General features: G+C 39.6%; 1 protein-coding gene across 1 annotated transcript; it reads right to left on the reverse strand.

The window, feature by feature from the left end:
* Window positions 1-7487: 7487 nt before the first annotated feature.
* Window positions 7488-59304, reverse strand: LOC115815419 (plexin-A2-like). The gene is made up of 33 exons (XM_030778372.1): window positions 59166-59304; window positions 49652-49743; window positions 48406-49524; window positions 46051-46233; window positions 37143-37277; window positions 31764-31864; window positions 27321-27444; window positions 26922-27075; window positions 26637-26733; window positions 25279-25393; window positions 24731-24931; window positions 23793-23889; window positions 23305-23504; window positions 21079-21230; window positions 19534-19651; window positions 19317-19453; window positions 18456-18623; window positions 17455-17548; window positions 17071-17310; window positions 16671-16814; window positions 16326-16560; window positions 15992-16134; window positions 15328-15596; window positions 14306-14372; window positions 13789-13935; window positions 12906-13065; window positions 11883-11986; window positions 10851-10947; window positions 8962-9164; window positions 8546-8715; window positions 8156-8368; window positions 7735-7885; window positions 7488-7583 (listed from the first exon to the last, which is right to left on the reverse strand). The coding sequence occupies exons 1-33, from the start codon at window positions 59302-59304 to the stop codon at window positions 7488-7490; spliced, it is 5865 nt and encodes a 1954-aa protein (XP_030634232.1).
* Between the last annotated feature and the right edge of the window lie 8119 nt (window positions 59305-67423).

Genomic DNA, 67423 nt, shown 5'->3' on the forward strand with positions numbered 1-67423 from the left:
AATCACGTTTTACAAGCTACACCTTATGTATTTCAACTTTACAGTACTGGCAGGGTAGCCTAAAGCTAAAAAGTCTTCATTAATTTCCAATGAACCTTGAATTTACCATGAACACTATCACCATGCGTGTTTCATGGACTGCTTAGAACTACTGTGGTAAAATATATAAATAAAAATAAATAAAAACTGATGCACCTTGAAAGACCTTTAAGGTGACTTTTGGGCCAAAATACATGGAAAAGTTTTTTCAACTGAAGTATGTGTGCAGTAGGTGTCCCTCCAAATTACTTTCAGTCTGAGGTTAAGATGTCTGTTTCTCCTAACCTAAATGAGGTTTCACAATTTATGGTAGGAACACTTTCTCTCCTCTGAAAATAACTTTATTGGTAGTAATAGTCTCATTTAACATTGCGTTTCACATAATTTTGTAAGTACAGAATAATATTTTGTGATAACATTTGTTTTTGACTGTATTTTGTTCAGAGCTTATCAAAACCTATAGTATATATACTGTTTTAATGCCTTGCCCATACTGTGGAAGAAATGTAATTTTCAAGAGCAAAGATTTCCTTCCTAACTCCTGTTTCGTTTGGGAGCTGAAAGAAATCAGTCTGTATTCAAAACAGAATCATCAACATCACTCTGAGCAGAGGAAACTTAAGGGACAAAGATGTTTGTTTTAATATTTGACATTTGATATTTTCTATTAGATAAATATGTACATATAATAAACTGTCATGTTGTGACTGAGGATGCACATCAGCAAGTTGATAGTGAATTTAAAAAAAAACACCTGTTGACTCTGGTGACTTATCCAAGTTATGGGCTGTGAGCCATGGCCTTGAATGGAGGGACTGTGGGGGAGCTCTCAAATGTCACTGGTGTACTATTGCAGTACTCTTGCCAATCTGGCATTTTTATAAATAAAGCAGATCATACAAGGCAGCATTCATTTCATCTCATGCAACAGTCATTTTGATTCCACTAAGAGCAAAACTAATTAAAATAAATTCTTCAACTTTTTTTGTATGAGTGATTCAATAAACATTCATGACACTCCTTTAAAACCATTAATTCATGACCTATCTGCTGCAGGAGGGTATCTTAAAAGTAGAAGGACATTAACAAAATGAAAACAAGGTTAGATATTTGTGTATTACTCATTTCTTTCTGTTTTAATCCATGAAAAAAAAAAAATTCCGACCATTGATCTCTGCAACTTCCTGATAGATTGAGAGCACTTACATGGAATACAAAGGTAGGTGTTTTTGAATGTATGTATGAATGTGCACATATATCGACGTACATAAGTATACATGAATGCTTTGCATATGATTGAATGAATGGATATGCTGTAGAATTAAATGCAAATGATTAAAACAACACTTGTTGAAGAATGTGTTTCTTTGAAAATCCAGTTGATATTTTTAAATCTACAGTTGTATTTCAATGCCTAAGTACTAGTTACATTTTCTGGTTTCACAGTTATATGGTAATACTAGTAATAAACAATAATAATAAAGTTTTCACAAATTTCTACAATTTTCTGCAGTTTATATAACTTCATGGAGATTTAAGGCAGCCTACAGTAATACCATATCAGAGTACACCACCTCATAACAGTATATTGTGAATTCATAATCAGCCTGGATACTGAGAGTATATGAGTGGTCGTAATAGAACATATCAACACGAAGTGCTTTTCAGTTTTGACAATATGCCATTGCACAAATTGCAGGTGTCATCATGAACTAGATTAGATTGTGTTAACATGGCTGTGCCTTCTCTGCCATGCTAATCATTCATTTACAGATCATTGTTCTGTAATATTATCGTTGTCACTGTTTCACACCATGTGCAATGGGTAAACATCTATTTTGGTGGGAAATTTATTTGTTTACCTTATTGGAGAACAGATTTAATTTTGATTTATTGGATAATGGATTCTGCAGTGTGTGTTGACAGTACATTCCAAGAAATGATAAAGAACATATCACGCACTGACCACCATTTGAGGTGCAAACCGCATTATTTTTTTTTCCCATTTAAAGCACAAAATAGCATCAAACAGGAGAATGGGTTCGAGTGTTTGCTACAGCATATCAGAGTGATCACATTCTAAGAATACTGATCCTGTGTGATTATTCATTAAGACACACCTTATGTATATTCTGATTATTTGCAGTATAGTTCTACAGCCAAGGTCTATAGGCTTTTGGAATAGTTTTACCTAAATGACTCTTGTCTTTGTGTTTATCTTACCAAGTCTGTAAAGATTAAAATGGAAAGGAAAGGATCGAGTTTATTGAGCCCAACAATGTTAGCACCACCACAGCATCAATAATGGCATCGATAACAATTAGCTGACAACAATTATGCTCATGGTCTTCTTATAGAACTTATTATGGCTTATAATGAGATTCATATATCATGCTGATATGTACTACAGTAATGCATTAATGTCATCTATATATGTGAGTATGAGGGCAACACATTTGACCGTGTTTATCCACAGGAAAGAGGATATAGATTTGGCAGAAGCAAATATCTTCACAGAATTCCAGTAGAGTTATTCAAGTGAACATCTGAGCTCGTATGCTCCATAAAATATGTCACATGATACATCACCACATACAGTTGTGTCTTGCTCAAGGCAGTGGTAAATATAGCCATTGGCCTGTTTGGTGTGTTGACATTCCTACTTGTCTCCTGGAGATTGGGGTTCATTCTAGTTGTTTTTAAATTTGTTGTGGTGGCATTAATTGAAAGGTTAAACTAATGCATTTTGGGCGCTGTTGATATTTTATTCTGCACAGCAGGGGTGTGTATTTTTAATGTATTTTTTCATATTGGTGGACATTTAAAAGAATATACCAGTTTTGTCTTCATACTAAGTATCAGTGCAGAAAGATATCAGGCTGTATTTACGCTATAATTTGATCCACTCTCCTGGATGTGTTTTTTTTTTCTGATTACTTTAAAATCCACTACTAACTAAATGTCTCCAAAGAAGAGAAAAGAGACAGGAGAGAGTGTTCCAGTGTCCCTGTTTCAGTGACTACATTGTCATAAGAGAGGACTGACAAACACTGGAATTTGTTTAGGCAAGTGTTATCTCACACCATGCTAAAGGGCCATTTAGGATAAAACAACTATAGGTATGAAGACAGATCACTTAACAAAATACTCAAGTGCCAAAGAAAATCATTTCTTATATAGTAGTACCATATATACCATACCACAAAGATGTTTAAATATCATGTAAATGCATCGCTTAATGTAAAATATTTTTTGTAGTTTACAGCTGGTCATTGATATAAGACAATCATACGCTTAAAGTTCTGCCCAAAGACAATAGTAGATTATGAAATGTTTTTTTCCTCAGTGGTCTTAATGAATATCTTTCTTTCTTTCTTTCTTTCTTTCTTACAACATTTCTCATTTCCTCTAAGTGTGACACTAGATTAATCAAACTCACATTAATTAGCATTGCTGATGCTAATACCCCCTCGGACGGAAGAAACATGGATAAAGTCCATCCTGAAAACACAGACATTCCAATATTCATATCAGTGTTTCCTCTGGAGCCTGGTTAATATTTGATTTGAGAAATCAGTGCGACTTTTTTTTTGGCCAGGCTTTGTACCTGTAAATTTACCTTTGTACCTGTAAATTTAACTTTACAGGTACAAAGCCTGGCCAAAAAAAACTTTACAGGTACAAAGCCTGGCCAAAAAAAATCGCACACTCTAATATTTCGTTGGACCGCTTTTAGCTTTGAATAACGACGCACATTCGCCGTGGCATTGTTTCGATAACCTTGTGCAACGTCGCAGCAGTTATTTCCGCCCAGAGCTGCATTAATTTTTGGCCGAAATCTTGTTGACGACGGGAGAGTCGAACCACTTCGTACAGTCTTCTCCAGCACATCCCAAAGACATTCAATAGCGTTAAGGTAAGGTCTCTGTGGCGGCCACTTCAGACGTGAAAATGATTCGTCATGCTCTCTGAACCACGCTTTCACAATTTGAGCCCGAAAAATCTTGGCATGGTCGTTGTGGAAATTGCCCGTGACATCAGGGAAGAAAAAATCCATTGATGGGATAATCTGGCCATTCAGTAAATTCAGGTACTCAGATGACTTCATTTTGTTGCCACGTAACGTTGCTTAGCCTAGACCTGACCAGTAGGCTCCACATGCAAATGGCGGCTTTTTTTTTTGGGCCGGGCAGTGTATTTATGACCATTAGAGAAAACTGAAGTACAGGGATAAGGAACTTGAAGGTCTTATCACAGAATCCTACCCGTGGGACTCACAGCCATTATTAGTCACTACATTTCTAACTAGCCATTTCAGTAACATAATGAATATAAACGTGAAACTCCTAGAATCACTACAGAAAAACAGCTCATAGTGCTTGTTCATGGTGAGATAGTTCTGTGCTGTAATAGTCTTAACAGGCAGAACAGCTGATGTCCCGAAATATATTTGGCACCGTGCTTTGCCTAACACTAGAGGACAGTGTTGTTCCAAGAACACAACGGAACTAACTTCTAACAGTATGATCATACTGCTGCAATAACTCAAGGTTGGAGATTATTTAATAATTTATCTATATACATAACAGTTAATAAATATGGCAAAGACATCGCAATACGTTAGACAATGACTTTAAAACACGGATTTTAAAATTTGATACTCCATGCGCTTTTCAAAGAAATCTTGAAATATTGGCGTTGGTGACGTGATAAAAATAAAGAAAGAAAAACAAAAGAAAATTGGCGTAAAATACCAAAGGTAACAGAAAGGTAAATTACCTTTCATGTAATTGTGACCTTAACTTGTGAAAGAAAAATGCAGTCCAATACTGAGCTTACCTGTGGTATTTGTGTTATAGACAGCTCCTTTATGGCTACATACTTGGTTTGTATTCTGCCTCTCTTAGAAGCTGCTTGGGATAAAAGTGTCTGATAAATGAATAAGTGTAAAATGGAAATATAAAATTGTGCCGTCTTCTAGTCTTCACAATTTTTAATTGTACACAGTTTTTTATTGTCATTTTAGAAACCAAAGAACACATTACTGAGATATGAGGTCTAACTTTAAACTTTATATTTCTAACAATAAATTACATAAAAAGGTAATTTCAAATTAGTCTGAGCAATTATGTGTTTTGTGAATAGCGGTAGTGGTAGATGTAATGATCTCTATGTCACTAAAAACATAAAAATAAAAGAAAGGCATTTTAACCAGTTGAGTTTATTCATTTAAAACAACAGTACAAAGTGAGTCATTTGCTTGCAAAATAGGAATGTATACTATTTACAATTCAGATAAACAATAATATGTATAATAGTTTAAAAAAACAACTTTCACATGACATTTTTAAAATACTTTTCATACAACAAATTGTTCTGAATCAACAGCAAATTCTGGCTAAAGTAGTAGTTATGGTGGTTTTCAGTGATGAATGTAGCAATTCAACACAGGTTGAAACAATTTTTCTTCACAAGTCACATCATATAAATATGCCTACTGCCTCCTGATGACTCTCCAACCCAATACCAGCCCACACGTTTTATAGTATGATGAAGAAAACTGTGTGGGAAGCATTAGTCACAGATTATTTATTCAAACTAAATCCAGTGCTTTGTTCGGTGTTTTGTTTAGTAATCAAATTCAGCTTCTGATTTTTTGTCCAGTGTAAAACACAACTTCTGAATGAGCTTCTGTACAGTGGGATAAATGTGACTACAACAGTACAATGTTTCAAATGTCGCACATGTCCCATCAAAAATACAGTTTAAAATGAAAACAATGTGTTACTTCATTCATTCATTAATGAATCCATCTCAGAGACCAAACATGCATTTCCCAATTTTAACCTGATTATAATTCATGTATTGGAACCTTGTCTGTGAAGTTACTGGACCTGATAATGTCCATCTCAGAGAAATACCTTACTGATGTTTTATTTACATTGCCTAACTCATGTAACACTCTTATTCAGTCTCTTATGCAGTTTTTGGCTTAAGGTCTCGATCAAGGGCAGCTTTCTTGAGCTGTTATTGGAGAAACTTCACTCTTCAGTTACTCTTCAGTACATAGCTGCCTCAAATTTGCAACTCTTCAGTTTTTGGACTGGTTCCCGTACCTCCAAGCTGTTAAAGAAGCACAACATGTTTGTTGTATGGGACAACTGGACAGTAAACTCTGTATTACTCTCTTGTGACCTTTCTTTATCCATCTGACTGTTGACAGGAAACCATTTCACAGGAAGTTTTTTTTTTTTTTTTAGGGAAACTGGAAGCTCAAAAGTAGAATTACAAACATTAAAACTGCTACACTTGTTAGTTTCAAGTATATTAAAGAATGTAAATGATAACCATTGTGTGTTCTGTTAGCTAATTTGGCTCCACAGTAAGAGTAACTTGGTTGCAGTGTATCGCCAACCACTTAACAGAATTTATTAGTGAATCGTTTTGGGTGGGGAGGAGTGAACTGTAGCACGCTCTAGTCCTGTAATGGACATCTAAATCACATCTGAAGCCCAGGGTTATTACACTGCCAAAATCCAACCAGGACTTTGTGCTGTCGAGAGATTAGGGTTAAGGTTTTCTTACCTCACCCCCACCACAGTTAGAGATATGGGGGACCTAAAAACACATGACATTATAAACATCTGAAACATCAACAAGGTGTGGAATAAAATTACTCGACTGGAAAACGATAAAACTGTGGTTTATGTACTTCAGGCATAACATATAACATCTCCACTCCTGTGTGTTGAACAGAGAAGTCAGCTGGTGGCAGGCAAAATCTGCTGGTAGCTGAAATAAAAATAGACTGATGCCAGCTTCACACACTTTTGACTGCGGTGGGTCAGTTTACAAGCTTAGGCTCAGAATGGCCTGGAAAACTCACACCAAAACTGGGATTTTTTTATAGAGAAAAGACTTAATGAAATCGTCTTGATTTGCAGAGCTAATGTTACTCCAAGCTCTATTATTCTGAGTCACAAGCTTCTACACTGGAGGGTATTTTCATTTTTCATTTTTCATCATGAAGGTGTAGAAAAACAAGACTAACCAAAACAAACAGATATTATTCATTTATGAAAGAGAAATACTTCATTCTTCTTACCATTTCCACAGTTATAATACACCATATTCCTTTCTTTCTCACCCACTCATTATTTTTCACATTTTCTAGAAATGCTCTTTTAAGATATTTTGTATGGTCCCTTCACATATGTAACATAGTTCTCTCAAGCAGCTCAAGCAGTGCCACTAATTGAACACCAATGAACAACCAGTACAAGTAATATTCCTCCTTGTAGGTGTCCTCCAACAGTTAGATGTGGATGGCTGCCTGATAAACTGAAAGTTAAATGTGGCCCGGATTTGATCTCTTCCAGTCAGCCTGAGGCCTGTGGTGGAGTGCTGTAGCATGTCTGAGTGTCCTGCAGCCATCACTTTGCTCTCCTTCAGCTCTCCAGAGCCATGGCAGTTATGAGCTGCTCTACCTTGAACGCTAACTTCTGTTTTTGGGCCAGTTCATCCTGCTCAAGGGCCTCCATGATCTGCAAGAACCCAGGAAGAAACTTGGTGAGGTATAACAGCTGTCATGATTTATTACTGTTCAGCCATGAACTTCTTCATTGTAATAAAAATATGAGTCAACGGGGAATTGGGCAAAATCAAGCCTCTACTATATTTCAGTTTAACTCTTACCTCTTGGCTATACTTGCTGACGTAGGAATAGATCTCATGTAGGGCGCTAAGCATGTTAAACTCAGTGGAGTGAAGTCGAGCCTGCTCTGCTAGATATGCATTCATATCCTGATCACTGATGGCAGGCAGACGGTTTATATCAGCGTAGTACCTGGCGGAAGATATGAAGTGTCAGGGGCTGTCTGACATGCACAGTTAGATGACCTGTACTTTAATACTTTCTGCTTCCTTCTGACCATCCAGTGTACCCATAGCCTTAGTATACAGTTCAGCTTGCGGTAACATATCAATTTGGAGGACAGAAATAAATTTGCAGCATGAACAAAATACAGTGAACTAAAAGGGTGGAGCCAACACAACCACACACACACACACAAAGGGTAGACAAATATAGAGTAAGATACAGAGTAGAGAGAGTCACCTTTCCACCCAGCTCTTGTAGTGGGGGATATCCTTGGCATAAAGAAGCTTGTTAGAGGGTGAGTCCTTGCCTAAGCGATGCTCAGATGTTGAACAGGAGTCCATGAAGGTCTGAGCCACCACAGACAGACAAGCATCTGTGATACTGCTCTTGTGGATGTCAAAAACAAACTGAGGGTTCTTGATCACATTCACCCAGAAGCGCAAGGGAAGGCTGAGAGAATAGGAATGAAATGATTTCAAAAGAATGCTGTGTCAGTTTATTTGACTTCACAGTCTCTAACCAACAAACGACCACAGAGTTTTATTCATACTGCCGATATTGTAGAATAGGAAGATAATCTATGAAATAACGTGTATGACAAACTTTGATGACAAAACAACTCCTCACCAGTTGCTCTTCCAAGTGTGGCGTACATCCGTATCATGGATTCCATGTCTGTCTGCTTGCTCATCCAGAAAATCAAACATGTACTTAATTGCTAATGGCAGGGCACTGCCACGATGCACTGTGCTGAACAAAGTCTCAAACAGATCGTCCACAAACTTTTGCAACGTTCCCTGTGAAAAGTCAACAGCATGAAGTGAGGCATCTGAGTAGTGCAACAGTGCTTTGAGCTCCCAACACTTCTGTATCCTTTTATTACCTGATTATTTTCAAATTAAAAGAATCTGACTGAATTAATTAAATGTGCAGAAAGTAATGGGACATTCAATTTAATTTGATGGTACATTGGTTTTCAAGGCTTTACAAATAGTTTATCACAACTTATTAAAAAAAAAAATTAAACCTGTGCAATGCTGTACCTTAGTGGCTAATAATCTGGTTAAATAAATCTCAGACACCATCTTGCTGCCACGATCCACTTCTTTCTGGTCACCATGCTCGTGGTTTTTGACCAGATGCCACACCTTGACCCCACTCTCAAGGTCTGGCGTGATCATGGGGGCACGAGAACGCATGCTTTCAGGACTGCCTGCAGAGGTAGAGTTAGGGCGGAACGCTGACTCTAGAGAGGAGAGAGAAAGAAAGAGCTAGAAAGAAAGACATGCTTTCATTTCAAGAAAATAAAGCAAAGCATCAGTAAGCTCTCAGGAGTGGTGTCTCAGAAAAGGCTTAAACCATAAACCACATCATCACTGCTGGATTAGGGCTGCCTTATGTATTTCATCCCCGCCTGTGTGGTAGATAACCCTGGACAAGCTGTCTGCCCATACAGAGGTGAGGTTAATGATGAACGCAGCAGGAGAGCAGAACTACTGCAAACACAGCAGCATACAGGCTAATTAGCCTCATTTTTCAAGAGCAGATTACAGAGCTTGAACTACGCTCCTTTAAGCATGGCCTACAGGATGTAATCTATAACACATTTTAAAACCAAACAATTTAGAGCAAGGTTATGTTAGATTTTCTTTTCGTGGAATAATTTTTAGTTTCCCTTTCCATTTGAGCAAGAAGCTTTCAGCTCTTGACCCTTTTAAACCAATGTAAGCAAAAATAATTCAGCTGTTTCCACTCATATCACTCCAGGGAATACAGTTGACCATAGACCTACCTTTATTTCATCCACTTCCAAAAATGTAACAAAGTCAACAAAGTACTTTGAGAGTTTTTAGCACAGTTGGCATTAAAAGGTTGAATTTTTTTTTGTATCCACTCAAAAGCCTGAGTTCAAGATGATCTATCTATCTATGAAAATTAGACAGTTGGAGGTGAGACATTAAGCCAATCCTTCATATGATGTGTACAAATCAATCATGTGAACTCATGCAGACACTCCACCAAGAAAAGCAATTCTATTGTGATTGATGTATGTCCCAAAAGCAACTATATATTTTTTTTTTGGGGGGGGGGGGGGGGGGGGGGGGGGGGTTGCCATTGTCCATAATTCTTCTCTTGATTCTCTTGACTGAGAAGCTGTAGGCCCTAAGTGTAGTGTTTTTACTTTCTCTGTTCTTTCTCAGAATCTACACACATACAACTTCTTGAGCCTGACTTTTTTTTCTTTTCTTTTCTTTTCTTTTCTTTTCTTTTCTTTTCTTTTTTTTTGCTGAGTAGCCAGTGTTCAAGAATTCCTTTTCCTTAATTGTAACAGAACTACCTTCATGCCCTTGAGTAGCACCAGACAAGTGCCAGGTCCAGAGAGGGGGCAACAGTATGCTTATTAAGCACCATCTGGGAAAGGGTTAATGTGTGCCATCTTGGCTCTGATCTCAGCAGTGCATCATTCTGGGTGGTGTTATAAGGACTGCAGAGTGAGTAGCAGGTCTAGGCCAGAAATGTGCTAGAAAGAAGAGAGTCTTGGCAGAGAGCCACTGAAACACTGTTGAGTTTTCACCTTTCCCGAGAACCAAACACACACTCTAACAGTATTAGTTACAGCGACCTAACTACTCAATTGAATAGGGATGATATCAGTATTACATCTTGTTTATTTAAGATCATTATATAAATATGATCAAATTAGTACTATCCCATAAGAAAAACATTTAATACAAGTTACATATAGTAAAATGGTGTAAGTAGTGTTAATAGCTCATAAGTAAAATAAAGATTCCAAAATAATTAACACTTCGATTAAGGATGGAGTAGCTGCATTCATAGCAAGCAGAATGGATTTATGAGATAGTAACATAGTAAAATAACTAAAATGGTGCCCCTCTTTCAGAAGAAGCTGAATGGAGTGAGAACTCACCATATCTGCTTATACTGCGAGGAAAGCTGGCTGAGAAAGGGATATTGAAGGAGGACATTTGCTTAGGCACTAGGGCAACCACACAGCGATCTGCTACCTAGAACCGAGGACAGAGACTTGTGAGGTGAAACCACAGAAAGATAGATCTGCACATTCTGCATTTTCATCACTTTTTGAACTGTATGATTTGTACGCTAGATTTGATGCTTTTGGCAAACGTTGCATTCATCAAATCAGTCATCAAATCAACCTTTCTTTATCTCTTTGGACTCTTCGTTGAATTCAAATCCTTATCATACACCTAACTAGCTACGTTTAAACCACAAGACCACATAGATAATGTGATGTGCCGTATTGTTCAACTTAGAGACAGCAGGATGATTTTTCTGTGTCTGTCATGTATGTCTGTCCACAGAAAAAAGACATCTCAATTTACCTAGAATGGGCCTCATTCACTTGCATCAAATGGCTTTAACAAATGGTTGAGCTTTGATAAAGTTCCAATCTCTCTGTCGTGCTGCACTGATAGATATTAGATAGAGTGATCTTTTTTTTTGTACTGCCGACATGCTTTGTCCTACAACACACGCTGGCAGTGGCACAAATGGTTTTATAATGGGCTGCACTATTCATTTCCCAGATCTTATCAAGGTATTATGTCTCTTTCAACTTCTCCCTCCTGAAGAGCCAAGTTCTTTTCCTTTGTCCACGACTGTTTTAAATAAACCTCAGCAGGGGAATGCAGTTATTTGCAACTAAGAGAGGAATAGATTATTTATAATGTATTTCCAAAGGAGCAGAGAGATTTTAAGATTTTAACATTGATCTGTAGCTCACACAGCTTTACTGGATCAATGAGTCAGGGGATTTAAACAGGGGTTGGCGGTTAGGGAGAAAGAGAAGGAGAGAACAACAGATAGAGCGCTAAACGAATTTGTTCATAAGCGTACTGCATTAGTGGAACATTTTGCCTTATTAGCAAATCTATCAACCTGCACACTTATAAACCAAGAGGACAGTCACCGAGCTTACTTGGTAGTGCATGAGGGTGTTGAGTCGTTTCCAGTCACCTTCAATCTTGGTGGTGATGTCTTCATCCTGTAGAACCACGCGTGCCGTGCGACCTTGACGCCACTCTGTTGAGGGCAGAAAACAGAGACTGACACAGACCTTTACACATTCAGATGTTATTAAACACAAAGAGGAGTGAAAACACACAACAAGGTACTGCTTTAAAACCAGGCTAGATAGGGCACAGCAGGGTAATGGTACTCTTACAGGTCTGTATATTGAAGCAGTGTTACTTTTGCCTGACCTGTTCTAATGCATCATTCTAGTTATATTGACGGATCCAGTTCAATATCTCACATGCAATATTTATTATAGTTCAAACTCTAACAGTCAATTCAGTTTTCAGCATTTAAAGCAATGGCGAATCAGTTCCACTGTCATTATTCCATCATAATTTAGTTTAAATATCCTGTATTTTCATAAATATTTTATCAAATATATGAGTGGCACAAAATATATTCAGATTTCATCAGTTGTCAAGATATACTCTGAATTAGTGAGCTACAAAATGACTGAAGATCTACAAAATTGTGCACACTTTAGCAGAGTAAACTCAGTGGCTTGTACTATAAACCACCTAACTGTCATCATTATTTTACACTTGAGTACATGATCTGAGTGACCATTTCATACAATCTGTCAGTCCATCTGTTTACCCCTTTTTGGGCTCTATCAGTCAGACATGATACATTTTAGCTGTTGAGGTCACTGATATGTCAGGTGTGTGTGTGTTTCAAGACAGTGATTTTAGTCTACCAACAGACATCCATAAATGTCTAAACTATGGCAGGAACAAGGAATAGGTTGCATTTGGTAAATCTTGTAGTTATATAATAATAGTAATACAAATTACAACAATTACACATAGTGTGGCTACGTATTATGAAAAGTAAATAATGGTGATATAATTTAAAAGGGACTCACCATATGTGATTGTCAACTCCATACATATTTTTAATAACTTAACCTCAAACTACAGCTTACCCAAGTCCATATCAAGAGCACGAGGTCTTTGGGAATAGGGCGTGTTCTTGTAGACAGCATCCAGGATTTTCTCCTTCACCTGAGTAATGGTGTCACAGTTCAACACCTTCACAGGGGTCTCAGGGCTGTTCTCATTGTCAGGGTTCACACAACTCAGAATCTGGAGTAGGGAGTTGAACAAAGGAACTGATTTTCACTCATTCATATAGTACTTTCCTTCTTCTTCTAGTAGAAGACATGACAGAGGATACTGTGTACCATTTCAGTGATTAGCCAGAAATCTGATTTCACACCTTCACAGAGCCCCAGATCACCAGCTATGGCAGGACATGAAGTGGGTAATGAGACATATTTTTCCACTGTGAGAGGTGTGATCTTGTCACTGTGAGTGTTTCTAGTTATATAGTGGCTGTTGGATGATGACAGTATTGTTAAGGGGCAGAATTCTAGAGGTGATATTATAACATGTGCTCTAGCCATGTGCTGCAGACATCTTTTTTTTTTTTATTCAAGGCCAAAGATGATTGATTTGTTTCCCATGTATGCCCGTGTCTATTTGAAACTCAGGACGCAAGCCAGGTCTGCTGAGATGAGACAATACATATACACAGCTGTGACACAATGGTAGTGTCACGGTATTGAGTGCTGCGCTGATACAAGAATATCAGACATGGCAGCATTGCTGGGGTTTCTAATGACATTAGGGTGTGTGTGTGTCTGTGTGTCTGTATGTGTGGTGTGTGCTTCTGTATGGTGTGTGTATACTCACACTTTCTTAGAGGTTGGAATAACAATATTTTAGAAGGGTTTAGGATATACTCAAATGAATGCATGTAATTCAAGTTCGGAATGGCTATGTGTGTAAATCTGGCACAGAACTCACCAGGGTTTTGTATTCAATCTGCTGGCGAATGAGTTTATCTTCGCTGAGGGAGTAGCGTGCTTCCCCAGTGATGGCATCAATGGGGCCTTTCTCCATTTGCTGTTTGATGGCACAATACAACATGAAGAGAGGCTCCCCGGCACACTCCTGTAAACAGAGACACTAAAGTGAGGCTGTGAACATTCACTCTAGAGACCTTACATATGGAGCTATGCTCGTTAAACACTGCATCAGCAGCATCAGCAAGCTCATCCTTGATTTGCTCAAAACCAATGGGGCTCGATGGATCAAAATCATAAATTCAACACTATTTCCTTTACACAACAGACATCGAACATAGGTTTGGATATGCTTGGATATTGCTCTGAGAATGTATAAAACTACTTCACATACGTTCTTTTTGAAGATGGATAGAATAAAAGCAGGCTCCTGACCAGTAAATGACATAGCAAAGAAATGAAGAAATGGGTTAACATGAATAATGGATGTTGTGATGACACATTGGGTTTGACCTTACCTTGAGAAATTTGTGAAGAAGAAAAGCAAACCAATTAGTCAGCATTTTCTCAGCCACAGACTCTGTCCTGTAATTCAATAAAGATTTCAAGATTTGTTCCCTCTTTGTCTGCTAAAGCTCATAGTTGTTTACCAGTAAAGTTTCTCACACGATTCATTTTTCACGACTTATCTCTTTGTTGGTCAGCCCTTCATAGGGCTTGCTCCAGAATCACTTTAGGTGAATACTAGATTTGGGCTTCTCTGGACCCCCTGTTAACTTTTGCTCATCTTTAAAGAAAGCATACCAAACTGAGAAGCCAAACCTGCCCCTATTAATGATTCAACAGGCCTCACTCAGTCCCAGCAAAACAAACTCCAACAATATAGAGCAGGAGAGGAGGCAAACTTGAGCTTTCGCTGAATTTTTTATGAGACACATACAGAGGATGAGTGGGTCTGACAATAGTTCCACTTCCTCTCCTCTCCCTCTCTTCTCCTTTCACTTCCACTATATTTCACTTACTCTTCCACTCTGTCTTCACTCCAGTCCTGTCTGTCCTATATATGTCTGTCTCTTTGAATAAACCTTCACTCAGCCCATTTCTCTGTGCCCATTCCTCTCAGCTCTCTCTCACTCTCTCTCTCTCTTTCTCTCGTCTTCTCCTGACAGCAGTTCACAGCTAATCCAAAGTTTATTCTCCCCTTAACACCTCACATACTTTTTTGAACCATTGCCACGCGATAAGACAGTTTTTAAAAACCCACAGGATGGTGGTGTATAGAACCAATATTCATAGGTATTCATCGGCCATACAGACATGGCACTCTTAAACACATCGTGGAGCATTCTGAGAAAAATAAATGGAAATATCTGCTCTACCCTAAGGCAAAATTCCTCACACAAGAGCAACTTGAAATGTTTCTAGCTCCCCAGGCTCATATTTATATGACTATACAGAATAAATTACTTATGAGTGTGAACAAATAGATGTTGGCAAATGGGGGGGTGTATGTGTGCATATTTAGTATCTCATCTCTTACCTGCGCAGGAGCAGCTTCGGATGGTTCTTGCTTTCCAGGTTGCGGTCAATAAGATCAGAGAGGAGCTGTTTGAGCACATCAGTAGCGTACTCCAGTCGGCCCTGCAGCGCAGTCATGATGAGTGAGGCCACGTAACCGCGGTCACGCATGGAAAAAGAGCGCTGCAGCTCCAGCGTACGGATGAACGTCAGCAGGAATGTCTTGTTGTTGACCAGCTGAGCAAAGAGCTTGAGGGCTTTCTCTACATTCTGCTGTCCATTCCCCGGAACCTGGGAAAAATCACACCATAATAGGTCTATCCCAAGATCTGATTTAGGTAGCAATATCACGGAATAGAATGTTTGCGTCCTCTACTTTAGCTGTTTTCAAAAACTGACAAGCTGCTTTGATGATGTCGTGTTACTTGGTTTCTTTTACAACTTGTCTGTGCGCTGCCTTTGTAACCAAGCTAAAAATGCAAGAGATTTTTACACATGTTAATAGGGATTAAAGTTAGCATGCTGAGCACACTGAGTATAATACCCAGAAGACTGAGTACTATACATGCTGCACTTTATTATGCTTTGCAGTTTGGTGGTTATTAAAACATGAGCCATGAGCCATGAGCCATCTTTGTTGTTCACAGCTGAAGAGAGTCTGGAGTTTCAGCATGTTAATTTCTCACCTCCAATTCTCTGAGCACTGGGTGGTCGTCCATGCCTGGGAAGAGCACTCTCATGGCATAGGTACGATAGTCCAGGTATGGAATGCCTGCTCGGTCTAGGTCGCTGGTCAGCTCATTTATATCAGTCTGCAGCTCTGCAAATGCTGGTCAGTGATGTAGAATATACAGAAAATGATTTTTAAATATAACTTTAAACGTGATTCAGCAATGGTTGTTTGATCATTGACCAACATGTAATACTCCAAACCAAAACATTCTCCACAGCAAAGCTCTTCAGGGATGTAGTGATCAAGAGTTATATACATGTATATATACATGAGTCGGTGAAACTCACCTTCCTTGCACTCCAGAGCCACCCTGGACTCCAGATTGTCCATCTGCATCTGAAGCCGTTTGAGAGTGAGGTCATTTTCATGAGATTTACGTCTATATGCGATGAGGACAAGGATGACAATGACGAGGAGCAGACCTCCTCCAGCAGCAATACTAACAATGGCAGGCAAGGTGAGTAGGCTGTCTGACTGGATGTGTACAGTTCCTGGAGACACATGGAGTCCACCAACTTGTACCTGAATAACATAGTTGCAATGAGACCAAAAGACTGTCATTGCCATTTCATGTTCTAAATTAATTTAATGTATCAGATGTACAAAAGAATCTCATAGGCAGACAAACATACCATGACTTTGTGTTGTCCAGTCAGGTTGGGTGGTTCACAGAGCAGCTGAGTTTCTGAGACAGTAATGGAGCATGGTGTCTCCCCAATCAGAACTGTGTAGTTCAGCCTGGCTCCACCAGACGTTGGGGGCACTAGATTTTTACCCTACATTACACAGATATCAAACATCTGTCAGAATTAAACAACATATAAATCCTTTCATTTCAAGAATCATGTAAGAATGTTACACTTAATTTGAGATTTATGGATTAGCATTGTTTATGGATCCGTACAAAATATTAACTGATAATAGATGGCAAAAGTAATTACTTGCAAAGACTTTCTCAACAGACTAATCCTTTCTTTTGTAGTAATGGAGGACAAAGTAATCGTAGGGTGATGCTAGAGTGAGTTTATGTACCTTGAGTATGATGGGGGACCCAGGCTTCTGTTCCAATACTCCAGACATACTTAGAGGCTCAAAGTAGGGGTTTGGATAATAAATAAAACTGGTACTGTTGTAAGTAAGCAAAGCCTGAACATTGTTGAAAACAAATCCAAATTCGTCTGCATGTTTGACCGAGTCTTGACCAGGCACATACTCTGTATTCAGAGGGGGAGCAAAGCAGCTTATGGTGGTGGTGTTCACAACCTTACAGACCTGAGAGAGAGAGGGGGGGGGTCAAAGAAAAGAAAAAAGAATTGCGATAACTTCTATGGAACTACAATGGAACAATGACAAGTTCAAACAATTATCCCAAGAACTATTAAGTAAAATTGCTTTCATGAGTGTGTCTTTACTCACATTCACAGATTCATGGCCAGCATACTTGACTCTGACCCTAGGCTCCTGTACAACATCCAGGTTGGTCCCAGTTACAGTTAACGTGGTATGTCCGCTGTTACAAAAATTATTATAATTCAGTAACATTCAAGATGTTCATTCAACAGCTATACCTTGTATTTATCTTGTTTATCTTTGTATGTCTGAGGCTGCTTGAAGTGTTGATAATAAAATGCTAATTTGAAGCAGCTGTGTTTCCATACAAATAACAGATATAAATCTTGTTGCTAGATTTTTACAAAGATGTAATATACATATACATATGCATACATACATAAATAGACACATACACACACACACACACACACACACACACACACACATATATATATATATATATATATATATATATATGCAACCCCTACATTCCTGATTTCTTGGAAACTGGACTGGATGGAATTCAGAATTGAAAAGAACATTTAAATGGGCATACAGAAGCCATGCATCCATATTGCATTTGGTCTCTCTCTGAATTAATATTCTACAAGATATGAAACTGGGAGTAGGGGGTGGAAGAGAGACCTGTCTTTTCAGCCTGAAATGGATCAAGCCCTCTGCACACATCAAAGGACACCTGAGCTTATATGGCAGCACACTGTGACTGCACACAGATGGAGCAACACAGCTTTGATCGCTTCTCAACAAAAACATCCTACAACCTTTTCTTAACCAGGAAGAATACGCTGACTGTCAAAGTACCCTCCACGAAGGCAAAATTTCAGAGGTGAAAAGTTTAAGCCTTACCAATCTTTCCTTTTCCTTCTGCACAAAGGAATTATTTTTTTAATTTTTTCCAAATTTTCAGTTAAGTTTTACTTTTTTGTACCTTTGAAGGAAATATGATTCAGTAAACCCAGTTAAATAAATCCCTTAAATATCCCTTGCACCTGACTAAGATTTAACTAGACACATTAAATTAATGTTGAAACTATATTAAAGTGTCTATACACGGAGGATATTACCTGATTATACTCCATTCTGGTTCAATTCGTTGCACAGTAGGGTCCTCTATGTATTCAAATGCCAAGTTACTTCTGACCTGGGCCCTGTCCACACTCAGACTGACCTGCACTGGACCCTCCCCAGACACAGAAGGGGCAGAGAAACACACAATCTCTGTCGAGCTCCTCCTGGAGAGAGGTTTACAGAATTTTCAAAAGTAAGTAAAATGAGAAACTCGCTTATCCTTAAATATGTAATTACATCCTGACACACGTGATTCAGTGTTGCACTTGCATACAGAGTAGCCCTGGATATGTTTTGTTCAATTACAGGCTTTAAAAAAAAACAAAAAAAAAACACTCTCACACAATAATGATCAATAAGGTGAAGAAGTGCTTTAAATGCTTTTAGGTCATTGATCTGGAATAGATATCTACCATCTGCCTCTCGCTTCTACTTCTGAGTAGTATTCCATGATGAGGTAGTCCACCTGTCTCTGACATGCTCTAATAAAGGTTCGTAATTGTCGGTGAAAACCTTGCATTTCTAACCTCTAAACTCTCACTCTCTTCATCCTTTTGCTTGAGCTGAGAACTCCATAAGACTAAGACATGGTAATTAATAGATATCTAGCTAATGCCTCTCCATCTTCACCAACAATGAGGGAGCCAGAACAATCAGAATGCTTACACAATGAGGGAGCTTTTGATCTTTAAATAGCTATCTAAAAATAAGGGCCTTTAGACTATTTCTAAAGGAAAACCTAAAGTACTCTCTCTCATTATACAAAGAAAAAGCTGGCCTTACATAAGAACTCTCTTAGAATGAAGGATATCTTTGATAAGTATCCACTGGGGAAATGAATTCCCTGGTCTACTGACCTGTAGAATTCACATGTTTCATTACCGAAGCGTACATCCACTCTGCTGCCAGCATCCAAATTGTCCCCTACGATGGTGACTTTGGTGCCCCCAGAAACAGGCCCCCGGTTGGGCATGAGCCCTAGGACCTTTGGGATCTACGGAGAGAAATATTGTCACAAGTAAGACAAGCACTGTAAACAGAGGAGGTCCATTGCTATGCCATTGCGTTGCATACCACAAATGTGTAGAGCTCGGAAGAGCGTGCACGTAGTTCTGGTCTACATTCCCCAACACACAACTGGACAGGTCCGGGTCTACTTCCTCTACGTGCTGACTCCATCTCACAAACTACCCTACAGGAGGAAAAACAAACACAGATTGAGCAAAAGTACCTTGGGGTGCTATGAACTAGATAAAACACTACATTATTACGTGGGGTCTTGTGCGTGATGCTTTTGAATATTTTCAGAGCTGATGCCACCTGAATTGTATACACAGACTAGCACTCTGTGAAGTTTAGTTTTTTAAATATACATTTCACTTCTTGTGATATTATTCACATATGCCTTATTCTGTTGATATGTTCGGATAAAATCCGTCCTGTAGTTTTGGTTGATACAGTAGGTTAGCAGCAGCCCCACCTTGGCTCCCTTGTAAACCGTCATTACTATTGCCATGGCAACAGTGAGACTGCAATAAATCAAGGAAAGCTCTGTGGGTCAATAGAACACAGTCATAGTGCACCCAGGTACCACACAACACACATGTAGCCTGATCAAGCTATGCAATAAAGTCCAAAGCTCATATTGATTATCTCCACAGGCCAAAGTGATTAAAGCTGTGGCAGACACATTTTGAGTTTCTATACCACTGCCGCCCCAGGGCAGGAATGAGCCTGTAAATTACAGTTAATAAGTGTTTTTCAGAACAAGTATTGCAAATCAATATCTTAAGAGATGTGGTCATGACTAGCCTTTGCTTCATTGTTCATGTTATGACGCAGGATTCGGTAGAGAACCATGCAATCTTTTATATGGCGCACCTTTTCAGGCATATTTATTTAAAACATAATGAAGTACATGCTATTGTATACAAAAAGACATTTGATATATTGCCTCATAAAATAAAAGGATGTCACAATGTTCTGTGTCGTCACATTGTTGTATCTTTTGTTTTGGTTTGCTTTGCTTTGCCTGTAATTTCTCATTCACATATATTTTGGAAATATGGACTTTCGTGCATGGATACATGAACAACTCTCTCATGATTAGCAGTCTTTAATGTGCGATGAATTTTTTTCCAGTTTTGCATTTACACATTTCTCTGTTTTTTACACACACATACATGTATAAATGAATCCACTCCACTCCTGTGTCCCTGTCAAATTACACTGCTGTCGGAGGCACACAAGGCTAACAAATTGTACTCCGATGCAGCGCATTTCAATGAAAAAGATGTCGCCAGGTTCCCCACATACAGAGCCCTTCATCTCACACTGAGGTTCCTAATATGTTAATAAACACACAATGCATGCTCTCCAAAATATTTATCTATTTCCAGGTAATTAAATTATTTATGTATGTAAAGGACAAAACATATAACATTAGTCATATTTGTATATTAAGTTACCTAAATATATACCATAAGGCCTATTATTTCATATTCAAGACCCTCTGTTGCGTAGTAAACACTAACTGATAATTAATGCAAAGAGACTAGAATACTGTATGTATGTAATAATTTAAAGCATTTTAAAGATGTTTTGGGAGTTTGAACTCACTGCTCAGCTGTGATGTAACCTTCCTGTAGGGGGGCACATGGAACCCCTGCCACTTCCACTTTCCCCTGCAGCTCTGAGAGTGACATGCCCAGGTTCATGCCACGGATGGTTACTTGTGTACCACCTTCTGGAGGCCCTGCCAGAGGACTAACCTAAAGGTAGAAAAGGAGAGGGAGACAGAGGCAGAGAGGGAGAGTAAGAAACAGAGTTAGAGAGATAGTGAGAGAGAGAAAAAACAGAGAGAGAGGGGGGGGGGGCGAAAGAGGGAGAGAGAGAGAGGGAGGGAGAGAGAGAGAGAGAGAGAATTTGTAGTCTTGACTGCTCAGATCACTTTAGAAAGAGAGAGTCCAATTAAAAAGGTTTTTGTTTTCCTGTTGAAAATAATCTATTAAAGTAAACAGTGTCAGACAAGAATATAATTTAATGCGGAGACAAGTGAAGCATGGGAGAGATTTCAGGAACATCTAGCCTTCCTGAGCATTTTAGTAACGTAGCATAATGTAACTTATAAGTTAATTCATACATATAATCATATGCACTTAAAAATATGCTGTAACCCTCGGGTAATTAATACCATTTACCAATTAATTTTTCAAATATAGCAAGCAAGCATCAGTACTCCCCACAATTAGCCAACATTTGATCTCAAGAAATATTTCTCTGAGATGCAGTGGTTTGCACTGCAGATCTGAAGCTTCTACAACACTTTTTGACCAGATGAGGAGTGCTTCCCACCATGTAGTCCAAGCCTATTCAGCCGGCTGAGTGATGAAATACAAAAACGTAACACAGCACTTCAAAGGCTCGGAGGCCTTTGATGTGCGAGCAGCTCCCTGGTTTTGGCTCACTGTCTCCTGGAAGCCCATCACAAATTAACTCCAAAAGGATGGAAAGGCCAAGCATCCTCCATTTAAAAAATAAATAAATAAATAAAAAAAATCCTTGTGGGGACAAAAATAACAATTTAAGTGAAGTGGACAGAATGTTGCATTGTATTGGTGGAGGGGGTGGGAAGGGGGGGGGGGGGGGGGTGGGTAAAAAAGGGGCGGGGTGCGAATGAGTTAATGACACACCCATTAAAGAGGAGCTTCAGTTGTCTCATCAAGATTTTAATGTCAAATTTAGTAAAGAATTCAGAAGATATGCAACTGAATGAAATTATAATGTATCTAACCTATTCATAAGCCTTTTAATGGTTCGAGGGCTTTAGCGTCCATACCTCCCAAGATGATGACACAAAGCAGTAAGGAGACACACAGGCATGGAGAATATGTAGGGCTGAGCCACTGCTGTCATTTCCATGCCTGTCAAGCACACTTATCCCTGCCTGCACGGGATTACCACGCCTCTAAGGGTTTAAAGGTATCTCATATTCACGCCGTCTTTGTGCGAGAGAATGAAACCTTAATAGAATTATCCAATTTAATTAAAGAAAAAATAGATGTCCTCAGATTTGAGATTTGTAGAAAGCTGCTTATTGGAACCAATTAGATAGGGCAAAATATCTGTAAACAGCTACAGACACTAATAAGAACAAGCAACACAGTATATCTATTTGGATTAGTTAGACTCATTGTATACACAGAAGACTTAAGGAAAGGCATCTCAAAGAATACTGGAAATGGAATCCTGAAGATGGCTTTTTGAAAAACACATAGAGGGACGCAGACTTGTAAAAGCACAGTGAATCTGCCAGAGAATATAAGGTGGTTAAAAGCCGTAAAGCTTTATTGAAATAGGATACATCTTAATTTACTGCTAATGATTCCATGCTAGTCTTCTTTGGTGAAGCCTGTTAAATTCAGTGCATATGAACTCAGAGGGGATGCATATTTTGCCAGTCTGTTTACAGTCAGATTATGAACACACTTTTAGAAATAATAAAGTTATCTGGAGATTAGTTATGTCTGTCCTAAATGTAATCCCAAAAAAAAAAAGCTTTGGGGTAGTGGAGCAGAGGCGCAGCTCCAGGGGGTTAAAGTAATGAAGCTAGATTTTGAATCAGCATGGTACCTTTGGATAGTGATAGACTGATAGAGGCAATGAAGATAAAGTCCAGTGAGGATTTATTATATTTATGCCAGCTTTATTGGGCTGCTGAGTCAGATAACAACCTGCATTTATTTTCAAAGGCAAACAGAGATAAAGCCCCGTACTCCTCTGTGGATTCATAACAAGACAACTGACCCAGAAGCCTGACTGACAGCTGCAAAAGTACTTACTGACCTCTGTGATGCGTGGGTTGGTGCACTTGATGTTCCTGCTGGACTGATCTAGCCAACGGTTGGCATACGGGTTGAGCGTTGGGCAGTGGTGTCGCAAGGTACAACGACTCTCCCCAGTACACCAGCCACACCCAAATTTCCTTTGTGCTTTCAGGCACATACCACAGCTCTCCCTTTGGGCACCACACTTATACAAATGCACTGTGGGATAAAGGACTCAAGTCAGAGTCACGAATGGAAAACGTCAGCAAATGCATTTGCTTATTCTCTAGGGCTCTTTCTGCGGTGTCAGTCTAGAACACAATTAAAACACATCGGTTTTTAGGCATGGACTGCTTTGTCTCTTTGGCTATAGTGTTTTCTTGTCCTCAGAACAGTATCCAATCTGCCAATCCATCTGAACATGAGAGTAGATTCAATTGACTCAGACAGGGACAAAGAGAGTGCTTTCCTACTCCCAGGAGTGTGAGTGATCACGGGCAGAAATACCTTTAATGTTCTCAGGGTTGTCAATGATGAAATTGCTGTTCCACACAATGGACAGATCCACTGCCAGGTCACTGATCTTCACACCTTCATATAGGTACTGCGAGAGAGAGAGAGAGAGAGAGAGAGGAAAAAAGGGAAAGAAAGAGAAAGGAAGAGAGAAAGTGAACGAGAGGGAGAAAGATGAGGCTATTAACTTCCTGTCATCTTCATCACAGCTATCTGATGGTTTTGGCTGTGTGACATGCCGATACTGTGAACCAGTCAGGGGTCTCCAGAGACACTAAGGCTTTTTTCCTGTGCTCAGTTAAACTGGGTCTCAATTTAGACTGAGCGAGGAAAGATGAAAGCATGGATCAGTGGGGTGGTGATTGGTGGAGTTTGAAGACACACCAACACTTTCTTTGAAGTGTGAATTCCAGCAATACAGAGAATCTGTAGATCTGTGGTATTCAAACATAGATAAAAGAACCCATCTAAATCACATCTTGATTTACATTAAGTCATATTACAGTAGACGTCATTGGCGACATGTTTGCATAATCCCTTGCATTTAACATACGGGACTACAGCAGTCATCATTAATAGATGAATAAACTGAATCAGCAATGTGTTTATTTGGGTGAAGGATTATTTTGAGTTGTGTGTGCTAATTGATGTGTTATGGTGGACACAGTGCAAAATGTGTGTACAGTTCAGTCTAAAAAATTAAGATTGAACTATACAGTCTATTTGTTTCATTTAACAAGACAAAGGAGTAGACAAGTTAACAATGAGTGTGCTGAGCACATTAGAGGAGTGTATTGTGTGTGGTGGCTTGCACTGATGAACTTGTTAGGATGTTTTAAGGAGAGGATTGAGGGGTGTATAGGGTTGGGCTGATGAACATGTTTGGTAGGACTAAGGAAAGTGAGAACATTTGAGAAAGTAAGTCCTCGTACCGAGCTGTTCTGGCACTGAACACTGGAACTGTTGAAGCGCAGTGCAGTAACTCTGTGACTCACTCCCTGGATATGTAGCACACACTCATAGCCGCGTTGGCCTGACTGCGGCTGTGGAAGATTCCGGGCCTTGAGTGTAATGGGTTTCACCTCACCTGCTGGGATTAGGATCTCACCAGAGGGCAACAGCTGAGGACAGTCCTACAGAGACAAGTGCCATCATTGCGTATTCAGCTGCAATACTTTGACTTTGAGCTACAGAGTACAGGTATGGCTAATATATGCAATGTAGACACAAATCCAAAAATATATGAAAAGTACAGGAAAACTGCCTTTAAAGTACACATTTTTGTGAGGACTTCTACAAAGAAATTACAGAACTTTCAGGTTAACCCGTGTGTCCTTCATTAATCTGCTTTGTACAATCAAAAATTTCTCCCACCCAGAACACTTTTAGGGCGCATGAGGCATAAGCCACCAGTGACCTTCAATGACATGATTAGCACGCATCTCAGGGTCTGAATTGGTCGTATCTGCTTCTGTCGTACCTCGGAGGCATTGACATGTCCTTCCTGGAAGGAGCAGCTGGTGGGGTCATGGGTACAGGTGTTGCGGTATTTGCACCAATGGCAACCAAACGTGCTGCTCACACACGACAAACACCTGCAGGGGGAAGAGAGGTGCATTGGTTTGAATATGTGTCCCCAAACAATCATGTACATCTTTGTAGAAGAGTGAAGAGTGTCTCATCAAGGTAATTATTTGACATTCATTCAATAGAAGCTCTAATAACAGGCAAACATGGTTGTTTGAAATATGAAAATAAAATTGCTCATTTCACAATAAATTGGTCCCTGTGGCTAAATGACAGGGTGGCCTTTTATTGTTCAGAGTACATGAATATGTCGGATTGTGTATATGTCTGTGATTAAAAGAGAGTATATGTAAACTTGAGTGTGTTGTGTGTGCACAAAATGCCTGTGTGTGTGTGTGTGTACTTTCTTGGGTGTGCGCTTGCTTGTCGCTGTAAGTAAATGAGAAAATTCTAAGTCAGCATATTACAACAAGGGTACTCCATTCTAAGCAGGTAAATATAAGCAGTTAGGGTGCTTTTATAAACCTTATCTCAGATTCATAGCCTCTGATGAAGCCTTTCCTCTCTAATCAGGGTCTGTTCATTCACTAAAAGAACCTGTTCCAAAGAAAGATAGATGTATTAATAGAAACTGGTCTGCCACGGCACTTTATACACGGCATAATTAACTATGGAGGCTGGTGTGATGCGGTTGTGATGGCTGTGTGTGAAGAGGAAGAGACAGGGGAACAGAGGAACAGGAGGGAAGGCGTTCAGAGTGTGTTTATGGTGAAATATTAATTGCGGTGGCGAACAGAGGGGACTGTGGTTAATGCAAACAACATTAGTATGTAACAGATGTCGACATGTCAGTGTGAGTGTGCATAATGTTTTTTTGTTTTTTTTTCTTTTCTGTTCATGGAAGCCTGTTTACATACATATCAGCATATGATTACGTCTAAACAACCCGCATTTGCATTTACAAGCTGCAACGTACAGGTTCAGATCCTCTCCAACAATTGCCTCTGATGCACCATAATATCTGACATAAATGGGTATGATTATGTGTGAACTGACGGCCTTTACTACGTCGAATCAAGTTTATCTCTTAACGTTTACAACACACTGGAATAAGACTGACCAGCTGAATTAAAATCATACATGAAAGCTACTGATTTATGCTGGGATTATTGCATTATGTTTGCAGAAAACATTTTATATATGCAGCACATTCCATCTGACTTACCAGTTAAACAGACATAAAAAGAAAGCATGGAAAAAATGTTGAAACTCATGATAGATTTGAGGTTGATAATTACAGATCTCACTCACATGTGATGCATGCTGCAGTTGTAAAACTTGATCTCTGTGTTAGCTACCATCTGACCCGTTTCCTTAGAGTTCACCCTCAGCTCCACACCAGACCAGTCTACATTAGGGAGAAATAGAGACAAACACCAAGAGAGCATGATGAGTTTGAGATGTGATTGCCTTTTATACCTCTGAATATTTCCTGAGGGGAACATAACATTCTAAAACCTGTAAAGACATTGTGCCAGACATGCAATGTGATGTAAAAAAAAAAAAAATGGAGAGTGAGTGTTTTTGAGGGTTGACCTTGGTCAGCAGGAATGGGTGGAACATCCTTGGCTGTCGGGGACAGACACATGATCCTGTTTCCATTGACGTGGCCCTCCACTTCTGCTAATCTCCCAAACGAGCAGGTGATACCAGATGAGAGGTCAGGAACATTATTCACCTCCAGCAGAAGCTATGAGAGTCAGACAAAATTACTGTTAAATAACTTAATGGGAGGATGATGTAATACAGCAGTAACAGAGCATAATTCCCACTGAAAAAAATACTGAGTCAATCAGTTTTGTGAGAACTGAAAACTTGTGCCAGAAATCAGAGGGAGAGACTTTTGGAGATGCAGTAATTCCATAGACTAATACAAGACCACACATGCTTGAACAATACTTGGACACATAAGCATGATGATTTGCATTGACTCACAGGTATGCCATGCTCAGACATGGCAATGCTGTCGGGGTAAGCCGTCACTTTAACACAGCGGTCAGGGCCATCAGCAAATCGAAAGGGCTCGTCTGCTCTCTCACATTGGTCTTTCCTTGTACAGCTGAGAACAAGACAACCAAATGATTACCCATTCAGTACCAGAGCAGTGTTAACAATACAAATGCTTGGTGTTTGACCAGAACATTGTAAGTCTAAAGGTATCAGTGGCTGTTGAAAATCTGTGTGTGTGCGTGTGCGTGTGCGTGTGTATGCGTGTGTGAATGCATGGCTGCATGTGTGTCTGTGTATGTACACTTGCATTTTCAGATCAAGAACATTTTAAAGATTGAGACAGACAGCATCAACAACTGTCATATTCTTGTGAGGACTATCAGTAATGTTAACATGAAGGTGACTTTAACCTTTATAGTACTCACACACACACACACACACACACAGACAGACATACACACACAAACACACACACACACAAACACATACACACACAAACACATACACACACACACACACACACACACACAGTACTTAAGTTGCTCTCAAGGATCTGGTAATTTTGCGAGCCTCTCTTCCATTTGCTACGCACACTCTGCACTCAGACTGTACTTAGCATCCTTTTAGATGTTGTTCAGAATGACATCCCAGGCATTCTTTGAAAGAGTTCACACGTCTCAACTATAATTACCAAACAAAGCAGCAAAATCAAAATACAGCACTGTCTCGCGTTGCCATGGTTCCCCCCCTTCCAATACCTCAAATGTCTGTACTATGATCAGACGCTCCCCCTGTGCTCCCTCATTAGCTGAAGAGGCCCTGAACACACACTTCATCCCAGACTGTCATTCACAGAGTCTCATCTCATCTCATCTCCCTCCTGCTGTTTGCACAGACGAAAATGTGTGTTTTCCTGTCTGTTCATACACCAAGTCGTATAGCTGTAATCCTGCAATCCAGTGCCTAATGACAAATCTCAATGCATATCACAGAGGTTCTCCCTGAGTGTCCTGTAAGAGTGTAATGACAGGCATCTGATTTCAGTCAGATGTAGATGAGGAAGATGTGAGTTGCAGAGTATTTTCATTTGATATGAGACAGAGGGGGTTGGAGTCTTTTTGTTTATGTACAAATGCATGCACAGCGGCTCCTGAATAATAATCAATACATAACTATATGTTTGGCTGTAAATTCAGACATCAGGAGTCTCTAATGCCTTGTCCATGGTGCTGAAAGCTATTCTATACTCTGCGCATGAGTGTGTTGTAGTCTAAATTTTGACTACTGCTAAAGATTCTGGAGAGTAAAGAGGTTAGTGAATATTCACAATTTATAATGGCTGCAAGATTCTAATAATGATTATAAATATGTGAATTCTATGTGAGTCTGCAACAATCTGATTATGTGGAATACAGCAGCAGTGGCTGAAAAAGCTCAAGAGAACCAGTACCACTGAATAGTGGTTTCATGGTGAACACTCATTGGCTAACATTTGTTGGAACATTTTTAGCAGGTACATTTATCAACAATCAAAGGCTATTTTTGTGTTTTACTGCTGCTTTAAACACATAACATGATCATTCTTTAAAAAATCACATTCCTTTGGCAAGAAATCCTTCAAGAGTTACAGAGTGGGATTGAAAGGTTGAAAGCTGATTACAGATAAAGAAAGGAAAGTGGAGAGAGAGAGAGAGAGAGATGAATGCTTAGTGCTTAGACAGACATGTGACTGCTGTTCAGTATATGGACGTTCTTTGAACATAAGTACTAAGCTGAATGTGCAATTGTCAAAACTGATTGACACATGAAAAATAAAGTGACTTTGCAATAGGAAAAAGATTACATTTTAACAAAATGTGTGGTCTCCAACACGATGTTTGTGACCATAAATTCACTTTCACCCTCCTACAATTGGGATGTTTGTATTTTTGCTTTCTAACTAAGTTAGCCCTTGAAAACCTATTCTCTGCGTAGGATTTCACTGGGGTTAAATATGATTATGATGAGGTTTATGAGTTATACATTACTCAGACAACTCCTCTGCCAGACTTATAAATTCCACATCGAGAGTGATCATAAAATCAGAATAATTAATGGACTGGTTTTTTATGAGCACTTACACATTAAGGATAGATGGTCATATTGATGTGCATCAGTGAGCTGAATCAATGACTAATTAGAAGTTAATCAAAGAGGACCTGCAGGTGCTATAGAAACTGCACGTAATGCCTAAATAATGACAATATAACTGCAGCATAAGGAACTATGGTTGGACAAACAGCATTTGGTTATTTCAAAGAACACGGAGTCCTTGGAGTGCTCATTTAAAACATCCATGTAGTACCATGAGTATTTGTTCAAATCTCCAGCCATCATTTTAACACAGTTTTTTTAAACAAAGGTCTTAAATTATGCTCAAAAGAATATTGTGCAAGTTTAATACGGATAAATGCAACGTGGCGAATCCTAGAGAAGACATGTGCAATCTAAAAAGAAAAAAAATTCTACCTATGCCACTCACCCACATGTCCACCTACAGACAGCACAGCAACTGGCAGTGGTGTCTGCTAGATTCCCAATACAAATTAAAAAAAAAAAAAAAAGTCAGGATCCCAGATGTAGATGGTGGCTGTAATCTTTCCTGATGAGTAACAGCTCTGCTCTACAAAGGATAATCCCTTGAGATGGCCAATCGGTTCACACTCCTATTGATGAAGTCATGCTCTCTCTCCAAGACCAGCTGGTTCTTTGGTGGTCTTGGAGTCCTGTACCACACCACTTGTGTTCTCCAGTGCTGAGAAGATGAGTTTCTCCAAAACTAATCCTGACAGCACTGTCAGCAAACTCCCTCCATAAGCTGTTTTATCAACCTCAGAGGCTGAGAGGCCTGCTTTGATGTGACTGAACTTGGCCAACGTTGGCAGAAGGAAAGCAGTCTGGCTGGTGCTCGTGTATTGATGCTTTAAAAAAAACTGCTTGTAGCCTCCCTGGGTTCCACTGAGACACTAAAGTGCTCTTAAAAGCATAGTTCTCTAAAGAGGGGTGCAACCCATTTCTTTATTTTGTTCCGCCCTGTACACACTTTTCTCCTCCTTAATGTAAGGTCATGTCTTTCCCCAGAAATGTTATCTTGAGGTAATGTCTTAAATGATATCTTACAGATTGTTTTGCTTTTTTTTATGGAAAATGGACTGTTGTTTTCACCAGATAATGTGCAACATATTACAGAGAATGCACTTGATAAAGTTTTAAGTTTAGATCAGTTTATCAATAGTAAGTCAAGTAATGTTAACGTGTGGGATGATAAGGAAATAACTGAATATAAACAGGTCTCTAGCAGAACTTGGCTTTGGTGTCCAGTAAGTGATAGGTTAGACTTACTGGCATGTATAGAACACTTCCACTGAATTATCCTTCACTTATTAATAGTATGCTGGGGTTTTTGTGGAATATGTGATCCAAAGCAATGTTTGTGACTTGAAGAAAATAGTTTCAGTAGAAACTAACAGAAAGTAGAGTAGAAAGTAGAAGTGACATATGGGGAAGGAACATGAAATAGGACAGGTTATCCAACTCTCTCTCTCTCTGTCAGGATTAAGATAATCACAGTGATTCAGTTGTAGGCTATTCTGTTACCTCAAACTGTAGGTCACAATGAGTTTCACAAAGTGCTCACTCTACAAATTGCTTTACCACTGAAGACACTGATAGGTTTTTGTGGGTATATAGTTTAGTGCACTACCTAGAGCTGGGTATAGTTGCATATGCACTCTCTCAAAACAAGTTGAGTTGTTCTAACCCTACCTGTTCCAACTCTGCTAACTCTACACCTCTAACATTAGTCTTAGGTCAAATTACTAGGATTTCACTCATTCTGTGACAAAAAAAGAATAAAAGCTTTTGCCATTTGTCTGTGCACATAGGAGTATAGAAACTGAAGGAGTTTGTTTACTGCAGTGCAGCATCCCAAGGGCACATTCTGTGTATGTTCTGCTAAAGGGCAAACCAATAGTGCGTGACACATGGGATTTAAAGGAGTGACTCTTCATAAGAAATATATCTATAACTAATGTTTCACACTGACTTTGCAGCAATATTTTTTGGGTGAACAGCTCAGTCCCACAATTCAGAACAATCTTCTCTGATTCAACAAACTGACTGCTACAGCATTCCAATAACTGACAGTGTACAACCAGCCAGTGACAGCCTGACAGATTAGAGTCAAACGAAAGTCATTTTGAGTCTTCCATGTTCCCTTTTATCTGACTTTTTTTGTTATTTAATAAAAATGCAATCAAATCTATAATTAATATTGTGTTAGTTGTCAATTCCTCATCCACTCTCACATCTTTGGCATATCATTCATCTGAAAAAGAAATCAGAAACTATTAATGGTGATGAATGTGATAGACGGTGATGAAGACTTACATGTTATGCAGGACACACCAACCACAATGAGGGTCCCCCGAATTCAGACATTCCCTGCAGCTCTTATATTGTTCACACCACTCAACGGGCACCTGAGTCACCTGCACACACAGCAATGAAGCAGAGTGAGTCTTATTTAACAAACAAATGTATATTGACACAGAACATACAGTGAAGATCTCACCAACATCAGACACATGCACAAAAATGCACAAACACACACACACACACACACACACACAAAACATGAGGATAAACGCTTCCCAACTGCAATGTTTTCAGCCTTATTTGTAACCAGGCTTGGTAGCTTGGTAATGGCATTCATTGATGATATACATTCTGATCAATAGGTGTGATCAATATCCTCACAGCGCTCATTCCAAGTGCAAATGGATGGCCTGTTAATTCAACTACAGTGGTAATCAAGGTGACTGCACTTTTGCCCTACCACTTAACACCTCTTGCTTAACATGTTAAGCAGTGTAGTTAGAGCACACACTAACGTACAAATCAAACTCCACTTTCACACTCACACAACATCTGAGTTCTGAAGGGAGAGCCATTCTCATCCCTGTCAGAACAACAAACATCTCGTAATTTAACTTGACGCTATGCACACTTAATATTTCCATAATTGTTTGGAATGTCTAAATTGAGATTGTTATATTAACTGATACAGAATGAGTAATAACATGCATTTTAACATTCCCCGGATAAGGACACGATCCAGAAAAACTGTTTTACAACGTGTACATTAGAAAACCTGACTCATCATAGGGGCAAAGAGGTCTCATTTACTTAGATTCCTTAGATTAACTTAGACTGTTAGGGCTGAGTAACAGTGGCTCAAGGACACACACTGAACCTTGTCGACAATTTTAAACAGTGCCATGTGTAGGCATTGATTGCTGTTTTGCTCTCTCTAACTCCTTCCTATCCTGATTGACCTAAGTATACCGGAGCTCTAAGTGTGACACAGCTCCTACATTAGCCTCCCTTGGTCCAGAGAGAGAGACCCTTCCTCCTGCATGCTCAAATAGGGCAGGCCTGTTGTCTCTGCTCCCATGATTTTCAATCCTGGAACGGGATAGCCAAGTCATTTCCTGATGTAAGCAATCACAAATGAAGAGGGGATTATGGATTATATCATCTCCAGTGCTCTTGATAGCGTAAGTGGGCTCTCTCTCGCAGGCCTGTGTGGACCAAACGGATTAGATGCTGCCTTCTGAAAATGGATTTCTCACTCTCTCTCTCTCTCTCTCTCTCTCTTTCTCTCTCTCTCTCTCTCTCTCTCTCTCTCTCTCTCTCTCTGTGAGTACATGGAGTATTTATGCATTCCATTAGCAAAATTATATTAAAGAAGCTGCAAAGTTAAAATCTCACAAAGATTCTTATAATCACATAAAACCAACAGTTTTCCCGGTTTACTCGTGTGAGGAATAGCCTGTGTAGGGTATGAGTCTATACAGGGACTACAGGATCTACAGAGACTATTCCTGACCACAGCTCCAGTGCACTCCCTATATAAACACATAGAAAGTAAGAAGCTTGTTTGCCCACTGGATTTCAATTGAGCAAGCTGATACAGAGAATTAGAATGATATGCTAATAAGTTAGAAATGCTCAAGTATTCTGAGGCTTAGATCTGAAATAACGTAACAAGAGTGGGGGACTGTGACTCATTGTTAAGATATAAATCTTTATGGCTCTCATTTAAAAACCTTCCAGTTCAATTAAACCGCCAAAAGAATGAGACCTTATGAACAGGCTATGTGGAAATTCACATGAGTGGATTCTGAACACTTTAGATTTTTTGTTTGTTAGTTTGTTTGTTTGTTGTTAAATCCGGCACGACATTCAACTTCCATTAAAGAGTATTATGTTGCTTTACTCTGCAATGCCAACAGTGCAAATTTATCTGCTCAGACTTAAAATCAGGACCAGCCCTTGACCTCAACTAGCATTAAAAGCATAAAATAGAACACAGAGCTACACTGAAGGGGAACTTCACAATTTCACTGCAGATTTATCACATTTCATGTCCTTTATATAGACTTCAAAATTAAAAATGCAATTTTTATATACAATAATAATGGCAGAAATATGAGATAAAAATAAAAACTTATCTCAAACCCACAGAAAAACCCACCGAGATTTCCAAAAATACTCTGATCCACTTTCCAGAAATCGGCTTTTCTGGTTACATAACACAGAACTAGTAATCTTATGTCATATAATGCTTGTATCGTTGACCAGTGGTCTGATCCAACCTATCATATGTGAAAGTGTGTGTGTGTGTGTGTGTGTGTGTGTGTGTGTGTGTGTCTGTTTGTGAATTTATATGTGTCTAATTCTGACTAAAATGGACTCAAATCCTCAACAATACAACAAGATGCAACTTCAATTCACCATAAAGCGTCACAACAGTGAGACAACACAAATTCCAAAAACATTACTGTCCACTTCCTCAGAGATCTTTCATTTCAAGTAACAATAGCACTGTGATTCATAGTAATTACCATAATTTCATTGCACAAGAATCTTTTACCATAATTAATATTTCACATATTACCATAATTTCCATCTCATTAACAGCACCTAATGAAATATGCATCACTAATCGTAACAGTTGTGTTGACGCGACCCATGGGCTTCCTCTGTTTTGGGTTAAAACCACGGGAGTGTTTTCGGGGTTTTAAGCTGCTCGCTACCCTCCTCTTTTGTTGTTTTCACAGCTGTTGGCCTTTGTCAAAAAAAATTGCACGAGGTCACAAAAGGGTAAGAGGGGGTTTGGGGGAGTTCAGGATGGCCAAAGAGTGATAACCCTGCCTGTCCAAACAAATGCAGACCTAGCCTGGGCCAGGAGCCAGGCAACAAGTCTATGTAAGCAATGAGGCAAGTCTGTCCAGAACTGACTCCTTAGAGACAGATGGAGGGTAATACCGACCGGAAGGCAGGACACTCGTGTGAATTGGGGCATGGTTGTTTTCCTCCCTCTATCAGTATTCTGCATGAGGGGAGGATGGAACTCATTTTCACAGTCCTTAATAACAGGCTGCTGGACTTGCGAGACCCGAGAGTCAAAACAAAGCCATCTTTAAAAATGAACATACTATCTATGATCACTGTTAATATGTTAATTTGATACTGAGTATGCACCACAAAGTGGAGCCAGACTATGAATATTCAAGTGCAATTACTGTCTGATAGGAGCATGCCCTCTAAATGTGAAGTAGGCCCATGCATTTCAACATGCAGAAAAACAGCACTGAGAATAACAATCAGCAGCATTTCCACTTCAATCAGTTTACTTTGGGTTTTCAAAGACTGCTCTGTGTGTGTGTGTGTGTGTGTGTGTGTGTGTGTGCGCGCACGCGTATGTGTTTGTGCGTGTGTGTCTATGTGTCTGTGTGTCCATGTAAATGCGTATTTGTGTGTCTGTGCCAGTACACTAGCTGAAGGTGCTCACACCCAGTTTGGGTGTGTGTATGTGTTTATGTATGCGTGTGTTGTGTGCATTCTGCATCTTTGTACATCCGTATTACTTAGAGCTCTCTGTGTGTGAGCACCTTCAGGCCCACTCCATTCTCCACAGGATATTCTAGCCAAATGCCGTTAGATGACTGAACACAAAAATGAGCAGTGAGAGAAACTTAGCATAAATATGGCTGTGATTCTACTTAAGCATAACACCTCTAACACATAGTATGCATATGATGATGCATGTGTGAACTATGTTACGGTATTTGCATTTGCATTTTCACATTTTCCACACAAAAGCTATTGCACCTATTAAAAGATTCATGCGTTGCATCACAGTGTATCTACAACCAACTAGGTGTTATTATTCATTCAGCCTTTGGTCAGCATGTGTTGCTCTGTTCTCGCGTACACATCTCTCTAACTTAACTTCCTCTCTTATGAATAAATATATATTTATATATATAATCAAATTTCTATCCACTCCCCTTCTATGTCTCCCCAGACACACACACACACATACACACACATACGTGAGCTCCTCAGCTCTCCTTCATCGTGCTTGCCTTGCTTGTGCACTGCACTCGGCAGGAGACAGAGAGCCTCATTGTTATTCTGGGGGAGAAGCCTGATCTCAGCCAAATGTGTCTGCTCCTCTCTCCTCATTCCACATCATCTCTCTATTGTTCGCCACAGAGAAATCTCTCTCTCTCTCTCTTTCTCTCTCTCTCTCTCTCTCTCTGGGATCTGCCAGCCATAGCAATAGCAGCAGCAGCAGAGGAAATCAGAGTGTGTAGCCCTACTAGATCTGCTCTCTTCTCATGGTGTTCCTCTCCAAAACCTCCTTAATGCCTGACCAGAATAGCAGAGAGACAGACCTAGCCCTGCTGCAGACTCAGGGGCCAGAGAGATACCAACCACAAAAAGCTGGAGAACAGGAATGAAGCGCCAGCTTGTTAGGTTAACTTGACGGGGATTTTTTCTTCCACATTGCAGGAATATGTGGTTCATTTCTCCTAAAGGAAAGGACATACCTCTTTGAACAACTGGAGCTCATCAATAAATGATGGCCTGTCTCTTCTAGTTTGTCACATCTGTTGGCGGCGATCCTTTGAATTGAGCAGGATGGGACAATGCATTTGTACACTACGTACTTGACACATAAGGATTTTATAGTGAAGTTCTCATTTGAAACTCAGTGTTTTTAGGGATTGGGCAAGAATGAACTAATCCGTGCTGTTGGCGCTGAGTCGGATCATGTGGTAGAAACTATGAAACACATCAATTAATGCAGAAAGACCAAAGACAAACCAATAGGTTCAAGCATGCTCTTCAGCACAACAAAAATGTGTCCTCCTAATGTCAACTGTAAAGCGTTCCAACAATTTGAAGTGGAGTGAACATGGAAGAGTGCTCTGGGCCGCTTTGAAATCTAATCCCATTACAGTGTGCAATGTAACTGCACCAAAATAATCACTTGATGGAAGTGGAGAGTGATTACTGCTGTAGCTTCTTATCTCCAACCAGCGTACAGCATCTAACCAAAAGCAAAGGGCAACCACTAAAACTCTCTCCAACTGTGTCACAATCACTGGATATCAACGGGCCTGAACACAACCACATATGGAGCTATATGGACATATATTACTAAGATATTCATATGGAATATATGCATGAGTGAATATCTAGAACAAAAGTTCTCCTCCATCTAGACAAAATATCTTGTGTTCACAAGGCAAGTAAAATAGGCATGCCATCACACTAAAGCTGTACGCGCACACATACACACAAATCCACGCATACTGTACTTAAAAAATCATTTATGAGTGAGAGGACAATAAAACATTTATGGTGTGCAGAAGCTCTTGCTCAACATGATGAACTAGTACAGATACTCACTTGTCTCTCGGACATGACGTAGAGGAAGTTGGAGTCCAGTGAGAAAGCCATGTCTGGGAGAATGGACATGCCATCCTGCATTACAGTCAAAGTCTCATACAAGACACCACCCCGAGGAGGACCATCCACACGGATCTAGAGAGAGAGATAGGGAGAGAGAGAGAGGGGGAGAGAGAGAGAGGGGGAGAGAAAGAGAGAAAGAAAGAAAGAAAGAAAGAAAGAAAGAAAGAAAGAAAGAAAGAAAGAAAGAAAGAAAGAAAGAAGCACGCAGATATTTACATTAAATCAAAAATAAATCTACAAAATGCTCTACAATGACATTGGGAGCATTTGACAGAGCAGTGCATCAGACACTGCAGGCTTTGGCAGAGCAGGTTTGGGTTGCTCATTTACTCATTCTCTTTGAGCTAGTGTAAGGACAGTTTAGGTAACAGCTACAGCCTTGCTCAACCCTAGTTCTTTCCCTTATAAAAGGTGAGAAGCAGATGTACATTCAGGCCTGTGTACCACTGTGACATTGAGGAGAAACATCTGGACAGGGCCACATGCCTGTATAATCTGTGTGGAAACAAAGCCAGAACCGATAATCCAATACACAAAAGCCTGTCAGTGGAATGCCCTGGTGAATTCTTGGAAACTCTGATTAATCAGGCCATTGACATAAAAAGAATCTGGGTAAATCCACTAGGTCCAACAATAGCAACCATTTCATCTCCATAGACACCGACCTGCATGCAGATATACTTGCATGTAGGCTACAACCTGTAGCATTCTATTTTTATACAGTAGTATCCTGCAGAAAATTCTTTTGATAAATAATGCCCACTGAATACAATTTATAGTTTCTACAAATTTGAAACCCTTGTTTCTAGCATGCATATCGTAGAAGACAACACAAAGGGAGTGCATTTCCCCAGAGAGCATTTAACTCAGTAACACATTCTCTTCTGTGAACCCACCCTCCCACAAGCACTGGGAATGAACCCTCAGCCAGAGGAGCAGAGTAAACACTGCCCCTGCTTGTCAGCTTTGCTCACTGTTCATATATTTCAGCAGGGGCAAGAACTATCAGACCACAGAGCTCAGCATTAACATTTTCTACAATATTGCTTTCTAATCCTTAAAAATCTCCATTAATTGGCTTGCTGTTTGTCCTAACTGTGTAGCAGAACCACATTTCAAATGTGTATTAATAAATCTAAGTATAGACTGACCAAGGGAAAATTCTCCTGGAGTTTGACAGAAAACAAATGAATAACAAATGAGCAAAAACATCTTCCTTAAATGCACTGGCTCAAGTCAAAGGACTGCTTAGCATTCAGAGTAGGACTTCTAAAGAATATCATTAGCCGTTTAAAATACTAAGGCTTGTGTAAATGCCTCTTGTTGGCATTAAAATGGATTTGGTATTATTTTAAGATGAAGAACATAAATATGATGGAGCAGAAAAATACAGGATTGTACTGAATGCTCATAGTGTTCAAAATGTTAATGAGCTTTTAGCATGTAACAACTGTCTCTCCAAAAAGGCAAGTTTCAAGACTGCAAAAATAGCTCTACATATCAAATATCTACACGTAGTTATTAACCACTGATTAAAGTTAATGAGTTAAATTGAGGTCTACACAAGAAGCACTAAGCTTCTGAGCTAAAAATAAATAAATTAATTAATTAATTAAAATCAAGTTTCTGAAGCCTACGACCAGTATTCCCATGAAATTCATGTGTGATTAGCCCTGATCTATGGGATGTATGAGAAGGAACAAGGCACTCAGAGTACATGTGTCTGCAGTGAGCTTACTGTGGCTGAAGAGAGTGATGCACATGGATCTGTGATTCTGGAAGATGTTCTGCAGCAGTAATCTGAGGGACTGACTGAGCTCTTAAGACTGCACTGTACCAGCTGAGACAACAGCAGCACAGATGTAGTGTCCACACAGAGACATCCTCTACACACAGAGCAGCTATCTCTGATCTGCAGTAATCCCTTTAACTCGGAGCACTCACAGTCCTGAGGATTCATGTTCAAAAAGCAGCCCTTTATCGGACCCATCTTTCAACCAGATTAGATTCCCAAAAACCCTCCTGAGAATCAGGACCCAAGAGCACACACTTAGAGCTGTGGTAAGGCCTCAGAGGAGTTCGTAATTTGTTTAATCCAACTCATTCCGTTGCATTAAAGCAAGAAAAGGACACAGAGCAACTGATACAAGTCTGCTTATTTATTAGATTTTAGATGAAGAGAGTGCAGGGTTTCTATCCTTTGTTTTAACCCAGGCACGCAAATATTCAGAAGCAGTCCCTTCATGGAGAGATTCTGAGACCGAACAGTGAGTCACTTCCTCGCAAAAAAGGAAAATGATATCAGTTAATCAAAGGCTCAGGATTTAATAAATAACTCATTTCAACACATTGCTTCAAACAGTCTTTTTTTCATACTAAACACTGATGTTGAAGAATACCACACTGTCTGGTAAGGGGAAATCTCCTACTCTCATACATCAAATGAACAGCATTCCTCAAAGCTGCCAGGATCATTTGGATGTAGATAACAGTGCAGTGCACACCATTAAATCAAATTACATTGTTTCATAGCCCAGTATAAGACATCCAGGACGACATCCCACTCAGTCTGTTTCTAATAAATGTACCCAATAAGCCCTTTCTCCTTTAGCTTTTCTATCTCTTTAAACTCTCTCTCTCTCTCTCTCTCTCTCTCTCTGTAGCCATTTCCAAACCTCTTTGTTTCAGGAGCAGAAGCTGCAGCTCAGAACATTCATGCTGGTATGTCTAACTATAAGTATCAGAACATTATGTGCTATCAGTATGAAGTTTGGCACTAGAGGGTTGAGGCTGAGTCATTTGCGTTGGTAGTGTCCAGACAAAGAGAAAAAAAAGCTGACCTCTAAACCCCACCAAAATAGATTTCATTTGTCTGGATGGATTCAGCTACTGTTTAAATTGGGTTTACTCTGTCCGCTGTCTCACAGGAGCACAGCGGGTCCTCAAACGGGCTCAAGATGAGAGGAACATAATAATTGAGTTTATAATGAGAAACTTTGTAGCTACAGTCAAGTGGAGCTTATGGGGAAATTCATGTCTGCCCGACACATTCAACCCATTTAAAGACATATGTTGAGAACTCATAGGTTAATCTTGGCTGAAAGAAAGTAGATGAGTCAGCAAAAGCCTCTTTCAAAAATGTCATTTAAGAAGTGAATGGTTGTCAAGCTAATAGCACCTAAATTACTAAGTCACAATACTACATATCTACTGTATGAGAAAGGCCTCAGTCATTTACTTTCTATTTCTAATAATACATTAAAAACAAAAGAACTTAACCAAACACATAACACTGTAATTTCCTTATTGAGCCTGGGAAACTGAGATTCGTTTCCTTGCAGGATTGGCATCAGGTAAAGATAATGCCTTCATCATCCAATACATAATAAACCAAAAGACTGTAGCATGAACCAGAATGTGCATAGAAACATAAAAAAATAAATTCATTTCATACTGTTGTCAGCAATAATGGGAGAAACTGAAACATCCAACCATTTTGGGGTCAGTGATGGTTCATTGTAAACCAGTGGTATTTTGGGAGGCTAACAATACCTAAAGTGTACAGGGACGTTAAGGCTTTCCAAAATTAGCTCTCCAAAACACATAGCAGAGGAACAGATTGAGCAGATTACAACAACAAATTCAAACTCAAGTGTGTGCACACACATGCATAAGTTTTGGGGGTTTTTTCTGGAAGAAACCAAAGCAGAAGGCAAACATATTTACAAAGGTGGCTTGATTCCCAGTCTCAACTCCCTATAGCTCCTAGGCTATAATCCTCTATGTCACTGAGAGATCCCTAAAGGTGGTATGGAAAGATTGAACGGGCTGCTCCATCTTTACCCTAACGTCTGGCTTCCTCTTTTTTCCCTTCTGTCCTTTGCTACCATTCATCTATCTTCTCCTCTCCCTCCTCTGGGAGTTCCCAACCAGAAAGAACTGGAGGGGAGCTTTAAGGCATTTTATTGCCTCTGACTATTCCTTTAACATATAATAGTCAGTATTAACTTCCTATTTTTCTCTCAAAATATGTCTGCTGGAGGTAACAAGAAATTTATGAATACATCTATATACATCTATATATACATCTATAAAAAAATAATTATAAAACTACAGTAGCAACAGAGTGGAAATAAAAATGCAGCGTTTGGAGAATTCTGTAGCGTGAGTTGTATATTTAACACATCCTGAGGCAACACTATTAGATCCAACACACAGTAAACAAGTATGACACCAGTAACATTCCCTCAGACTAATAGCAGTGTGGCTGCAGGGCTCCCACCGCGAGTAAGGAGGTTTTATTTTCACTGTGTGACCTTCTGCCAGAGAGTCTGAACTGAAACACAAGAGATCTCACTGATCCCAGCAGAGGAATGAAAGGGGTCATATACAGAAGAACCTCACAGTTGTTCATCACAGTCATGTCTCTCCTCACATAAAAAACTCTGGGTGAAAAGTTAATGATTATGATTACAAAGCCATTAGACACTTTAAATACTTACTTTCAAATTTACTTTTAAATTATTAATTTTATTACTTAATATTACATTAGTGTTATATAATAATACATAATTTTAGAATATGTACAATGATATTACAATATTACATACTATACCCTCAGTGTAATAAATGCCATAATCCAGTGATAATATTTTCCTTTTGTGTTATCTTTGAGAATCAGATAACCAGAACTAACAGGACATTTTCTCAGACATTCTTGGAGTGTTCCATAAAAAGCAGGTAGTTAGCTCTGACGTGGAGTGAGGTTAGTCTGGGGCTACATGGTGTGCAAGAGCGGGGGCAGATAAATTTCTGTAAGACAGTTTTGACTTTATTTTATCTCATTTTAGCCTGTGAGATTTATGAGGCTAGAGATGACAGTGGAGACGGGAGCAATCCCTCGTCTTCTCCAAGCAGGACATCTGACAAGAGACAAATGGTTGATCTCCGTAACTGACAGACATCTCCACAGACAGTTAATGATTCAGAGAGAGTGCTACAGTATGCACAGCTGTGACAGATCTCACTTTGGATTTAGCAGGCTTTAAACTTTTGAACATTTTCACATGACTGAAGAATATTCATAGTTATTATTATTATTTATCGTTATCAAGTATTCATAGTAGTAGTAGTACTATTAGCACTACTAGCGGTACTACCAGTAGTAGTACTAGCAGTAATAATAGTAGAGAATCTGTTGATAAATGTAGGGAATGTATAATGTATTCAGATGTATGCACTGTAAGATAATACAGTCTTATGGGGAACACTTTTCAGCTAATTCACAGAAATGTTCAATAAGGACTACTGTGTTACTCTGGCTGATTTGCATCTGTAAATCTGTGAAATGACATCTACTAACATACAATCTACTCTTTAATATGCTAGTTCCAATGCTTAGTATGCCCAGTATAGTGTTTCAGTAGGATATTTTCAGTTCAAAATTCCATCTGAACAGCAGTAAAATAGTTATATAGAACCTGAGGACCTTGTGAGGATGTTGTGGGGAAAATACACAGTATACACACACACACACACACACACACACACATACACAGACATATGTAAATGTATGTGTGTGTGTGTGTGGGCGCGTGCGCGTGTATATATATATATTAAAAAAAAAAAAAAAATATATATATATATATATATATATATATATATATATATATATATATATATAAAAATATTTTTTTGTTTTGTTTTGTTTTTTTGTCCTCACAGCATGTACATGGCGTCTACTATACCATTCAAAATTATATAACATGATGATCTGTCTATGTGACATCCCTCATCTCCTCTGTTCAGTAATCCTACCATAGCTTAAATCTGCAACACTTTCACAAACAAATCCAGCTGTTCCCATCCCTCTCCTGCTGTGAGTGCAGCACATGAATGGAGTAGTGACCTCAGCCAACTCTATCACTCTAAACCTGTGAGAACAACACAACAATGCCATTAAAAGTCACATATCCTTTTCAATGCACACGTTCCCTATTGCAATCATTTATGACTATTTCTATGGATAACGACACCTTTGTGATATGAATATTTTTTTATTACATAGGTATCCAAACGGATCCTGTCTGTCTGACCCAGGTATCACTGTGAAGCGGAGCTGGCCTTCATGACAGTAGCAAAATCCAAGGGAACGCTGATGATCCTTGTGACACAGTGACCCCATCCATTGACCTGACAGTGTGCTTAGTGTGCTTTAGCACTGCTCTGTTCACACAGAGGATCCTCTAATGGCTTTCATGGTCATGTACCCCTGCTCAACGCAGCCTCCATTAGACAGATAAAGCAGTTAACTCCCTGGAGTCCCTAATACTCCTTCTGCATATGATGCATTTTCCCTCTCTCTCTCTGTTTCTCTCTTTTATCAGATAAACAAACACAAATCTTGTTAACCAAAAGCACAGTGGCTTTTAGTCTGTGCTTTCATACAGCCCAGAATTCAGTTAATTTGTCCTCGAAGAGAAACAATATATCGTATCTTTATATTAACTGCTGCCTGACTGTGCTGCTTTCACAGTATGTTTGTTTCAATTGTCTTCCAGTGTAAAATTTCCTGGTGCTGCAAAGAGCTATTTTACACTCATTAACAACTAAAGTGCGGCAATTATTTGCAAAAACGCAGTATTTTAATTGTTTTTTATAATTGCATTTATTCTGGTGAGGGCTGCTCACCAACATGGAGAACAATTATAGAGTTAACCTGCCACACAAATTTCCTCTCTTTGTCCCTTTTGTTTCAGACTCTGAGCAACAAACTAAGTGACTCTGTAAAGTGACAGTTTTATGGCTTTCTTCTATGAAACATAAGAGTGGTGGTTATTGCAAATGTCATAGGTGATAGATGAACTGATCTTCCAGAGCCACTGACTTTGATGTTCTCTGTTGTCTGTGCTGCCCTTAGAGCAATAATTGATAGAAACTTCCCTGATCTTTGAGTCAGCAAGACATCACTCTGTGCAGAGATAAGAAATACAACAGCACAAATCTGAAAATTAGTTTAGAGTGCACATGCGGTCTATCCAGCCACAATATTAGTTCACACACTCACACAAGCGTGCACGCACACACACCCACACACCCACACCCACACACACACACACACTCTGACACATACACACAAAACAGCTGTCAATTTCTCACTGTCCCACGCTGGTGCAAAGCATTGCTTTTGCTATCAGATACTCTGCTGGATGTCTACCTGTGTGAATGTGTGGTACATTGTGTGTGTGTGTGTGTGTGTGTGAGAGAGAGAGAGAGAGGGAGAGGGAGAGAGAGAGAGAGAGAGAGAGAAAGACAGACAGACAGAGACAGAGACAGAGAGAGGGAGACAGAAAGAGCACACTGTAAAATGCACCCCTTTGAAACTCTGCTTCTCCACACATTGTCAATATCGCACTGCCAGCAGAGACAGACTATATGTAGACATTCAAGTGCTAATGAGCTCTAGCTAGGGGTCTCATTCTCACACGGACTCTCATTAGGCTGCTGTGGACCTGATCAGAAAACACTGAATAATCAGCCTTCCACTGGCTCTGTATCAACACCACCAGAGTGGCAGTCGCTGCAGGGATTCAATTAGCACAAATGAGTGGGACCCTAAACAGTGTTTTCTCACACGAGAGTAGAAAGGGAATACAAATCTTATAACCCGTCTCTCATTTAATTTTTTGATCATGAGTATGTGGCAATATATATTCTCTATGTCTGAACTTACCTTAGAAGTTATATTGCCTTTGGGAATGACTATGGAAAACAGTATTCTTTTGAATGTCACAGCAGTATATTGTATATGCACAACAACATTCATGAGCTTGTCTTTACTTTCCACAGAAATAATGCATGTGTTTCGTTTTCTATCACCTTGATAACCCCTCTTCCCCCAGCCCCCTCCCCAGCCTACAGGAAGGCAGCAGACTGGGCCAGAGTGGAGGATGTTAACGGCTGGAGATTAAAAGCTGCTCTCCAGAGAGAAGCAGCCTGGGAGCCCAAGCTGCCCTGGCAGTGATTGAGTGAAATGGGATAAATTAGCCAACGGAGCAGCTGCCTGCAGTGGTGCTGAAACCCTCTGCTCCAGATGCGCTTTGCTGTCTGACCCTGTGTGTGTGGACCATTGCTTTGGAATCAAGCCACTCTAGCCCTTTGGCCAAAATAAAGGTGACAGAAAAGCAAGGGAGATAACAGCTAAACTAAATGCTTTGGTCCAAAGGCTGGAGTGAAGATCTGAGAACACAGCAAATAACTGATACAAGTTCTCAAGCTAGATAGTGTAGCAGATAGTCCCATATATGTCTAGTTGGCACAGAATAAAAGGTAAAAAATCCATAGGTCAGCTGCTTGATTCATGATATCTCTGAGTTATTTATTTATTTTTGAGAATCAGTTTTATTGCTGTCACCTACATAAGAAGTTTCAAAGGAAGAGATCCCTGAGGGCTTACTCCAGCAGCTTAATATATTCCCCTCCTTCCTGTGCTAATTCCCCACCCAACCATTCCTGCTGCTGCCAACACAGATCAGGTGATGTAACATGACAGTAATAAAGCCCACACCTCTACATGAAGCAAGAACTAACAAACAGCTCACTAGAAGCACAATGTTTTTACAGTACCTTAAAAAAACAGCATCCAGAACAATCAACCGCACATTTTGATAAGTGGATGGTTCTGAAACTATCAAGCCAAACTTTGATATAAATTTTTCCACCAAACTCAACAAGTGGCTTTTGAAAGCTTTCACAAACAAAAAAAAAAAAACCTTGGTCTCGTTCAACCCACATACTGGCTTAAAATGCAAAGGGGACAGCCTGAGAAGTAATTGTGTAAACTCACCTTTTTCAGTTGCCCAGTTCGGGTTCCCAAGAATGTCACACAATAGCCATTGTAAGTGTAGGAAGCTACTGAGGTCAAGCGAGCCGTAGTCTCAGTGTAGATGGTACGACCAGCCACTAACTCAGATCCACCCAAGGGCTGGTTTATGTCTAGCCCACAGAAATGGTCATCAATGGGAACAGGCTTTGGAGAGGAGAAAAGAATTGACAAACACATAGCATAGCAGACACTGAAAATCACAACAAGTTTATGTGAAAGGAACAGAAACGAATGACATTTTCCTATACTTCCTGTTATTTCAGGAAATAAGGCCTCTTATCATGTTAATAAAACTAGCAATTGACACTTAAATGTGCACGTACCCTTATAGTTCCCTTGTAACTACCCCTTTAGAATTTTTCAACAGATAACATCATAACATGTTAGTAAGCAGATGAAAATGTATGACTTTTCATGTTCATATATCGCTTATTATGTACAGTCTGTGTGTATAATGTACATACACAAGTGAACTATACACAGTAAAAATTTGCCTTCTGGTACTGAAGTGACATGAAGAGAGAGCAAGTCATAGAAAATATAGGAAATTCTTAAAAGAGACTTTTTGTGCTTTTACCAGAGAAATATCCTAACAGTCTGCATCAATGTATGCCTGGTTCTATCTGAGTAAACTAAACATTTCAGATAGTGATTCAAACACAATGGAAATGTCATCGTACAGTTAGAATTTCCATTCATGCGAGAATATTACTTTTATGGTTTTTCCAAAGGCATTTACAGTGATAGATGACCAATACTGCAGTCAAACAGGCTTTGCAAAACATCATCTTGCTGCTTAAGGATACAGTTTAATCCTTTCCACCTGGTCAGTGAAACTTTGCCTTAGATTGTTTTAAGGCATGACAATGCAGGGCTTGTTGGACAAAGAGCAGACTGTGGTCCAACAACAAATCTCTGGTGATTCAACTAGTGTACTAAACAAAATGAAGATCTTGGAACACTTAAAATTCTGGCAACCCGATTGCATTCCTTATACGATGCGTTAGTTCCTGCAGATGCAGTGTTGTAATCTTTATTTTCTACAACAATGTATACTACATCAGCTGTACAAAACGTACTTCAACAACAGTCCTGCTTCACTCAGCTTGACCCAAGAAAGGACAAAAAGTCTCTTTTTAAAATTTAACAACACTGAAACTGTGGTCAGTTTAAATATGTGTTGATAGGCTGTGTATAGCACTATTTTAATATATAGTAGTAAAAGTAGTAATAGTAGCACTATTGGTCATTCTATAAAAATGTCCTTAAATCCATAAGGTACTGCACAACAATAAGAGTAATGCTTTGTATGCAAGAGGATAAATCTCAGTCTTCAGAGAAAGACAGTAATGCTTTCATGATTCCTGGCGGGTCTCTGTCACTAATTGTAACGATTTAACCTCTAAGAAAAAGTGGACAGATGACAGGAAAATTACATAACAAAGCATCTGCAAAGATGAGAGATAGCATAGGGGAATTGCATAATTGTGACAAAACAGTAGTCTTCCTCTCTCGCTCTCTGCTTCGCGATACTCTCTCCTCCCGACCTATCTCTATCTGTTTCCTCTCTCTTTATCTTTGAAGGTAGAACAAAGTGATAATGTGTGGCGGCCAGTGTTCTAACAATAGGGATCTTTGTTAGTGATAGCTATTTTTGTGACCCTAATCTGAGACACACGCTCACAAGAGGCCACATACAATCACATAACACAAATGGATGTAACGAGAGTTCAGTTTTCCTTGAGGAGGTACAGTGAAGATCAATGTTAGGTCTCTTTCAGTCATGCTCTGTACTCATCCTGAATGGACAAACAGGTTTCAAAGCAGAGCAATGTGGGCAGCTAGCCGACTGAATGATATCAAAGCCGCATAGAGCTGCGTTGTGGGGTTTTGCGCTGCGGGCTCTTTTCTCATCCTTCGGCTTTGGCATTATAATTCATCTCGCTGCATTAATCTCCTCTTATTAAAATTAGTAAAACTAACGAGATCACGGTGCTTTCTGACATTTCAGCGATTCTGACAAAAAGCAATTATTAGAGACCTCCATTGGTGATATAAAACGGGATGAACCAAGTCATTAACACCAACCAAGAGCAGAGTCCACCCAGTTTATTTAAAAATGCAGAAACACACTAAGCACCAAAAACAAATTTTCCAACTGCTACTCAAGAAGTAATATTGGCAAAATAGAACATCTGCCCTGAGAGGCACAGCACTGTGTTCAAGGCCTTGTGTAATGACCCGCCCATAACACCTTGTGTAAGGTCAGTGGCAGGGCCATTAAATAATATAGTGAGTGATGTATAATGCTCTTACTGCTTTGGTGCACTGGACATCTTTCCCCAGCAGCCAGTGCAGCTCCAGGTTACCCTCTCCCTGGTAGCAGGACTGCAGGCGCTCCTTTATTCGACTGTTGATGTCCCGGATGGTGAATATGCAGAGGGCTGAGTCATCAGGGGGACGGTGATACTGCTTTTGGCCTTTAGAGAACACAGCAAACAGCACATCTTCCTGGGAGCTGATGTTGAGTGAGGCAGCAAGGACTGGCCCGGCTTTAGAGAGGTAGGCAGCCTGGAGCAAACGGTACTCCACACCATTATGGACACATCCCACCGGAAGAGACACATACGAATGGAACTTGTTGTCCCCCTTGCAGAGGCGCACAATTCGGGAAGTGTAGAAGAGGTCACCAGGTGAACCGCTACCTGCCATACCATTCTCTGGTGTCTCAGGCTGTACAGTCAAGAAGTAAACAAAGTTGCCGCTGGCGAAGCCATAGATATAGTAAATGTCAAAATGGGACACTAGAGCCAGAGTGTCAGAAGGGATCTTTATAAGTGATGAGACAAAATCAGTGTGCAGCTCATAATCCAGCATAGCTGACGACTCAGGGTCGCGAGGTAACTTTCGGCTGGAGATGGTAGGGAAGTAGTCCTGTTTCCCACCGACTGCTGTCCCAATGAACAGGGTACCATCTCTACCTCTGGAGGATACAATGACTCCATACATACCTCCTGTCTGGTTAACACTGGAGAAGTAGTGCTCCTTTTTGTGTGAGGGCTCAACCAGAATGAAAAGGTCATCTAACCGTAGCAGCTTGCAAACACCCTGATAAAGACTCCCGCAGGCCAGCAAGCGGTTCTGGGAGTAGTCTATCAGGAGCAGCTTGTTGACATTATTGGTGGAAGCCAATGGCTCAGAGCAGGGCTGCACAATGAGTGGTGGATAGCATGCCTGGTTGTCCAATTCTGGACCAGTATTGTGGGACACCAGTGGTATCAGGTTGGGCGAAAGCTTGTAAATTCGGTTGACTCCACCAACATACACTACGCCTGTGATCTGGTGAACTGTTAAGTGGTTCAGAGCCCATTCTTTCCTTTCTGCGTGGAAGCTGTTCAGGGTTTGTCCAGAGCTCATGCTCAATGAGATGGATGACTGCGTCAGCCAACAACACACAAGAGACCAAAATATTGCCTTTGGATGGTAATGTAAGGTATGTCTCTTATCTAAATGACCTTCCATTCCTTGAGACGCCAAATCAGTGCAAATGGTCCTTACAAACTGTCAGCGAGCAAAAGAGCAGCGTACCGTCCTCCCCTGTAATTTTAAAGGTAAAGTTGGAGTATAGATACTCCTCAGTAGAATCACATGGTCCTGAAAGAAAGGAAACATAGAAGAGAATTACGAGTCACGGCAGACATACTGTATTTAACACATTGCTGTGCAGTGAACACTTGCCTTGTGTAGACAAGAGGGAAAAATGCCTTTATCCCAATGCCCTAGATATACAGTGGTAGATTGAGCGTGAGCATGGCTGATGGGAAATTTAACATCAGTCTTGACAAAGCTACACAGGAGAAGGAAGAGCTGAAGAATGGATTCAGCTGGAGAATTCACAACCCCTGTACTTTCCTTTCCTCTCCTTGCCGTTCCTTTTCTTTTATTTGTTTACTCTCTCCTTCCTCTCCTCTTCATTCCTCTCCTCTCCTTTCACCTACTCCAGCTTTGTGCACCAAAACATACATCAGGGAGGCTGTGTGACACATGTAATCACTTAATAAGAGCAGCACAGTCCTCTCTCCCCAATCCAATCAATACATTGTCTGAATTAGAGAGAGAGAGAGAGAGAGAGAGAGAGGGAGGGAAGAGTGCCCCTCTCCTCCACATCATGGACAGAGCTTTTAATCCCTCTGTGACTGTAAGGGTGGTCTGTGTAACATAACTACCATAAAGTAAGAACAATCTGAGGCTGCTTCCCACTTTTTATAAAAAGCTGCTTATTAAACAGAATCTGAATTTATTAATTATGCCTCAACATTTCTGTCTCTCTGTTCATCCCTCTATTCTCTCTTATTCCCATAAAAGGTCCAATCCTCTAGGAATTAATCACTTTCCAGTGCAAATGATGTTCCTAAATTAATCACGCTTTTTTTTTTTTCTTTTTTTTTTTTTCAAAATGGTGAAATGTCATTAGGGATTCAGAGTCGGGCTTCTACAACCCCTTCACTTTGCTCTTTAATTTCATTTGCATATTTTATGTAGATATATTATGCAGAGGACAAACAATTCAGAAGCTTAAGGAGTGCTGAGGATGGATGGTTAGGTGGCAGAGTGGAAGGTTGAAACCTCCTTTAAAATCAAGAATGATTAAGTTCCTCAGAATGGAAAAGAAGTTTAAGGAAAATAAAATGGAAAACACATAAAGCAATATAAGAGGAGCATATTACACTGATTAAGATCCTACTTTTCATAAGATACATCTATTTAAAACTCTTTTTAAAAAATTTTGAACCATCACGTCCTTCCCTTTCACCGATCGGTTCATTTGTTTCAATGTGTACAATCTCTGACTGTGGGGTCAAATGACACCCTGCTTAGAGCTCCTTTTTATATTGGGTTGTATTAATCTAGGGTAAGGGACATTGATGGAGGGTGAGGTAAAACTGGTGGCTTCATACATGCAGTCACTTCATCCCAGTCCATTAGACAGGCTGTAAAACTGCCATGCGCTGGGAACAGCTCTGTAAATCACCAGCCCACATCTGTCTGTGCCTTGCTTCTTTGTTTGAGTCATACCCGCTCTGCAGTCTTAGCCGTAAGACATTCCCCCAACCCGGTTTCTCTATCTGCCTTGCCTCTTTCACCAGACACAACCTGTCAAAATGCCACGTAGTTGCACTTGGTTACTTCCGATTTAATACAGGAAAGGAATTTGGTTTGTGTCCCTGCAGTGGTGATGGCTTTGCTCCTTGGTGGAGCTAACAGGATGTCTCATATGAAAAATGCAGTGTTGTGTAGTGGAAATTCTCAATCTACTATTCTAGCCACTCTCTAAATCTGTAGGTCAGGTAGTGTACTTCTGTGTGTCTGTACATGCTGCTGTGTAGTTCATGCTGTCTGTGCCATTCTCCCCAAATTATCTCCATCCTTTTCCTCTTATGGCATCATTTACAACACAAACCTTCCACTCTTTCCCTCTGTGCTTTGTCAAAATCAAAGCACGAACTTTGGATATTAAAACAAAATGCTTAACATAATTCATCGCTTTTTAAACAGTTTTAGCAAGTTGCATTGGAACACAATTGTTTTTCATGTCAGTTTTTCTTTTACAAACAGAGATGCAACACAAAACTCTGACAATAAACGGCAGCACATGTTCTTTACAAGACTCATAAACTCTTACAGTTTTTCTGAGCTGTATTTTCTCCGACCAAACTCCTGTTAAAGAACTAGCAAGTCATGTGATCCATCATGGATCCGTCTGTGAGACACAGCTAAACAGAAATTTTCATCATAAAAAACTCAGGATAAAACCAATAAAAAAAAGAATCACTGCAAAACAGGATTTCAAAATCCCTTTTAAAAGCATAAACAGCAAACTGATGATACTACTGAGACAAGGCAGACTGGGGCATGACATGCAGAGCGCAATAAGCAATACAAGAAAGAAACTAAAATAAATTGCTTACATATTCTTTTCCTTTTTAATTAGAATACTACAACTATAACCTAATACAGGGCTCGTTAAATGGAAACATTTTTGATTAGGGCCAAATTTGATAAATTTAACATGATATATTCTGGCGGTTAACACTTTTTTTGATCATTTAATCATTTGAAACCCCTAATAATTTCATACATCCATACTCTGGCTTTTCAGTGTGTTGTTTTAATCACTAGCTATTGTTGCTGAGCAGTAGAAATTGTTTGAAATAGCATCAAATTGGCTAGTTTCCAGAGTGTATATTATTGGATAGCCAAACAGACCACAGTATGTGTTCTTACGTGCCAGAAGTTATTGGGCTGCACAGATCAAACACCTGGGGGAAGGGAGGAGGGGTGGCCAGTGCCTCTTTTGAGAGGAAGACAAAGAGACAGCTCATATCGAGGAAGTTAAGAGAATAAGATGGAATCTTCTGACTTTTGTATCAAGAAAAGATGAGAGAAAAGTACCATAGGGATTCTTTGGTGGCAGCAAGTCAAATCAGCTCCATAATGTCTGTGTTCAGCTGCCTCTGCATGTCAAGATCTATTCTGGGCAGATGGGCTTACCTCCATGAAGACAGCTCCCTGTTTTTTTTTCTTGTTTTAGTTTCTTTTTTTCTTGAATATATCATAGTTGAGAATCTGAAATAGAGAAGCTTATTTCTCCTGCTCACCTTTGTCTTTTCAATGGGCAAATGAATTTTTTCCATTATTACAACCAAATTAGAAAAGGAGAGTTGTAAAAATAACTGTACAATAATAGAATAATTTATGAAAAATAAAGGCACCTTGTTTCACCGTATTTCACTGTAATGCTGTCAAATGACCTCTTGCCATAACAATGTGGTTCTTCTGTGTGCACAAGTACGCAACTAAGCAGTTGTTTAAATAAATGGGACTGTCTGTAATCATTGTCATTCTGTGTTCAGTTCAGTGTCCGTTACAAAGTCAAAGTCTCAGTTTATCACATCAGGTGAGACTAATCACCCACAGCCCAGAGTTTAGGGCTCATTTCTCATAGTTTAGGACACATCCATTCTGATAAATCATATCAGTCACTTCTCATTTACATTGTGGCTGCACCTCTCTTCATCAACAGAAAGATCATTATTTTGCAGCATCGTGACGCTAAGAATCACCAACAACTGTCTTAAGTGATGATAGCGTCTAAATGTCTAAAGGAGCAGCCGATCATATTCTCTCCCAAGGTCATAACCACTTTGCTTAAGAATAACTGGAGAAACAACAGGAGTAAAAATCACTAAATAAGCATTAAGCCGAACATATACATATCGACATGCTACAATCTCCAGAAAAAAAAAACTGCCAAAGTACACAAAGACCCAAAACCAATCATTTCTCACAAACATGTCCTATATTGGGAGAACAGCACACACTCTTTACAATTCATATTGAACCTCTTTTCAAGCTTTACCACTCCAGGCTGCTAATTATGAGAAAATCAATTAAGTGCCAGTCCAGTTAATTGGAAACCCTCTATATCAACCATTATCTGCTTAATGTAGTTCAGACAGAAAGACTTGCCCAACTGATGGACAGACAGGATATTGAATGTCTGTGTAACATACAGACAGAGGCTCAGAGAGACATTAAAACTCTTAAAACGAGGTTGGGCATTTGTTTGATTTCACACGTCTACTATATTTGGGTTTTTTTGTTTCTTGTTTTTTTTTTTTGTGGGGAGGGTTTGTAAAAATAAGAGGAGGGTGACCAGTGCTGCATTATTCTAAAAAGATTCTCAGCTCAGCACTGTTCACAAAGTACTGCAGAGGTTAATACTAGATGTTTGGTGAAAAACAACCCCCTGTCCTACAGGGACCCACAGCTGTGAAACTCAGAGGAAGAAACAGACCACAACTGCTTTTCCCCTGACTGCTTTAGTCACGTCTGAGGCGTGCAGTCATGCCGCTTTGTGTTTGCCTGAGATTACTGAGGCAGTAGACTCGCTGCAGCAGAAGCCCCCTCCCCTACACATACGCTGACACACACACACACACACACACACACACACACAAACCCCATCTTCCCCAAACTCCCTGCATCCAGAGCCAGGCATGCTGCTACTACTGTCCAGACATGACTCATGCTCAGAGAGCTAAAAACCTAAGGGCTCTGGCTGAGGGTAAAAAAAAAAAAAGGCGGTCAGTTCATACTTCATAAGTTTCCCTCATATGCATTTCTGTTCGACGGACACAACCTTCTCCATTAAGAAGATTAAGCATTGTGTAAAGTGGGTGGAAAGGTGAGCTCAGGGACAGGAAAATATATCAACGAATCTTGTTTCACTGGGTGTTTGTAAATTTATGTCTGCTTTCAAACACGGCTAACAGTTTCATGGTTCACCTCAAAAAGGGCGACAAATGACACGACACTTCTAATGTGTGGACCAGAATTTTTTTTGTACAGCACTGAGGCAGATAATAATGCTGTATGAACACAGACAAGTGTCAGCAGGAGAGTATAAGAGACAGAAGGAACTATTGTGAATGAAACTTGAAACTTAGTGTAATTTTGCAAGAGGCCACATAGCATTATAAATTCAAATGAATCATTAGGCCTCTGGGCTCTGTATAATTCCATCTTGTGCTGAGACCATTAAGGCCGTGACGTGTTTAAACAAACATTTCGCCGGAGGTTGATGTACATTACGGCTGTATATATCATAACAACATTACTGAAAGTGAAAAGGCTGGTTGTTCGAGTTCTTTTGTGTACATGTTAATGGTGCTTTATGCTGAGTATTTGAAAAATATCTAATTGAGTTTTTAGAGAGTGCTACTAGAGCACAGAAGAATTCCTGATTATGCATTAAAGATTTTAGAAAAAGGTCTGATATTTTGGCCTGTTATATCAATAGTATATAAATAACAAGCTGTGGATTCTATGTGCTAAATGTTCCTGGCCCCCTATCATCTTTGCTCCTTACCTACATCCATTCACCATCATACAATGTCCATTCAGAACGTAAATACAAGCTTTCGGGAAAAAAAAAAAAAATCTTCTGTAGATTCCCACAGGGATTCTGATCTGGGATCAGGGATATAGCAGGGTGCCATCACATAAGTCAAGCTGTAACACGGGATGTGGCCTCCCCCTCAGCCTCTTTGTCTTTTAATCAACTCTGATACGCACAGCCAGTTCACATCCCTTTGTCTTGGGCGTCGGCTACAAATCTGCGCGGTACAAGCGCATTATCAAGGGGAGAGTGAAATTGTCCAACATTACACATGAATGAGCTGGGGGAACGCCAACCCAACAGAACTTGACTTCCGAATGAATAAATGAAGGCAATTAGTAGATCTGTTTACAATGCAGCTGAGACAGAAGTAGGTCAAATGCTGTAAAGAAGAAAAAATGAGCAAACGAAGGCCAGAGGCTGACACTGGTACCTTAAGAGAGAGTCCATCGAAATTAGGACATGCAAAGGCTGCTTTTATTAACTGTGACTTTTAAATGAATGTCATCTTTAATCAAGAGGACCTGTAGGGCTTGTTGTTAAATGAACAAATCTGTGTTCAGCGCTCAAAATTCATTTGTGTCTTGGAGCAAGAGGAGGACAAGGGCCACTGCATGTGGATCACTTTTCGCTGACTTTCACAGAATCCCATCCAAACATAACGAATTAATGGGAGATGAGACCATTTAAACCATGCCTGATGGTTCAGCAGGCAGTCTCTTCTGTCCATATGCATAGTCCTTCTGTCTGTTTCTGAATTCTGCCATTGGTGGCACACAGTCTTACACAAAGCTTCCTGTATGGGGAGCCGGAATCAGAGCGGATTCCATCTGGAATTGCAGACTCCCATTCTGTGCCATTCCATTGAGTTTATATTCCACGCACTCAGGGGATTTTTTTTTTTTTTTTAAACAGAATAGAGGAAATGGAACACACTTACTGATGTCATTTACACTAGAACCAGCAGAGAGAAGTTTCATGTGGTTGCACAAAGTAGCATGACATGTGCTATTAAATGGTGCAGTGAAGCAGCGGAGGGGCATGGTTAAGTATGGTGCAGTGTGGTATGGGAACCCATAAACCTGAAAAGCCAGGAAAAAGATTTTGGACAGAGCTTTTTTTTTTTTTTCCTTTTTTTTTTTTTTGAAGCAGTAGCTTCCCTTTTTTTTTTTTTTTGGCATATTCTCATTTTTCAGGTTAACAATATGTAATGCGGTTTTGGCTGATGAAGCACTTTTTGTGCCAAGTACTGCAGTTCGACTACTGAAATGATGTCAATATTTAGTCTTTTTTGCCATTTGCAATATCGAGTCCACATATCAGATCTATCAGCATGCTTTGGTGAATACGGGAAAGTCATCGTGACCTCCACTTCTCTGATGAAAAATAATGTACCATGGGTGCAATACCAGCTTTTCTATAATTCAACACTCATTGAGGTTTGAAGCCGAAAGACCATGTTGCAGCCAAAGCACGTCCGTGCATTTCTCCAACGCGCCGTAATGAGGCTTAAGTGACTAAAGAAAGAATAGTGGGAGGGGGCAGGACCCGGCAGCTCCCTGAAAGTGCAGAAGCTGAGGGGAATAAGTAATAAGACAGATGAAATGTCAGGGCTCTATTCTGATTAGAGTGAAGGTGGGAACATATAGTCGCAGCTTCTCCTCTTCTCTTCACTGCATGTGGTTCTTCACTTTGTGTAATTACTACCATCAATTTTTGAGCCGTAGTTCTCTTTCAAGGCCATATATACATAGTAGATCAGATCAAATTTGAGGTGAGCTTCTTAGTTTGTCTATCTATCTATCTATCTATCTATCTATCTATCTATTATCATCATCATCATCATCTCTCTCTCTCTCTCTCTCTCTCTCTCTCTCTCTCTCTCTCTCTCTCTTTCTCTCTCTCTCTCTTATGCACACACTCACAATACAGACATGTAATCACGTAAGAGCTGATATTTCATTTATAAAGCATTTACTGCTTTGACCTGAACAAGAATTGCACTTGTTAATGGGCCATTTATGCATAGAAGAAGAAGAAGAAGAAGAAGAAGAACAATGGCGATGATGATGATGATGATGATGGTGGTGGTGGTGGTGATGATGATGATGGTGGTGGTGATGACGATGATGATGATGATGATGATGATGAAGGCACAACATTTTTATGAGATTTTGTTCTTACAGTGTAGTAATGCAGAGCTATCAAGTTCTACAGAGCAAAAAAGCTACAAGACAGCAATAATAAAGGGGTAGCCACAGTATATTAGGCCCCTCATGCCTGAAAGCACCTGATAATAAAGACAACATAAGTGCTCAAGTATTGGAGGTACTACTGATGGATCAGTAGTCCAGGTAAAGGTGTGAGATCAGTTCAGACATACAGTGACTAAACAGACACAGGAGAAGATCTGATATATTGAGCTGTAACACACTGTGAAATGTACATTCTGCAGAATGATACATTTATCTCAGATAACACCTTTCTATGCAGGATTACTGTTTTGGCCACATCTGTCATTATAAATGAATACAAGTAAAAAAAAAAAAAAAAAAAACTAAACTGAAATTTGAGCCAAATATCCTAAAAACATAAAATCAGCATGCCAAAAAAAAAAATGAAATGAAATGAAACATGGGTGCGAATTTTTTAATAAAAGCAGGATTAAAGTAAATTAATGTGATGTTTTGACTTCTTTGGTTTCTTGCTTTTTAATCCCTCATGAGGAATAAAACAGGTGCACATTTGGCAGCGGCACACAGGCTTAGTAAATCTGTCCCAAAGCATCTTGCAGAGTAGAACACAAACACAATGCAGCTGATTTCAGAGCAAAGCTGGTGCATTTCCTCAGCGTCCTTAAACACCACCATATGGCTTTGCTGAGTAGAGAGTGCCAAGGACGGAAGTAACTGGCATGGGCTATAACAATCAAAAAACACAACAGCTGCTACCTTTGGTCCCTAACAAATCACTCCAAGTATAACAAGGGTTGCTCTGCACAAACCCAAGAGAAGAGGAGGGAGATGGAATCTACCATTCCCACAGCTCACAATCAGTCCCTGAGTCTTAACCGCACAACAGAATTGCATTTAATCAGCCGTGGAAATACGAACACACAGAAGGCTGCATGACCCAAATTGAATACAGAAGATCCTAGCCCATTGTGGTGTTTTGGGGGTTTTTTTTTTCCACATGGGGTTCTGTGTGTAAACATGTAGAGCGGGAAATGAGGGGAAACCCCCATTCCCCCAACCCCCCGTTCTTTTCTCTGAAGCGTGGATACCTGCCCAATACACAATCCACACACCACCTGTACTGCATGCAACACACGTTTTCATTTACTCAGTACGCCTTTGTCTTCCTTTTCATATCCTTCTGCCTCTATACCTTTTCTTTGTACACAGACCTTATATGTTCACTTTTCACTCCTCTCTCTCTCTCTCTCTCTCTCTCTCTCTCATTCTAGCTACCTAATTGTAGGCATGCTGCCATGTCTTACTACGCCAGCCAGAGAACGAGCAAAATCTGCTAAGGTAAATCAAGTTGGAAAGGGCATCTGTGAAAATGACATAACAAATGCAGTTATATTTACAATGGTAATCACAATGCTAGGGTGTTATGCCATATTGCAAAATGCCATCGACTGCAAGTCACGAATAGCCAAATGTGCCATCTGGTAAGAGAGTCTACACAAAGCTTGATGCTGTCAACACTTCCCCACCCCTTTTTGTATCTCTCCACCCAACCATCTCTCATTCTCTTTCTCTCTCTTTCTCTCTGATTTTCTCTCTATGTGGAAAAAATGCTTTTAATAAACATTCTGAAAATGGAGGGAGTTAATAAAATGACATGAAATGAAAAGCATATGTGTACAGTTGTAGTACAAACTAATACCAAGGCTATATATGCACAAACAAAATGAGACAGAAATTATAGGGGATGAACAAGTCTGCAAATAAATCCCTGAATCAGCACCAAACGACTTCCTGGCAGCAACCACTATTCTCCTTTAAGGACGAAAGTAGGTTTACATACCTGTTAATCATAATAATCAAGCTAATAAGTCCCCCCCCCCACACACACACACAGTATGTAGGGTTAAATTATATATTGCCCTGGTATTTCCTGCATGGAAAAACACAATAGCCCATAAAACAGCAAGCATGAAGGGGATCCCTAAGCAGCACAATGGACCAATTACAGGAAATTTCAACATGTGCTTTTTGTGAGTGGTAAGAAACAAGGTAAATCATTTTCAAAAGTGTTCTAGCTCTCCCTTGTTCTCTTTATTTCACACACACACACACACACACACACACACACACACACACACACACATGCACATACCCAGAGACATACACACAGACAGACATTACCCCTCTCCCCACACACACACACACATGCGCGAGCACACACACGCACACACAGACATACACACAGACGCACATTACGCACACACACATACATACAGGCACGCATACATGCACACATACACACATTCACACACACATGCACACACACACACACACATACACACACTTACACACACTTACGCACACTTACACATATTCACACACATACCCCCACCCCTCCACAACACACACAGACACACGCACACACACGCACAGATACACACATAAACGCACACTTCTCCTCAGGCTGTAATGTCTGAGCAGTCAATGTTAATCAGTGTCTCTGTGGGCAACATGGGGATCTTAAGCTCTCAGCTGTGCTTTGCTGTGCAGTCACACACAACATAATTGTCTTGGATACACTAATTTGCTTGACACTGTACTGAAATTACAAAGTACAACTGACCCACATTGCCACAAATGTACGGCACACATTTCATTTCATTGCTTCATCATCTTGTATTTGCCATGTTATAAAGTGTTACATTGCTATTTCATTGCCAATAATTCCACTGTGATTTGTTTTTCGTCAGATATGTCATAGTCATTGTTCCATGACACAAAAACATGTCCATGGAAAAGGGTAACCGGGGGGGACAACACTTAATCAGTGTGAATGAAAAAGTGTTTCCTCAGTGTATGGTTGCAGTTGCCTCATAAGATTTTACAGTCAATATAACATTTCAGTGCAACCATTCATATAAAAGTAATTTAAATGATTTTATTCAATACAAATCTGATTCATTCAAACATCTGTGGTTCTCCAGTTCACCTTGATATATTGTGTTCTGCTTTTAGATGGCACTGGTCTGCAATGTAGCCTTGGCTCTAAGTTCACTAAGAGGTCTTTCATCCTGCCCCAGTTCACTGGGCTGTGGTCTGCTGCCCTGTGTTATCAAGGTGCCATAACAGCTTTCTTTTTTATTTCCACAGAAAATGTCTGAGGGATTCCATGACTTATCTTTCAGCCAAGCTAAATGTGTGTGCTTTTATCTCCCTTTCCCTTCTCAGCGGCAGCAGGAAGCATGTGCGGGGGGCTCACAGGCAAGCAGCACATCCCCTCTGATAAGACACAGGTAACACTGACAGATGGAACCAAGCAAACGCAGGTGAGCAGGCAGCCGCGCTCGGGCAACAGTCCGTTCAGCCTGGCTGGGTAAGGGCATCGTGTGTAACAGCCTGAAAATGATGCAACTGCTGACATTTGTGCTCATCGCGAAAATGGGTCAGTGGTTTTGCTTGTGAGCATAATGATATGACAGAATCTTTCAAACCTTATAGAGCAAAAAAGCCCAAAGACTACCAGAGCGACCATGGAAACATAACATGTTTTTGTAATTATTATAATCAACACTGCACACATCATTGTCATCCTTCATACCCACATCTACCTCATAATCAATAGAACTATCAGCAAAGTGATTAGCAATGTCATCAAGAGCATGCTCAACACCATCATCATCATGACTGTTACCAATCGTCATTGTCGTTATCATCATCCTCATCATCGTCCTCCTCGCACTCCTCATCATCATCATCCTCATAACCATCATTATGAACATCAACGTCTTTATTATCGCATAATCATGAGTCTATTCAACATCTTCCCCATTTTCATCATTACAATCACAATGATCATCAGCCTATTATTTGAATCAAAGTGTTTATTAAAAAAAATCACCCCTATCATCTGTCATCATCAACTTTATCACAATAATCTAGCATAAGCATCATAATCATCATCTTCATTTTTACAATCATGACAATTATCTTAGTCATCAAGATTGTGATCATCATTGTCATCACCACAATCACTGACTGACTAGAATGCATGCATATATGATTTCAAAAATGGAACAAAGAGCTTCTAGAAAACATTGCACAGTCTGTGTTCCTAAAAAACACAGGTTAAAATCATTGCTTTTGCTGTCTGCTGCACCGGATTTACCATTCAGGTAAACATTTTATGAAAGGAAGTCAAGATTATAATTACTTAAAACTGTACTCGAATTGTAAATAATTACGATAGATACTGCCAGTGCCATTACTGATTTTATAAACAAAAAAGCTACGGTTAATGCCATGACTTCTCAGCATGTCACAGAAAACCGTACTGAGCCGTGCTTTAATTCTGTCCAGATGAAGAGCTCTTGACCGGCAAGACAAGACCATGGAGCGACAACACAGAGTGAATTATAATGGTAATTATAATGATTGCACAGTTGTATTGCAAATACTAATATAACTATGCTCTTCATCCTTCACGCCCGGTCAATTTGATTGTCCAACTGTCGCGCATGCCATAGTGTCTTTTGTTTCCGTTTTCAGGGCTTTATATAAGGGCATCAGGCTCACAAAGCTATATGCCTCAGGTCAAAGGTTTTATCATATATTCAGTGCGCCTATCTAGACATGTAAAGTATATCCTAAACTTCATCTTTCATGCAAACCGTAGCCTATAAAGTCAAAAACTAAAGCAGCCTGCATTCCACTCCAAAACCAGCACGACTAAGAGTTGATAGTGTTCATTGAAACTTAAACATACTGTATGCCTGTACCATTATTAGTACATTATGCGCTGCACGGCGACGCATAAAGCAAAATCTGAACAATAAAATGACAATTATTCGTTCTTATAAACCGTTAGTGAATCGCCGTTACGTGTAGTTAGTAAGTAGGCTGTCCACTTCTCCATTCATAAAAAGCAAAATACAAACAAATTTTGTTCGGAGAGGAGGATGTGTCGCTGGGTAAAAAGCGCAGGTTTTCGAATGTACTCTTCAACAATTAAATGTCTGTAAAAAGAGGTTGCTTACCTCGGCGTTCAGTCCAGTTCAGGATAAATCAGCAGAAGTATTCGGCTGTCGTCCTGTGTGTACCGTCAGAATGCAGAGATAATGATACCAAGTCAGAGTACATGCGTCCGATTCGTGCAGTACACTGGGCTTACTTTAACTGTCATTTTAAAACCGCGTCAAGGAGAGCTATTTTATTCTTGCGTTATGTGCCTCCAACCTGCATTTTTCTTACTCTTGGCATTTTGCGATTTCAAATGTTGCGGCATCAATGCGAGACTCTGGCCACCACAGTGCCACTCACAACGACACAAGCTGTCCGTGGGACTCGAATTCGCCACACAAGTGTACTATAAACCAAACACGTAGCCAACCTCTCCAACGTCATCCTTTCGTATGGACATACCGCATGTTCAGAACGAGGAAAATTATTTACGGTCACATCTATGAGCTTGAGTTTTTGCTCTGCCAGTTTTATCTCCTTGCCCCCTTGATTTGTGATGTGTCCGTAGGGTTTATTAAATCAGTTATTAAGCATTTCACTATCAGGTTGAGCAATAGGCTACCCCTCAGGCGAAGCAATCTAGCCAGAGTTGGTTGTTTCATTTTAACAGGTTTTGACACAGATCATTATGCCTTTTAACAGGCGACAAACAAAATATGTTATAAGTCATTTGTGAATTAGTTTCCCGACTGAGCGGCAGTTTCCTCATAGTTGAAAAATACGATCATTTAAAACACTGACATCTACAGAGGTCACGTTGCAACTACATCCGAGAGTTCCAATGAGACTCGACAGCAAACTTCATCCGACCCATCAATTTACATGCACTTAAAATTAGCGAGAGGTTATTATATGGAGATGAGGTGCAAACGCATTAAAATTCTTTTTATTGAATCACATTTGTTTGGTAACACACACACACATATATGTGTGTATGTATGTATGTATGTGACCACACACACACACACATATATATATACATATATAATTTTAAAAATCATTAGTTTAAAATCAAAATTTAAAATTGCAATATCTGATTATTGATACAAAGGGCTTTTCAAACCATCCATAAAAATTTCTATTGTGTGTGTGTGTGTGTGTGTGTGTGTGTGCGGACGCATGTCAGTGGAGATGGAACAGGGAGGTAATGCTCACAGGCCAAATTCAGGTTCTGCTTTGATTGAAGTATTTTTTGATGATTAAATAGCAAATTTGCTTTTTGAACTTTGGATGTGTTAATGACATAGGTCTACTAGAGGTAATTCTGAATTTACAAACGTATTCACTCATCTTTTTCCCAATTTCATTTTTTCTCCTAGAGGTGAGGATCCATTGTGCATGTCATCCATAAAAAAAAAGAATTATTCTAATGTGAAAGTCTGAATGATTGATAGCCCATAAAGACAAACAGCACTTAATACACCCTCACAGTTGTGAGGCTGCCTTGTTGTTTTGGAGAAGGGTTTGAGGGTCTTGCTGTGCCTGCTGCAGGCACTTGCAGGCTGTCTGCCAGTTTTCTGACCCTCATTATCCAGTGGTTGCCATGTGGAGATGTCAGGCCTCCTACCTGAGAGAGCCAGGGCAAGATGGAGGCCGCTGGCACTCCCCCTTAGACTCTCACAGATGGCAGGTCTTTACCGGCACCCATCCAGGGAGTCATGGCCGCAAGCCCCAATTACACCACACACAATGCAAAATGCCGCCTCAAGACACCAGAAATTTCAGAAAAGACGAGGTAAATGGAATACCCTGACAACTGCTGTGTTGACTGGATGCCATAAAACACTAGATAGATTGACTAGATGCTTAGAGGGGTAAACATGCACTCATGGTTTGGGCTGTGGTTGCTGTAAGTGAAAAAGTCAGTTTTATCATATTTGTTCATGTAGAGTCGGCCAGTGTGGAATACAGGGTTTGTTTCATCAGTCTTGGAAATATTATTTCCACAAAGAAGGCAGATATGATCTTCTTTTAAATCACAAATGCCTAATTGGAATGAAACCATTTCCAAAACATTCCGATCAAATGGATCAAATGATGTCGTTTTGGCGCATCAGAGGTATTCCCTATAAGGCGTCTTTTCGAAATTGCGAATACTGTTTAATAGGTGTGTGGGGAAATTTGATCATTTTCAAATGAGAAGCTGCATGAAAAGCATTCATAAATTTACTCAGCAAAGTAATCATTCCATGATGTATAATTGAAAACAGCTCCAGTACATCTATTACACGGCTTTGTTCTACCGTGTCTATTATTGTTGTTATTATTGTGCTTTAGCTGGAGACTCATTCAAAGATGGAGTCAAAATGCCACAGGCCGATGCAATCTAACACATGGAAATTACCATAACAACAAAACGCCTCAGAAACAGTGCACAGAGCTGGTTGAAAATGGCATGCCATTGAATGCACTACCGGTCTAATCAACTTGTCAAAATGAAATAATAATTGTAACAAAGTGTGGCCTTTAAGTCTGTCACACCCATTCATTCTTGTCAAAGGAAAGAGATAGTGTGAATACACACACAGACACATGCACACACATTTGCTCACACAATTTGATTTAGATCCATTACTTCCTACTTATGGTAGAATGATTTGATGGCCTTGCAGTTAAAAGAAATATAAACCACAATGAAAAAGAATAGAATAAATTCGTATGAGTTCAAGATCCTGGGCTTCATTATAGAGAGATACTGGTGGAATGATTGTGAATGATGCAAAATTTGGCTTGGTTGAATGGTTCAGCCAAATAAGCAATTGATTAATCTTCCAAAAGAAAAAAGCCTTATTTGGGAACATCAGGGAATGTCAGAATTTTCTGGAATATTCCTGAGAGTAAGAATTATTCCAGTGCTGGGCAAGCTATTTATAGCAATGTGGAATAGTCAGTTAAATTACCAGTTATTCTACAAAAAACATAACTCAGCTACATGAAAACTATCCCTCAGAGGACAGCAACACTACAAGTAACATGACAAATGTAACTTGCTACTTTGAATCTACTTCATAACTGATGTCATCTCTGTGAGTAATTAAAATAACAATAGTAGGCCGCCAGACAAAGAATTTGTTCGAATAATTGTTGTTGTTTTTTTTACAAAACATGCAAAATATCAGTATATTACATTTCTCTTCATTGAGTGGTTCTGGATCAAATGTAAGAACACTGCCAGAAGGGATGCACTATAAAACAGTTATTGGTTACTGTTACAAAAAAAACGTGTTACTTGTATTGATATATCGCTACTTGTATCGATGCTACTGCCCAACTGTGGGTTGTTCATGATTCACATTATTTACATCTCTATTGCATGTCTTTCTTTATAAAATAGCCTTGCTTTATAATTACACCATGACACACACATACACACAGAAAAGGTAAATAATTTATTAATAAGATCAAATAAGAACAAATATTTAACGATGACAACAACGGCCTGATTAAAAAGAAAACACAGATCAAAAGGAATCTGTGAAAAAAATTCTAATTTAATTATCTGTTGAAAGTCCATGTTAATAATATCTCTCTGATTCTTGGCTTGAGTTTGGAGGATCTGCAGTATCAGAAAGGAAAATAAAGCAGCATCTTCACTTGTCCGTTGATTGGACTTCAGAAGACAGAACAAATGTATTTTGAATGACCTGCGACTATGTTTGAGGCGGCAATAAGTGAAAATCTCTGTTCAGTGTCTTGTTTCTCGTGACTGAGCTTTAGAAACCAGCAAAATTAAAGCTGAAACTAACAGACAATTTGAGTTAAAAAAAAAAAATGATGAGCCTCTTCCTGTCAATATTCACACAGTATTTTAACTTCTGCTAACTGCCTCCTTAAAGCTGTTCATTTATTGGTTAACCCAAAGTGGAATGAAATTCAGTAATTAATAATATTGATTGTAAGCATATGCTATAGTGTGCCACGGAGGGATTTACATTAAACAAGACTTTATGATGAGTGTTAGTGCATCTTTCATCTTGGAATTATTTTTTTCTGATTTGTGGACCACAGCATACAGCTTCGGTAGCTTAAGTCATACAGCGTAGATCTTTTGACCCTTGCTAAGTGTAAATGAGCTGAAGAAATCAGTTTTGTGGAAATATGACAGACAGGCGCTCTCTCTACTACGCATCAGTCATGCATTTTCAACACTTGACATTTCCTGACATTTCGTTATCTGTGAAAAATTTGGACAGAATGCGATTAAATTGCAGGTGCATAATGTGCTAAATGTTTGTAAAATTCATGTGAATAACAGCATGAATGTTATGCAGTCCATATCCCCTCCATAAAGTAAATAGGCACAGAAATCAGCCTAAGTAAGAGCTGATTGTCTGGAACAGTTTCACTAACCCAGGAATAGTTTATTCCTCAAGATATAGACAGAAGAACAGTTCTTCATCATATCATATTTCTGAGGTCTCGCCAGACCTGTATATTTTAGTTTCATGACTGTGTAATCCAAGCTCAACATGATTTCAAAAGGGCAGAGCTGTAGGGAACTTCAGGAAATATTAAGCACATTCACAGAAGAGCTATTCAGTCTCCCATGTTGTGTACTTTCCTCATGCACCATGTAGATATCATATTTCTGAGCTCTAATTAAAAAAAAAATTCTCCTTCAAACTGTAGATGTATTTATGTCAATTTTTTTGCCTGTATGCTCACTTCCTTTTTTTTTTCCCAAAAAAGTATCCACATGCTGTGATTGTGTTCCTGTGGCTGTAGGTTATTACCTGTGTGAGCAGGTGGACTGGCCTTACGAGGCCATGTCAGCACATTCTCACATTCCACCCTTCCCGCAGAGCTGTGGGCTTTCGTTTGCCAGATCCGTCGAGGGCCTCTCTGTGTCCACGGTGACTGACCTTGATGTGTCTTCAGTTAATATGCTGAAGATCACATGTTTCAGTCAAACTCTTTGTCAGAAGCTGAATGTCGTATGAGTCAGGATTATTGTTCAATGAAAAAACGTGGAGGGTACGTTTCACCTCTGCGTGCAGAAACTGCTATAAAGCAAGAACCAAAGAACAGAATATGAAAAGAAGACTGAAATACCATTGAAAGACCTGATTTATTGGAACTTTTTTTTTTGCCTTTTCCTTTTCCACCGATGGAGGCATATTTAAATGCCTTTGTGGTTGTTAGGTGAATGGGCACATTTCTA

Source organism: Chanos chanos, chromosome 6 (genome assembly GCF_902362185.1).
Source record: "Chanos chanos chromosome 6, fChaCha1.1, whole genome shotgun sequence".
In the NCBI taxonomy this organism is placed as follows: Eukaryota; Metazoa; Chordata; class Actinopteri; order Gonorynchiformes; family Chanidae; genus Chanos; species Chanos chanos.

Bases quoted from the DNA above. Each gene is read 5' to 3' on its own strand.
- LOC115815419 (XM_030778372.1), bottom strand. From the start codon at position 59,304: ATGATTTACCTTGTTTCTTACCACTCACAAAAAGCACATGTTGAAATT. The intron at 26,734-26,921 runs GTCAACCCTCAA...TCCCTAATGTAG, and splicing joins ACCCATTCCTGCTGACCAAG to ACTGGTCTGGTGTGGAGCTG. The intron at 7,584-7,734 runs GTAAGAGTTAAA...GGGTTCTTGCAG, and splicing joins TCAGCAAGTATAGCCAAGAG to ATCATGGAGGCCCTTGAGCA.